Below are 72,089 nucleotides of genomic sequence, written 5' to 3'. Positions count from 1 at the left end.
GGAGTAATTTTGATTTTAATGAATACAGAAGTTATTATATAAGCTAACATATTAAAACTTAAAACTGGTTACTGCAAGTATTTAGCAATAGTTGTTAGATGTAAATTACCTAAACCTTAACTATGTATACCCATTATCTGATACCGTTATTCTAAGTCACAACAATCTGTTGGTATCAATATTGCTTTGATGAACAAAATCACAAGTATGTATGGTAAACTTGCTATATTATTAATACTGGAAATCCTAAGATGTTTACCTATTGAGGTTAGAACCCAAGTCTCTTCTGAGCCCATGAGGATGCCTTACCATTAGTCCACTACGCCACCTTGGAGATGGTTATTCAGCTAATATTATAGCGTAGACAGTAAGCCATTTACTTTGATGAGGCATATATTTGATCTAAAAGTCAAGATGTGTATCTTTTTTGTTTCTGTTAGATGTATATGAACATATGTCTTTACTATTTTTGAACTTGAAAAGGTCTATCACCGTTGAGGATCTGAAGAACAGGTTAGGGGATGATAAAGTTACAAAACCGCAAGAGTTGTTTGCCGGATCAATGTGTAAAGCGGAAATAACTGAGGATGGTTTCATTCATTGGATGGTAAGTGTTCAAGTTACATACATGAAAAGCGTTTAGTTATTGTTTGGGTGGCAGAATGGGCGGGTCAGGACATATTGAATAATGGGTTAAACAAGGTTGGGTGAAAATGCGTAGGTTTTAGAACAAGTCAGCATGGGTCCAGTTGGGCCATTCTGCAATTCAGCTCTTATCAACATTAGCACGGCATCTCAAGGTTGCAAGGGGCCTAAACCAAGTAGTTAAATACTTAAATCGGATTCTTAAAAGATAAAACACGATAATAATTCTGTTTTAGTCAAATTTGGTACATCCATATTCCTTTGATACTAATGAAAAATTGTCTGATAAAAAATTACTAAAGTACTATAACTAAATAAATGACTTAAATGAGGATTTAAAAATGTAAAATAGTTTTCTTTAAGATTTCAAACTTGGGACTACGAGTTCTTTGATTGCACGTAAAGATGAGAATTTGTATGGATGTGAAATGATTTGCAGATTGATGTCAAAATGTATTCACGCATTTGCTTCTTCTAAGTTTGAGGGTCTGGTCCTCTTTTGGTTTGTATGACAAATTTGTTTCTTTCTTTTGTAGATGGATGCATATACAGAAAGGAGGAGACTTGCTTTATCTGTCAACGACACAAAAACAGCTGTGGATGATCTCCATCGTATGATGGATGCAATCGTAGCTATCATGATATTGGTAACTTGGCTTATAATGTGTGGTGTTCCAATTACTCAGTTCTTGATATTTGCCACAACCCAACTGGCATTAGCAGTATATGTGTTTGGTAACACTGCCAAGACAGTACTTGAGTCGATTATATTCTTATTCATATTGCATCCTTATGATGTTGGTGACCGATGTGAAGTTGATGGCACACAGGTAAAGTGTTTACTGCTTCATCATTTTCGACCCATATACCTATGACTAAGTTGACTTGGGTTGTGTATTATCTCTAACGGGACAGTAGCCCCAAACCTATTTGAAAATGTTAGTAAATACTACTCGCATTTTTTTGGAAATGGACACTGGGATAAATAAATATAAATCGGTGGACACTTAACCCGAACTGGCCCATTTTTCAGTGGCAAAAAATGATCTGTTTCAAATCGAACCAGTATTGAAGTTTTACCAACCTACCCATATTGGAACTTGCAACAGTTTCTTTTGATTTCATTCTTATTATGTTTTGATCCGCTAAGTAAAGCACTTGCCTTTGATGTTTTTAGATGATAGTAGACGAGATGACTATTTTGTCGACAGTGTTCATGAGACGTGACAACCAAAAAATAATATACCCGAATAGCATTTTAGCCAACAAATCAATTGGTAATTACAGCCGTAGTCCTGCAATGGGAGATGAGATAGAATTTTCCGTTGACATCTCTACTCCATGGAAGAAGATTGAGGAAATGAAGAAAGAGATCAAAGAGTATGTATACAAACTACACAATCTGCAGTCATCTTTTGAGTCTCCTAAATGTAGAAATAAGCTATTAATTGATCTTATTTTGTATATTTCTAGGTATTTGAGCAAAAAGAGCGATTATTGGTTTGATGATGCAGTAATAGTTGCGAAAGGCATGGAAAACATGAACAGGCTGAACATGGTTTTGTGGCCTAAACATGTTGTAAACCATCATGATATGACACAACGATGGGAAAGGAGAAGCCAATTGATCGTAGAGATGATAAAAGTGTTTAGAGAGCTCGGCATTGTATGCAAATTGCCTCCTCTCGATGTGAATGTCAACAACACTGGATCCGTTATCTCTGATATGCCTCCATATACTTGAAATATGTGCTACTACTATGTCGTTTTTACGCTTGATCACAAAAATAAATATATGCACCCTTATAGGTCTCATAAGGTAAATGAAGAGGTCAAGTTTGGTGCTACTAAAACATCTATTACCTACTTATAGAAAAGATTTTTACTATATAATAGCTACATTGTATTAATAATTTCATTGTAAGTTCCAGTGGTAAAAATGATTTGCCGACTTGAACGCCGTCCCAATATTGTACATGAAAAATCTCAAGTAATTCTTATAGTTGACGTGTTTGGAAATGGGTGCAACTGCGATTGATTGTTCCATGTTTCCCTGTCAGCGTTTGCATCCGTCCGTTCCTGCATGAAATGGTCTTGAATTTGACGTGCTTAAGAATTTTTTTCTCACAACAATGTTCAAATAGATACATATATAAACCAGCCAGATAATAGGAACAAGAAGAATATTAGATGATAAGTCTGCCAAACAGATGCTAAAACTATGATGATTGCGAAACACTATATTTTCTTGCAACCAACTAGATTGTCTTTTTTTGGAATATGAATTTCACTTTCACCTCACTCGATACAATGAAGTTTATATCTCACTTAGTAAAGTTGTCTTTGTATGGCTATATATATAGCCTCTTTAGTTTAATGAATGAGTAAGCTTTTCTCCCCATATTCTTTTTACTCTGCATATTCACATTTTACATAACATGTATATAGTTTGTGAGTGTATTAATTGGGGCCTGAACCTACACGTAGTATCAGAGCAAGGGCCAAGAAAGGGTCGGTTTGAGAGTCGGTGGCATGAGATAGTGCAGCCCATGGCTGTGGGGCTAAAACAGCAGCATGATAGCAAGAAGGGCTGATCAAAATCAGCAATCAAGGAAGAAAGAAAGCAAGAAGCAAGTAGCAAGAGACGCGTCATAACAAGAGCCAGAAACAAGAGCAAGATACCAACAGTATGATTAGCAAGACCGAAAGTAAGATTTGGTGGAGGAATCGTTTGATTGTTAGAGTGATGAATGGAGAGGGAGTGAAATCAGTTTCTTGATATGTGAAAGTGAAATGTTTGTGGTCACGAGAAACTGAAAATGGTTTAGTAAGAACGGGTGAAGATAGTGTGGTTGCTTAAGTTGAGTGTCGGCCATATGAAGGCTCTTGATCAAAGTTTTCATATGGACGCAAGTTACCAACTTTGAAAGTTTCATTTCTAGCGATTAAATGGGTTCAAAGACGAGTCATGATTCTGGCCAAATCATTGTACTTGTTAATGAACTCATATTGTTGATCGAGGCCTAGTACTGTTGTACGAAATTAGAGATGGTTTCTGTACAAGAGGAAATAATGAAATTGAAAGCAACCAGCAGCACTCTTGAATAAGGAAGATGTAGTTGAATGGAGATTTGGATGTGGAAACATACATCACAAGCATGATACTACACTTTAAGAGAAAAAGTAATTCAAAAGCCATGTGATAAAAGGTTCAAGGTAGACAAATAATGAAGTGTCCACATCCACACCTAAATTGAAAGGTTGAAAGTCTCACGTGAATAAATAGTTGATGTTGTATGAGGTAAAGAAACAAAGTGAAGACAAGCATAAAACTTCGTTTTTGCACATCATTACGACCTCTAAGTGTTTCCAACACATCTCCGGGTCTTTTACACATGAAATACCTTCGAAATAAGATCATTTGACACCTTGAAGACTTTAATTGATTTATAGATCATTCATAATCATTAAACAACAGAGTATACACTCATAATGACTTAAAATTGATTATTAACAAAATTTAATTCAACCCAAACTTATGACCGGAATTGTATGAATAGAAAGTACCTTTAAAAATAAATCAAGGGAAATTACCTCCAATAGCTAAAAAGATTATTTATAGCACGAAATACATGCCAACATCTAGCAACTAACACGTCGTTCTAAAAAAACCAACTATAACTTCACAATTCTCACTTCCTAAAAGGAATCCTTTTACTTAAAATTCTTAATAAAGAGAACTTCTTAATAAAGAGAACCTATTTAGTTTTCTTCTATTAAAAGCATTTCATTTTTAAAAATCTCTCAATAAAAGTAATATCATTAGTAATTAACGTCAAATATCCGTTAAGTGCCACATCAGCTTTACCACGTCATTAAAAAAAAACTGACATGGATATCTTGACTCTCTTTCATTACCTTACAATGCAAAAGAAACAAAACACACACAACACATCACACATCTAGAACCCTTTGAAGAAATCTGTCCACCAACACTGTCAGCCAGCCGCCGGAGCATCGCGGGAAAATTGTCTGCAGCCACCACTTCATCACTATCTCCACCTTATTCCACTCGTTCACCTTTAATCTCACTAGAAAGCAACAACCAAAACCAACACTTCAACACCACAGCCACCACCTGCCACCACCGTGGCAGCCTTTTCCATTGGCGACCTGCCACCACCACTCTGTAACACTGCCAAAAGCCGCCATCTTCTGGATCTCTCTCACTAAAAACTCTAAAGAACAACACCTCACAAAAAATCAACACAAGTGTATCACAATTTCTATCCCAAAATTTCTTTAACAAATGAAATAGAAAATGAAGTTCAGTCCTTGTTGGTTGGTTCTCTTCCGTACTCCATATAGATCACAAAAGAAAAGGCAAATAGGAGTAGATATGTGGGGATTCGTGGATCAAAAAATCAACAAAACAATCTTTAACAAATGAAATAGAAAAGAGTTTTGGGGTATTTGTGAAATAGGGTGTGCGGTGGTTGGCTGCATCTTGCAAGTAGTAAAAAAGTGAAACCTGGTCAAAAATAGTCAACACAACAGCAAGCTTTCTTAATGATCTGGCATTATGATTTGGCATTTAACAGATGATTAACGACGAAAACTAACGATATTACCTTTATTGAAAAAAATTTAAAAATAAAATCCTTTTAATAGACGAAAACTAAACAGGTTCCTTTTATTATGAATTTTGAGGAAAAAAAATTGTCTTTTTATGGATTTTTTCCATTAATAAACTATGGATATTTTGATACACTATTATTCAATTTGATTATTTTAGTAATGTTTGCTAGATATTAATAGATTTTGATACTATATTATTTTAAGGTGATGGTTAGTTATATATATATTTTTTACACTTGGTTATTGTAACTAATATCATTTTTACAATTAAATTAGTATCACACATTAAATAATAATAATTGTTTTTGATATATTATTATTTTACTGTGATTGTTCCCAGTTGCTCCAATAACTTATTGACCAATCAAATCTCTCGATTTTATGAAATTTTTCAATTTTGACTTTTTTTGACTTTTTATTATATAAATAAAAAGATTAAGTATTTACCATGGACTAAAAATCTCGACTACCTATATCACTTTTATTATATAAATAATAAGATTAAATGTTAGAATAAGATATTACTATATATTACCATGGATTATATTAAAAATCTCGACCACCTATGTCTATATATTAGAATAAGATAGATATTATTTTATATATATATATAAAAGTTAATACATAAGCAAATTATTATGTATTAAAATCGTCGACTACTAATATTAATACAGTTGAACTAATGACTTATTAACTAATCAAATCGCTCAATTTCATCGAATTAACTTTTGCTTATGTCATCATTTAGATTAACTTAAATTAAAAATCCTAATAATCATTATCCAAATATATTATTGTATTAGTATTTATATTATTTTGCAGAAAAAGTTTCATTAATTTACACGTTTTTATTTTCAATCAATAATTTACACTTTTTAGCTCTAAATACTTGATATATACTATTTTTAGCCATCAACTTTACAGAATTTTTTAAATTTTACAACCATTTGATCAATTAAAATAATTTCAACATATAAAATATTGTCTACAAAAATTATGTCAAAACCTAATGACTTATTAACCAATCAAATCATTCAGTTTCATCAAATTGATTCTCGCTTATGTTATCATTTTTTATTAATTATAGGTTAAAAATCTTGATAATCATTATCCAAATATATTTATATTAGTATATATATTAATATTTGTAGAAAAAGTCTCATTAATTTACACTTTTTAACCATGAATACTTAATTTCTTATTATTTTTAGCCATCAACTTAATAGTTATTTTTTAAAAATTTTTATCCATTAATTAATTATAAAAAAATTTAGCATATGAAATATTGTCTACAAAAATTAAATGAAATACAATATCTTATTTTTAAAATGTTATAAATAATCCGCGTATCACATCTTTTGAATTTTTAAAATTTTTAATTTTGACTTTTGTTTTTTACTTTTTGTCACAGTATATAAATAAATATAGGTTTACACATGTAAACTACATGACTATCAATAAATACTAGCTTATAATAAAATATTATAAATTGATATCTATAAATGTCATACATTGGTATCCCAATACAATATTGACAATGTCGTCCAATTTAATAAGATATTAGATTATATTTTTATAAATTGTAAATATTAGTATTTAGTTTAATATTTAATATAAACACAATTTGAACTATAGATACATATCCAAACATAGTAACAGATGATGATATACAACATTCTTATCCTAAATACAATAGGAATCACAAAACATGGGCCGATCACAAAACAAAGCACGATATATAACAGAGGGTTACTTGAATAGTAAATCCAAAAGGTACAAAACTTTCTCCCTTTTTATATTTTAGTTTTGCGTATTAATGTTTAAAGTTACAATTGTCACTAAAATCAAGAGTCCTAATTGTTATCAAAAAATATGAAAACAATCCTAAATGTTATCTAATTATCATAAGACATGTGATTAAAAATAAACCTATTAGTATTATTGGCTCACATCATGATCAAAGACATGTACTTGAATGTCAAGTACAGGATCATAAGTATGTTTATATTTTAATTCTTAATTATTTTTCATAATATCAATACAACTGGTTTCAAAAAATTTTATAATAGAGGAATTATAATAGCATGTGCCTTATAGAATGACTACGGCAAAAGGTTCCATTAATACATCTCATCTAATAATGACAATGACGAACTTGTGATATATTCAAATTTATAAGCTTAATATCTAATATTTATAATATCGTAAGTCCCGTATCCAATGTTGGACACGGGTCTAAAATCTAGTTAATAAACTATGGATATTTTGATAAACTATTATTCAATTTGATTATTTTAGTAATGTTTGCTAAATATTAATAGATTTTGATACTACATTATTTTAATGTGATGGTTAGTTATATATATATTTTTTACACTTGGTTATTGTAACTAATATCATTTTTACAATTAAATTAGTATCACACATTAAATAATAATAATTGTTTTTGATATATTATTATTTTACTGTGATTGTTATATTATGATGATTCGTGCTACACAATATAAGATATATATTCGTGCTAAATAATAATATATATGTAAATTTAAAAAGTGATACAACAATAAATATATATTTAATTGTTACTTATATTCGGGTATAACGTATTCAATACTCCATTACCAATGAAGCCGGAGTCCAGATGTAAAGTTTAAATACGCAGGTTCAATCTTTCGGGTGTCTAAATCATGTGGGAATTAGAATTGAGGTAATGTACCAGCATCATATAGCTCATACGGGGTGAGTCGATAGGTATCCAATTGAAAAATTGCGGCTAGGATTCCATCCATTACCCTACAAAAGTTAGACTTGATAAAATCACAGCGAAATGCAGAGTTCATTTTCTAGCATGCACTAAAGCGACTTTTGGTATAAACCATGTGTCCATATACACTTTGAGAATTGATCTGAACACCGTACCAACTTGTATAATTAGTCTTATAGCTTTGTTGTGCAAACAAATCGCTATCCCTACCATGACATCCAGAGTTTGTAAAACAGGAATTATTTATTTTTGTTTGGTTCAACTCTTTAAACAATGACTAACACCAAGGCTAGATTCATTTGGTTTCCAAATCTCAATCATGAATCATAGATCAGCACTGTCCAAACATAACTGATTCCAGGTCTCTCATGGTAGCCTTGCAGCTACTTTGATACAAGGTTACGTCTTAAACTCGTTAAACATGAAAATCAACTGCCTCAAGTATTTACAGATATAAAAGTTATCTTGAAAGACGGCAAGTAAACCATAAAAGCAGTTAAACATGAAAATCAACTGCCTCAAGTATTTACATATATAACAGTTATCTTGAAAGACGGCGAGTAAACCACAAAAGGGATCACCAAATGATGCTCAAGTGTATCTAGATGAGATTGCTGAAGATATCACATCATCTGAGTCTACATTTAACTGGATGCAAAATAGAAATAGAAAAATTTGTAAGTTCTACTTCAGAATAGAGAGTAAGATAGGGGTGGCAAAGATGGTGAGTGGGTAATGGGTTCAATATATAATTATCAATGTCATACAAATACGCACCCCATTTATGCACTTGAAAGAAAAAACTTCTTTATAACATGATTACAAAGATTTTACCATGCACTTATAATACCCAAGATGACCAGTTAGGAATGAAACAATGAAAACTGACCCATTCAGTAAAAAAATAAGGTCACTTTGAGGAATATGAATATGAGCAGCAAAGACCTGAAAATATTACCTGTTGGAAATGTTTGTACAGGGCCATTTGTAGCAAGTTTCTTAGCTTTTCACATTGATCAACCATATGACCCGCACCAATCAACTCACCAAGCTTACACAACAAACTTTCAATGGCTGTGTGTGGAAACCAGACTGCAAATGTCTTCTTCCTACGAATAACATCAGCTGGTCTCTGCACATATTTAACGACAAAGGATGTCATGAAATTGCAATCAGAAAATAAAAGTGACCTCTGAAGTTCATTCTATGAAAGCTAGACCTTAGGACATAATTCGGCAGTTGGGTAGCCTGACATTTTTGGTACATGCCATTATAAATAGGTTCATGCTGGGTTTAGGTAAAACACTAATATGGTTAAAGAAAACAATATCACTAATTCAATAATACTCAATATTAAAATTAAAAAATTAAAGAGGCTTGATCTGTCTGAGCTACTATCCTTAGAGGGAACCCAATATATTTTTTTAGAACAGAGGAAAGAGGGAACCCGATTTTAATAAAGCATATGTTAGATATCCATGTCAAAAATGCAAACAATGATCCACAAAATGCAAATATCATCGGTATGTTTATATAGCATCACTTGTAAAATTTGTACAACGTTAAATATGGGAATAAGATTGAATTAGAAAGAAAACAAACTCAGACACCAACTATTGATTAGTCTATAGGGCACTTATAATTAGTACATATTCAGTATTAGATAATATAGACCGACACTTAACCCTGCACATAAAATAATCATTTTGCTCTTTTAAAAATAAAAAAAAAAACAATATAAAGCAAAATGGAAAGTGAAACATACCAGCAATGCAACAGATTCAATATACTGAAGCAGCAAATTAGTAGCCTCTGCATATCGCCCATAATCAGAATATAGTTGAAACAATGAAGCAGGGCTTGCTTCAGACCCAGCCATGCCCCAACATCCTTTCAGTGTGCTCTGCGCAATAAACAGTATAAGCAGATAAATTGAAGATAATTAGCTATGAATTCAAAGTCAGTGTACATATAATCTTAAAGCATAATAAATTTATTAAATGCCAGAACTTAATATACCTTGAACATCTGGACAAGCCAAAGTGGAAGTTCAATAAGCCGATCAGCACAGAGAAGTGTTTCTGCAACAATCACTGGTAATCTAGGATGAAAGGATTGGTATTTTTCCTGCATTTAGTTCAAGTTTGCACTCATAAGATAAGTACGCTCCTTCAAAGTTTGTCTAATGGCGACTCCATTCCGTCATACCAAACATTGCCTAAAGCTAGAATGTGAGTGTAGAAAGATAATAAGGCAATCAAGGTGAACAGTGAACTTCGTTGAACACAAATGATTGTTGTGGCACATAGAAATAATAACGTCAGAAAATCAAGTCCTAGCTTCACAAACAAGAATGGTAGAGAGAGCTATCCTTTATTTTAACAGATTGATATGATAGCGTGATGATATGGGTTTTTATCTATATATCCCTCTAATAAACTCGGAAGCTAGTAACCCGATTATCAAATCATTATGATAAGTTCTGCTAACTAAAAAGTTACAGGTTAGTTGAACACGTCCCAAAAAGAACAAAAGTAAGAAACTAGGTTCAGTTTTGTCAAATAAAGTTGAATTCTAACGTCCACCTACCATATCACAAGGCTTACTCACTTATTTGACACACAATAGATACTGAAAGTTAATGTAATTAGCATACAAGCCATATTATTCACTCATTATTTCATATATGAGCAGATAGCAAAAGGAGTCTTATCAATCCCTCCCATCCCAATAAAGATGTCCATGTTTCTATTTAGAGATATCCCAATATAACTGTCCACTTTCGTTTTTAAACAACCGAAAGAGATTTTGGTGGGTGTATATAATACTTCATTGGTGGACGGTGTAGTGATTACACATTTCAAATATTGTGTGTATTTTCAAGTCAAAGTGTACATTTATTTTGGGACAAAGGGGTTAACTTAACCATGAGGACATCAAATCTAATCAGAGACTTCAATGATGTCAAGGATGTGATAATTCAATATAAATTTCCAGGAAGCAATTTCAACATGAATATGATCAGAAAAAAATACAAACCATGTATTGCTCAAGTGCATCCCACTGGTCATTCCCCTTGGAGTGATGAGCTGCAGCAACAATGTTAACAGACTCATGGGCACCCTCATCCTTTGATGATGTTAAGAGCAAACTATTCTTTTTAGAACTTTCCCTGAAAGGAAGATAAATAACTATTACTTCAGACTGCTTTTAAGCTTATCAAGTAAAATCAATAGCTAGTATAGGCAGGTTCAACAAATCTCCCTGGCATACGACGACAAGCTGTTGGAGAATACTAAAAGTGGCTTTAAAGTAAGTATGAATATGTCAGAATGGAAACATATCAAATGAGTAATATGGTTGAAAGTCACCCAAAGTGTTTTTAATGCTTCAAACCTCCTGAATCGTTCTCAATATGTATTTATTTTTTTAGCTAAACCAGATTGTTATCGTTGTTACAGAGCTTTAATAATCATACTTGGAAGTCATACATAATGCTTAAATTTTTATTAAGTTTATTTAAATAAAAGCGATTGCAGATCATGCCAAACCAATCAGTTTCAAGCAGTATCACATATAAAATCATCCAAAGCTGTTTTGACCCATCAACAAAACCCCTGATTTGCCTTTCTTGCCACTTCTTGAAATAACAAAAGAAAGAAAAAGCAAACCCCAAATTCTGTAGAAAACAAATGAAGTATGGTACCTGATTGGACAGCACTTCAGCGTCATGGCAATAAAAACTCTTTCAAGTTCCCTGAACACAAAATCACAATTTCTTCAGCATTACTAAAAATGTAGCTACAAAAGCATCTTAACCATTATGATAATTCTCTATAGGAGGCCAAAATGTAGTATACCTCTTCAATGCTGAACCCTTGAAGAATTTTAGAATTACAGTGAATACCATATCATATAGATTGGACTGAACCAGCAACTCAACCAGGTTTGGGTGGGGCTTCTCAATTCCTGAAAGAGTACGTGAGTGGTATATCAATTACCGTGACATTTATCTAAGAAAAGACATAGTAAACTACAACGCCTCTTCTCAACAATAAACGAATCATCTTTTGCATATCACAGTCACATGCAAAACTGCATAAATTCATCTTCCCAGTTTTATCATCTAGGGGAGACTATTCCAACCTATCAACTTATCAATGCATAAATCCGAGTAATATTTAACCTTAACCAGACAAACATGCAAAACATAACAAAATGTAGGTTCAAGAAACAAGCCAAATTGGCAAAAGAGATCGAACATGTTTGAAAACTATTTACTCAAAAATTTTCTGTTTTATCATAATAACATGAAAAACTTAGGAAAAACTAAACATTTTAGTCAAAAAAAAAAAACTAGGGTCAAACCAGCCCATAAAAAAAGGCAACACCTAAAAGATGTTACCCAACTTGACCATCCAACCCACTTTTCAAATCATCCCTCAATACCGTATAACATGGCTAATGAGTTGCAAAAATAGTAATCTGGATTAATGATAATCTGAATGAAAACTATTCACTAAAGAATGTAGGAGTAGTGTCATGTAGTGTTGAGTTAGTGACAAAAGCTCCTGAACACAGCGTTCCTTCATGTTTTAGAAGTTCCAATTAGGTTTTTGGGTGGCCCACAATAATGTAAATTCCCACTGATGAATTTAGTAAATTTATTGTAATTCAGATTCATCCTAACGCAATACGTGGGTATGTAGAACCTTGTAATCATTTAATAAAGAATATCTCCAAAAGAGGTATGAAGTCTGAAGGACACTAAAGAGAAGGAACAATTTTTATATTAGTACCAGTAAATGTCCATTTAACATTTGCTAGCGAAAGCAAATATTCTGCTGATGTCAAGACAAACTCATTTTCTAGTTTCTCAATATCCAAGCAGGAATCCAATTTCTGACTTGAGAGACGATCATTAGCTTCTGCAAAAAACAAATAACAGATATGCATATTATAATTTGCACCAGATAGTGAACGTAGGCAAAAGAGGTGGCAAAATGGACCAATGAACTAGGCTGGAAAATGAGTCAAAAACGAGCAACACTTAATTCTGGTACAACCGTACAATAATGGCAATGGTAAGGTTGACCTGCAACACTTTCTGTAAAAGTAGGCTCATTATATGAAGTAACTAATGCGGAATATAGGAGTATGAGGCTGATATACCGTTATGAAAACTTAGTTCACGATATTAAATTCACTAAAACGGCATGTTTAGCACCTTTCAACCCATTTGACACATTAAAGATAAAGGTAACTTAAGCACCGCAAGCATAAGTAACGGGGCTAGTAAACAGTAAACAGAAAAAGGGTAATGAGTGGGAACCCTCAGGTACCATTTACCGTCTTGGTACACAGAGCGCACACCGCATAGAACCCATGCATGGTGACTCACCATTCTCACACATGGATCACAAGATATAGTTTCTCCACTTGCCTTTGGCAAGATTTGAACCTGTGACTTGCAGCCTTCATCTGTGGCCCCATGTGATCACATGGTAGCAGTACCGATGGATATATGATCAATTGGTAGTAAACAGTAAACAAAAGTACAAGTCTTCGAAAATATTACCCTCCTCTGGAATTGTGATTCTAGCCTTTTTACTTGGATACAACTCTTTAAGAATGGACTTTTCTTGAACCAGGGGGTTGTTGATCCATGCACATGTTGGATGAACAAGATGCAATGCATTTATAGTTGCAGAGAGGCAGTTTAATCTTTCTTGCAGAGCCAGTGATCGGACCTGGTTATCTTTCAAAGCTGCTTCGCTTTTCAGTTGTGATGAATGAAGATACATATAACTTGCAGCCTTGCGCCAATTATGTTGATGCATAAAGAATGAATATAAGAGTTTATAAGGGTTTGGTTTCACGGAAACATCTGAACGCTCTGCCTACACAAAGTTACCAGAACTGTTAAAAATCCATGGGAAGGTATAGTAAACAGCAGCTAGAGTTGGCAAAATAGGCATGGCTGGGGTTTGGGGTGATATATCAATTATCAAAACAGTCGAACTTTTGTTTGGGTTGGATTGACCAACTATCTGTCAACAATTTTTTATTTTTGATATACAATTAGAGTGCCAGATATGGTTGCAAAAATTACGTAACCGCAATATCAGCAATTTAACAAGTGATTAAGTCATATGAACAAAAAGTAACACCCATTTGGCACCTTTGAACCTTAAACCCATTTGATCCGTTTACATTTTATCTAAACTTCAAACGTGAACAAGCCAGTTACGGTTATTAAAGATAAAGCATAGCCTGAATCTGCCCACACATACACATAACATGCCAACATTCTCTAAATTACTTTCATATGAAGTGCTACACACCTTCCAAGCAAGCTCCTGCTCCACCTTCTCAGCTAAACCAATAAAAGGTAATTGGCCATCACAAAGAATCTACAAGAAAAACCAAATTCAATTATGTTTTAGCTAAAGACAGTATATCCGTATGTGACTTGGGTTGATCAACTAAAAGTATAACTATTTGTAGTTAGATGAAGTAACCTTAAGGGCACCACGCTCATAAAGAACGATAATAAAACGTCTCAGGCAAATGTATTTGCTTTCTTCATCTGGGTTTGAGATAATTGCACAATATGCATCATGGTAACAATTCAAATCAAGTGTAAATTTAAACACATTTGCCCAAAGTCGTCCTTTGGCGGTAATTGGTGATTCATCAAGTAAATCTGCCCCAGAAAAAGTGTCTTTAAGACTGAATACTTCATCAACTTGTTCAAGAGCAGCAAGTGCAAATTGGCAGGCACCTGCACTCATATTATATTGATCAAAAATCTGCATTGCCCATTGATAATAATGAAGCTTCCAAGCAGCAGGAGACACATGATAAGCTGCAGAGGAGTGAACCATAAGAACAATACTTTATCATGAAAATTTCATTATTTATAGGCAGCCAGATAAGACTTACTAAAACCAAGGTGCGACAATCCAGATTCATATGGCAAACTCTGCAACAACTTTGATGCCCCATGCAAAGATGCAGCTCTAAAACCACATTAAATATGCATAATGTTATTGTTGACAGATTGATAGATTAATAAAGTAAAATATATTCTCAAATATATCCACGCTTGCAATGCAAAAAGGGTGGGCTAGGCATTTTGTGTAACACGACAAAATGAGTAACTTCTCTGAATGGGTAAGGTTGGGTTGACCTGAAACATTTCTCCAAATGATTTGGTGTCATATATGATATTTTGTAACAGTTTTTAATAAATTACATTCCGCGCAATAATCAACCAGTTCGGCCATCTGTAACATCATCCTGCCAAGCCAATTAATTTTATATTTTACCCGTTCGACAGTTACATATAAAACATAACCTGGACAAAATCATTCATAGGTAAACAGATCTGAATTGCCACCTTTTAATCCACACACACCAAATTACATGCATACATATGTAGACTGAGTATCAACGTAATAATCCCATTTCATATTTGTTTCTCATGGTTTGCAATGTCTTTTGATCTATGTTATAATCCTGTTATCTTCATAAAACATATTTTTTTTAGAATCTTAAAATCACCAAACAATAATGACCTTGGAGAAGTCTTAAATCTAGTTTATGGGCACTTCAAATGGATACAAAATTTCCCAAGACTCGGGTAAACGTAGGCAGTTTTCCATGTTCAGACCACCTATGAAGGGCAAGTCTTTTTGACCCAGATGTACTTGGTCTAACTGGGGTATGTACTTGGCTGTTTCAAACCCTTACCTAGCAACCCACAAGATGTTAGCTAGGGAGATCTGAATCTAAGACCTCTTGCGAGGATATCAGGATGCCTACCACAAGGCTACCTTGAAGGTGGTTTGTTCCCAAGACAACAAAATTAAATATTGAACATCCATGTGCTACTATTCAGATTTAATCAATATGGAAAATTGTTACAGTAAGCGTCAAGTACAACTGTGCTTAATAAGGCTTAACATGTTGCAATTGTGCTAAATAAATAACCCGGGGACGTTCAGAGATTATACATACCTAAAAAAGCAGGAAATAGCTTCATTATGTTTCTTCTTCATTGAACCGTGCGGTCCTTGACGCTGTGCTTGTGCAAGATAACAACAACCAAGAAGGTGAAGGAGTGTGCACCATTCATCGTTCACACTCTGAATACTTGCAGATGCTTTCTCCTTGATTAGATTTTGGTTCACCAGAGTAAGGAGATGCTTAAAACAAAAGATATATACTTTCAGTAGGCTTCTTGGTATCACAAGTTAAACGATAATAGAAAAGGCAGAAGAGAAGAGGGAGGGGGGGTAATACAAATTGATTGGGTCAGTAGATCATAATGGGTAATCTTGAGTGTGGGTTAAATTGGGTTGGTTTGAGCCAACAAACTTTCTTTCACTTATTTTATGAAAGATTCCAACAGTTAATGTATTAAACAAATTTATTATAAAAGAAAGTCATTTAGATAGAACAATATATCGGGTTGTGAGCATTTGAACAGAACAAGATATAGGGTTGTGAGCATTTGAACAGAATTTAGGTGCCTCTCGATCCATTGACCGGTCATTTAACTGTTTGACCCATTACATAAGTGGGTTGCGTTTATGTCTAACTGTAGTAAAGAATTATCAGAATCAAAGTAATCAACCTCAACAGCATCAAACTGACCATGCTTAAGCAAGATCAAAGCAAGCATACTTGAGCGAGTGGAGAAAGAAGATGACCCATCTTCACTCCTGCCCCAGACTATCCAACTTATGAAGTTCTGTACAGGAGCAATGAAGAAGCCAGGATTTGGAAGATGTTTTAGATCAACACCCTGGTCTTCAAATGAGCTTTGATGATCAAGTAACAGAATATAAGCCAAAGTAAAGTCACATTTCCCAAACTTATCAATCCATGATCTTCGGTTAGCGCTGCTATCTGGTCGTACATAAATCAAAGATGTGTGAAGTTTTTTTCACACACAAGTAATGTGTAAACTATAAACGCCACAAATCAGACAGGCGACAATAATATCTAAGAAACTTAACATTCTTTTAGTCTCAACCCATTAGCTTACAAATATGGTCTATTAGGTCAACTGAAAAAATAGCTAAACAATTACCGGAAAAAAAAAAACTAAACGAGTTGAAATGGTTGAAAGTCGCCAAAAGCCTATTTTTACTGCATACATCCTTTTAGGCAGTTTATTCCAAGATCCAACTATTTCTTTAATAAAAACTTTTGTAATAATAATAATTAACACATTAATCATTTGGTAAGATTTAACTAAATAAATGGAAAGTCTGTGTGGACCGACTAGCCACACTTAAGCCAATTATGAACTAAAAAACGACCAGTGTAACCCTGATCCTATTTTAACTCGTTGCCCACCCAATACATTTTGCCACCTCGACTTGATATCAAATGATGAGCATAGCTACAATCAAAATTGGATTTGTATCATTGCTACTAATAGCTAACACGAGAAAGATGATCAGGTGAAGAGTTCTTAACTTCTAACATTAACATATGCCTACCTAATTGTAATGAAGAAAGTCGAGAACTGAAATCTTCCAAGGTAGGTGATTCACAATGTGTTGTCCCGAAAAAATGTATTAAATGCCACTCGGTAATGATTTCTTGAATCAGTGGGTATAACTCAAGGTGAACCCTGGAAACATCATCTGGTAACATATTAATCTGCTTAAGCAAAAGAAAAAAGAAATTAGCTATTCCATCTTTCGTATGCAATTTTCATGTACTAACGTATATATACTTAATTACTTATATGGGTGTGTGGGTTCTGTGTGTGCATGTGTGTATACACACATATTTGTTCCAGATGAAAAAGCCAAATACTGACCTGGCCACCTAACTTCACCATATAGCTGAGCAGCAATAATATGTCCACTGCAGAATTAAACATCAGGTTGGCAACCTGTGCAGTCACTTGAATTGTTATGCATGTCCTAACATCAAAAACCGAATCAGAAGTAGATTTGTTTTCATTCTTTCGAGGAACTAAAAAGTTCAAGTATTTTAATATAACATCGAGAACTTTGTCCCATGTTCCAGCTTTTCGGTACAACCCATTAAGTGATAACAATATATCTGTGGAGAATTTTCTGAGAATTTTGTGGTCAACGACTCCCTTCTCCCAGGCTGTATCGACACCTAACTCTGATACATGAAGAGCAGCTATAGAAGAAGAATATCGGGTTTCTAGAACCTTCAATAAACGTCCCACAACATCTTCAGCAGATACAGATGGTTCACTGAAAAGAGATTCATGAAATAGAGCAGGGGCACCTTTCCCCAGATGTTGACTTAAACTAGCAGTGCATTGAAGCACCTCAGAGAGTACTCCGCGTTCAACATCACCTGATACGTTGATCCTAGACCTTGCAACTTCTCCGAGTCTATCAAGCGACCCTAATAAGAATGTTAAATACAATATGGCTTCAGGAAATGAAAAGGATCATGTTTTGGTAGTAAGGCTTCCATGAGAATGTTTAGAGGTGGTAAAACTGAGTGGCTTACTTGAAATTTGTCCAATATCAATTGAGGTTATCTCCAATCAATTAAATGGGATGACCGGGTCAAAAGGCTCAAAAGTCAACAAATTGTTCTTAAGTGCTTAAAATTCCTAAAATTGTTTAACTAATGCCATTATATTACGCGTTAACAATCATATTGAAGACCTATTTGGAACTGAAAAACAAAAACAAAAGATGTTTTCAACAGATCAGCCCATGTGCCCAACCTGACCAATGCTGAAAGGTTGCCCATTACCCAGTCTGCGGGTTTTGCCACTGCTAATGCAGTTTATGACAAACTGTAAATCAAAAATGTATAAGGTTTCACAGTCAATCTTTTAGGGTTCAAATTGCATGTTTGGGCTTGGTCTTGAACTCAGTCAAGCCTCAATCCCACTCAAGATCTCAACAAACTTTCAGTAGTTGTAGAAAATAGTTTGTGATCAAAGTGAAGCAAAAATATTACTAGTTTGGGTAAAAGTAAAACTGAACTCAGACCTCTATATTGTTTCTACGAAAGCCAAAAACCAAAAGGCAACATACACAGTTTGACAGCTTACTTTTGCAATCTCCCAATTTTTGTTTCTAAAGGCATGTTCCTACAACATATTAAATAAACTAGAGGTGGCAAAATGAGTGGACCAAACAGAAACAAGTGGAAATGCATATAAGATTTAGGTTGGCTGACCTGAAACACTTTATGTTAAAGATTCTGATACATGTTAATAACTAGTGTCAACTATAAAAAACTTAAATAAATTCCGTGATAAAGGTATTTTTTTTAACAAACGAACTAGGAGGTTTTATGCATTAAATATTCATTGGTGATCCTTTTCCAGTGTTTGACCTTCTCGCTCATTTGACATCTTTTTGAGCTAATTCTATTTTTACCCATCTAATTCGTAAAAAAAAAAAAAAAAAAAAAAAAAGAGAGAGAGAACGATTTTAATCTAGTAATGAAGAGCACAACAAATCAACCAGCTAATGAAGTCCATAAGTAGCTGGTTCATATATGCCATGACCTTCACTTAGTTATGTAACCATACCGTAGGCAAGAAGCTCTATATCCTCCAAATGCCGCAGTAGAGAAACAGAAGATTTTCTAACTAAACCAATAGCACCAGTAGCTGAATCAAGAAGTAGCCCACAGGGTGCATTCTTTTGACACCAATTGTAATAGTAGCGTGAGCAGAAGTTTCTCCAGCAATAAAGAAGGGAAACCAAACTCCTGGAGGCGCCCTATGAAAGATACCATGCATCATCAGTTCCACATTAACAACACACCATGCAAAAGAGGAAAAACAAGATAACATATTCGAATACGGATGAAAAGCCGGCAACCATTTTGTATTACTAAACAAGATACAAGTAGATGGGTTGAATTGGTCAAAAAAATCAAAAGTTATGCAACTTATGTTTTCCTTTTTAAAGAGTAAAACCTCCTAAACCATCTTACAAAAAGAATAAAACATAACTGAAATAACATAATTTTTCAAATCATATTTGACTCACCCAGCGTGTTTTGATAAATACCAAACATTACCCAATTTCACCTAACCCACATGCCCAGCCCAGCTTGCTACCACTAATACGCACCTATTCAATAATAACAGATTATTAATAAAGTGATATTTAAAGTTCAAACCTCATGTTCAATGACAGAAATGATCTCTTTTTCCAAACCATCAGCAGTTAAGGAATTAAACTCGGAATCAGTGAAGTGCTTGTTATGATCATGAAGTGTTGCTCGGATAACAGAACTATGGTAAATGTCGGGAAGAAATAGCAGACGTGAGAAGATGGACGATACATGAGAGACAATTTTCTCCTGCAATTTTTTGGAACAAATAAGTAACTGTACATGGCACAACTACATTTTACAGACAAGATATCACATTGACTTTTTTTTTTCTGTAAACGTGGTGTCTGGCCTTTGGTAGACCAATCCAGGAGATCTGAGTCCACCACCACACAATCCTGAACAAGGTAAAGCTCTACCAAAGGGAGACTGGAATCTGCACGCAAGGGTTGTCATTTTTCTTTTTCTATTTAGTTTTCACTAGCAAAGGTTTGAAACTCCTACCTCTGATTCCCCAATCTTCAATGTTGATAGCTACTTTCACAATTTCTTATTATTACGACTAAATTATACAAATTATCATGGTTATAGACGGAAGAATTTGGGAGAGACATGAAGAGCGGGAACAAAAGCGTATGAAATAATATAAAGTTCACAGTACCTTAGCAGATGGATATAGTGCATAAGCAAGCAAAAGAAGATCGTCTGCATCAGGCTCGGAGTTCTGAAATAGTTGGTCAGCAACAACAGTATCCTGTAAAATGTAGACTTCCTCGGACTTCCTAAAGATAAATTACTTAATTAATCAAAATATAAGCAGACAAACACAACCAAATTTGTGGACTTGTAGTTAAATGTTTATGAAAATAAATATCACTAGACATGAACATATTACTAAAAGAATATCAAAAAATTAATTCATAGTTCATGGATATTTAAGAGTAGAAGGAAAATAACATTAAGCAGTACTTTATGCTAGAAGTCTTTTACATGTGTTTGAAAAAAAAGTAGATTGTATACGATGGGCTAGACCTGGTAAGCATGTCAGGTGTGTAAGTGTGCAAGGGAACAGGCTAAAGAGGGTTTAGGACATACTAGTAGATTTTAGTGCTGGTGAGAACAAGTTGGTCAAATTGAAAAACAACCCAAAAACAGATTTTAGTTCATTCTTTTAGTTTCACATAATAACAGAAGCTAATTGTTACAAAAAATAAAAAATAAAAAATCCAGATTTCAGAATATATTTTCAATTTCAAAACATTTTAGAGTAAATTTCAACCATTTAACCCAATTGAATTGTATACTTTGGTAATTTATTTAGGTTAACCTATCTGACTCGATATAAAATAACCCATATTTAACCCTTTTTATAAGTAAATGGGCTAGAACTGCAGCCACCACATTGCGTCATCTGGTATCAGCACTTCTGTTTCTCAAGAGGAATCAAAGGGAAACAAAAAAGCTTACTAAAAGAATAAGAAAGAAACCAATTTTCACAGTTGTGCATTTTGCTAAACGTGCAAAATATAATGCAACTGATAATACGAATTGAACCAACAAAATTTATAACATCCTTTACCTGCTCTCACTTGAATTTGACAAGTTGTGCACTACCAATACGTCTTCTTCAAGAATCCAGATTTTATTTGAGGAAAGCTTGACATCAATAAGTACACCCTAACAAATGCCAACAGTAAAAGTTGAAATTTTAACTTATAACTTCCACTTTTGAACAAGAAATATAGGATTGATCTTGCTCACCTCTGGCATGGATATGTTAGATGTTGAAGGCTCAATAGTAAAACTAGTCCTCCCTCCCAGATTAAATTGCAAACAGTATAACGAGATCATCTCCCCACCACCCTAAAATATCAACATGGAAGTAGGTAAAGCACAAATATAGATTGTAAAAGTAGTCCGTAACATTATATGAAAAACCAACTAATCATTTATTGTTGGACATAAACTATAAACTATTACTAGAATCATATAGAACCACAAACTGAAACAGTGCTAGTTGTATGCAGATTCTTTATACATGGTAAAATGTGTACTTTCTAAACAGAGATTTATATAACTATATAAAAGAAATCTTTTAACATAAGTTAACATGGGTTTTGGACAAACTAATGCCAGATAGTTATTCACCACTATGGAAAGAGGCCCTTGTTTCTCTTTGAATATTTAGCGATTATTGTCAGATTAATATAATTTTGTGTACATGAAAACAGCAAGCTTAAGCTCCTTTTTATCAATCTACAGTCTACCCATATATTGATTCTCAAGAATGACCAGTTTGGCAGTTTCACAAGTTCATTGGTGGTTAAGATGGAAGAGTCGATATAAAAATTTAAATATTAAAAGCCTTACAGCTAATACTAACTGAAGCAAGATAAATCAAAGAGAAAAAGAAGGAATTTGAAGCAAGACCATGTTAAAGATAAAATACTACTTGCAATAATCAGATAAAATATATAGTCATAGTAATTATTGTATGATGTCAGCACACGATGATCATTGAAAACAAAAGAAGAAGACCGGGAGAGAAAAAAATATTAGAAGCCACATACCAAACAAGACTCAAAATTATAAGGGAAGTTTAATTTCCCAAATAGCATACGAATAAAGAATTCTGATATGATCCCACATCGGCCAAGTATGGGATTGGTTGGTGGTTTATAAGTAAAGGTGTCCCCTCCTCCTTTGAGCTAGCTTTTGGGAGTGAGTTTTACACCTAGCTTATGGCATGATGCGAGCCTATTATGGGATGGGTTCGTATCAATTGGTATCAGAGCCAGCCCTACCTTTCGAGGTTCCAACTCTTGGAGTGGTGGCTTAGACCCAAGAAGAAGGGTGCCAACCGTGACCAAGATAGCCGTGACCAACGAGAACGTTGGCTCTTCAAAGGGTGGGGTATTGATATGATCCCACATCGGCCAAGTATGGGATTGGTTGGTGGTTTATAAGTAAAGGTGTCCCCTCCTCCTTTGAGCTAGCTTTTGGGAGTGAGTTCTACACCTAGCTTATGGCATGATGTGAGCCTATTATGGGATGGGTTCGTATCAAATTTAGATGGAGTCGTTCATCTAAAAATTTACATATTAATATTTAGATACTAAGGTGACTTGAATATACGCATTAAGTGATTCATTTTATATATACTCCAAATATATATCGTGCAAGTATGAGAGCACCAAATTTAAAAGTTTTCTTGACTATTAATGAGCTTTTATGTTACATACCCAAATGACAAGAAAAGTTCATCCTAGTCCACAATATTGTCAAATTAGGAGAAAAATTTAAGAGCAACAATCTCAAAAACTCAAAGTTCACCTCAATCTATTTAACTTTAAACATGTATGTTTATAAGTATATCCTTAAAGAGGAGTCAGAGACTCACAGCCACAGACAATTAGGTTGCATAACATCGAAGCCATCTTCAATTTGAGGCACCTTATGTTACACATAAGTTGGATAATACTTTTTAACCAGAATAGAAATTACCAAGTAACTTAACAAATCAATACAACTGATAAGTTAGTGTTATGCAGAAAAAACTAAACACTAGTAATGGTGAGGTTACTAAGACAACACATATCAGTAAGTGATTGTTTTTATTGTGAAAAAAAGAATTAGTAAATGATTTCGCTCGACCTGGAGCAAATGGAACTCCAAAACAATCAGCAATGATTATGCCACTTTGTTTGCCACATGCCAAACTCCCATTGCATAAACATTTATATAATACTTTAATATTTAAAACTAATTATAAACTTTATTAGTTTTTCTCTAAATATCTTACAATTAATAACTTTTTGTAAAAATATAAAAACTTGATATTCTATGTTTTTCTTTTATGAACATTTTGACATAAAATTCATTAAAAACAGAGTTATTTAAAAAAAAACAATTAAAATATTTTACTAACTTTATATTTTCTTTTTGTTATATTTACATTTATAAAATTATTGTAAAAACAATTTATTTATTTAAAATAAAATATTTATTTTTAATATGGTAAAAATAATTACTCGTATATATTATAATACAACAAAAAAAATGGTTTAGGTTGAGTTGTGAATGTGAGTGAAAGATTTAAGTTTGTTGGGTTGTATAGGTAAAAGAGAGAGAAATTAGTTTTTAATTAAAGTTTAAGTTCGGTTGGATCACTGATGTGGATAGTCTATATAATATATTTAGACGAAAAACCCCTAAATGGAGCAACATTTCAAAAAGACATTCATTTTTGCAAAACAAGGAAAGTAACTAATTGCAATCCTACATTGACAGTAAAACTAAAAGCTCTAAAATTGAAATCAATAGCAAACGCATTTCAAAGTTTGAAATTGTTGGAGGTACCGAATTAGGCTTATGCAGGACCGCCAAAGGTAGTATACTTGTATCATTGGTAGATTCTCCTGCCCATAACCTCATGAATGTAGCTCCTAAAATATTACAAACAGAAATTAATGGTGAAACAATAATGTCATTGTTGCAAAGTCAAAAGTATATTAAGATGTGATCATATTTCCATCTGCATACTAAAAGAGTTAGAATAATTAGGTCCTGGTGGGGACCAAAGAAGATTAGCATATAGACGTAATTTTGTATTGATATAATTTGGGATTATCTCGAAGCTAACTATTGTAGGATTCGCGGGTCCAAATGTTCAGTAAAATAATATTACAACTGATAAGCTTCCTTCTTGGTGTCCCATGGTCATTCACATATATATAAACAATTCTGGTAACGAAAAAGGTGGTCTATATCAGCCAACTTAGACTCATAAACTATTATTGCCGCTCTCCAATCCCAACGGATGTTCTATGCCTCTTTAAATGATTTTTTGTTCTCTAATTTTAATAACTATAACAATTCTATTTTTGTTTTACAGAAAGAGATATTAGTTTCAATTGAAATTTGATTTGTCTTTCCAATTTATTTCTATATGCTACGGTAAATATCTGACAAAAATCTCTTTAAAACAAACTTTTTTTAACTAGAATTTAAATAAAGACAACTCAGACAAGATGGAATACAGATTCACAAGGTTTGAATTACCATTTTGCTTCATATGCTCGTCACTTAAACAAGAACGCATGCTCTTGGATTGCAACATATATGCTTAAAATGTATGTTTATAAGGTCCTTTTTCAGCTATGGCCTATGGATTTATAGATTGAAGCACTGCTTTAAAAAAGACTAATGTCTAAGATGTATGCTTAGGTAAAGAGTCACAGGACTTGCCTTCCAATGTTGAAACGTTCATGTTATAATTCAGAAGTCGGCTACAGCTCAAAAGGTCCCACACTTGTAATACGCCTTCCAAATGTAGCACCAGAAGAGCTTTTCTCCCTTGAATCTCTAAACATACCATATCCATCACGGGAGCTACGGTCTTCCTGTATAATAATTTAAGATGGCTTAATAAAGTTTATGAAAGATTTTCTCTTCCTAAAATAAAAAAAGAATCATAGATTACACTTGCTAAGGATAAAGGCATTATGCACGGAGTTTGTAGCTTGAATTATAATTCTAACAAAAACATTTCAAAAGTCAGCAGTAACGACTACCATATGGAAAAGAAAAATAACCAGACAGTAATTATTACACTCATATAGTAGACAGACAAAATATGGTATCCAGTCAGATGACATTAAGATTTGTATATCATACTGATATCTTTTTTGATATAAATATGATATTACAACTTCTAATTGTAGAAACAACACAACTCCTAATGTCATGCATCCTGATGATTGCACTAAGTTGTAAAGCATTTCTATATAGTATAAATAGTCCCAAACCCTATAATCAATAATAGATAACCTGACAGAAGTTAAATGATTACCTGGACATCAAACTCCATAAGCGGCCAAAACTTGAATCATCTCGTAGTTCATGTAGAAAGCCTAAGATTTGTTAGAGCATTAGATCATCCTCTGGATTAAAAAAAAATCAACGGCAGCTGATAAACATGATAACGACTAACGAGAAAGAGTAAAGGTGATGATTATGACCCTTTTGATTATGAATGGCTCGAATTGGCTTGTGTTTTATCTCTGACTACCAAAACATTTCATTTAAATAATTGTAGAAACAACGCAACACCTGCTGCCCCCTAACCTTTCCTCACGATACATAAGATGATATTTTGTGTTTTCTTTTACTAAAGAGAAAGCATTAAAACAGAGATAGTTGAATACTGATTCACGAAAGAGAGAGATTGACATCGGTGAATTTTTTTTTTCTAGGAACAATGTTGTAACATGGAAAACTGCTACTAACATGACTGTGTAAGATAGCAGCCTTGTCGGCGCCTTTTATTAACAGAAAAACATAACCAAAAATAAGATAAATATACATACCTGGAGCACCAGAATCCAGGATGCCAAGTCGGAAACAAGCAACAGATCCGTCCCTTCCACCTATCACAAGACACCCTGCGGTAGCTGCTATAGCGGTAATGCCTCCATAATCACAATAACTCTGAATATTCAGCTCAAAAACCTCATCGGGTGGGAAAACAGAACATGATCCATAGTTATTGATATCAGTCAGTCTAATAAGATATGCAACTCCAGAAACACTCAATGCGTAAAGCATGTACGGTTTCCCAGAAGCACTAGAAAACTGCAAAAAAAAAAACATTATTATATAACTATTACCATTAACTTTAAAAAAAACTATTACCCTTATCATGTTATTTATTAAATATAATACGAAAAACATGAAAGCAAAACTTAGAAAAATACTTCATTTTTGCATAGGAAAGCAAATGGAGATAAGGGAGTAGCAAAATCAATCCGCAATCCAGCCCTTGGGAATTCTGAAAAGGTGCAGAATTCAACTATCTCGAGGACATTTGGACAAGTCTTGTTTATTCTCCTGGTTAATGGATAAACGTAAATATTAAAAGAAATAAAAATCAAGACAATTTTTAATTCTACAACTTCGAATGAATAATAATAGGCTATATATAAAACGAGGTCATTTAGTAAAAAAAACATATATATATCGAGTCAATCATTATATGCATATCTATGTCTCTCCAATGTGTGATAACTACAAACAAGCAACTAGAAAGAAATTTGTAGATGATATTTATCATATATTCTAACCAAATCTGGATAATGGCAGGTATGTGTTGCAGTATATATAGACAAAGGATAAGTGTTTGAAAATGTATTCAACTTTAAATAAAATAAAAAGTACAAAAGCGTATTATCATACGTATCCAACTTTAAAAAAAAAATTGTAGTTAAGTTGAATCCAGACGCTTTTAAGTTGGATACCTGGAATATTCGAGCCACGTGCACTAGTAGATTATATGTATATGAGAATAACAGGTATAGATGTGAAAAGTTGCATACCATATGAAATAATTAGGGGGATCTCCAACAATGCAGCAAGAAGAAGCGTCTGTACTAAGAGGAGGAGCAAAGTGTAGCTGTGGTGTTGGTGATGGTGGTTTGGGCAGAGATAGATTGAACCATTTAGTTGAATCGCTGCCGATTATCGGAACCTCGACGCCGGCGTGGTGATGCACTCCTGACATTGATTGGTCACTCGAAATTGAAACCCTAACCTACTTTCTTCTTCTTGTGAAGAAGGGTTTTGGAGCGGGGGATTATTATAATATATAGGGATATTATAAAACAGAAAACGGCAGGTTACAGAAGGCTTGAGCGGCTGCAGGTTACAGAGGCGGCGGCAGTAGGTTATAGACGGCGGCAGGAGGATTTCCGGGCGGGCGGTTGGTTGGGTTTCCGGGCGGCAGGAGGTTTCGGTGGGTATAAGGGGGTTTTCTTTTGTTGGAGAAGAAAAAGTATTTGGATGGTAAAGAAGATTTGATCTAGTTTTTTCCCGGTATAAGTGTTTGGGTGGGTTTTCCGGTGGGTTTAAGGCTAGGGTTTTGTATGTTCCCTCTATTCATATCTTTCCTTTTCAAATTACGCTGATCATACCTAACGTATGCAAATTTCTACTTGGACCATACTGGATGTTAATGCCATCACGTGGCCGTTAAAAACCCTCTCACGTGACTTGCACGTGAGAAGTAAAGATGTAATGTCTCCTTTATTAATTACTTAAATTGTACCTAATATTTGCACGATATTGTTGATTTCATATCTAATGTTTTTCTTAATTACCTAATGTTTAGTTTTTATTTTTTTTTCTTTTAAAAGATGAATTCCGTTTTAAGCCAATTTATTAAAAACTGGTATTTTAGTCATACTGGTGTGGAAAAATTTTTGGTATTATTGGTATTACCGAAAATACTGACCGATACGACTATTTTTAATTTGTTTTATTTTTCTTTTATGAAAATTTTCAAAACTTGTTACAAATTAACAAAAAATGGTCAAAATGCACTTATAATCTAGTAAAAAATAATACAAAATAGATTTTTCATAACAAAATATAAGTGTAAAACTCACAAATAACCATAAATAACAATAAAGTATTATAAAAACAATTTTAAAAAAAATTTCAAATTTTCTTTTTTGAAAATACTGGAAATACCGCAATGGGAATACCGGAATATTCCAGGTATACCAGAAATGTCGGCCAGTATTTACTGCGACCCGAAGTTTAAAGCAATGTTTTAAATACCGGTAAATACCGACAGATATTTCTGGTATTCCTGGATATTTCTGGTATTACCGTTGCGGTATTCCCAATATTTTTGATAAAGAAAATTTGATTTTTTATAAATATATTTTTATGATACTTTAATGTTATTTTTGGTTATTTGTGAACTTTAAACTTATATTTTGTTATGAAAAACTTATTTGGTATTATTTTTTACTGGATTATAAGTGCATTTTGACTATTTTCGTTAAAATGTAACAAGTTTTGAAAAGTTTTCATAAAAGAAAAATAAAACAAATTAAAAATAGTCGTACCGGCCAGTATTTTTGGTAATACCGATAATACCAAAAAAAATTTCACACCAGTATGACTAAAATACCAGTTTTTAAGACATTGACTTACAACGGAATTCACCTTTCAAAAGAAAAAAAAAATAAAAAATAAAAAAACTTAATAACTAAACATTAGGTATCATTTAAGTAATTAAGAAAAACATTAGGTATGAAATCAGAAATATCGTGCAAACGTTAGGTACTATTTAAGTAATTAAGAAACGTGAAATTACATCTTTACCCCTCACGTGCAAGTCACGTGGGGGAGTTTTTAACGGCCACGTGACGGCGTTAGCCTTCAGTATAGTCCGAGTGGAAATTTGCATGCGTTGGGTATGATTAACGTAATTTTAAAAGGAAAGGTATGAAACCAGTAATATGACGCAAACATTAGGTACCATTTCAGTACTTAACTCTAAAATCTATACTTCTATATCTATATCTATACTATCTATATAAACAAACTACCCTATCCAAAATTTAACACTCTGCCTTTAAAAGTTCTATATACTCCCATTAATCTATACTTTATTACTAAAACTCCAAAAATACCCTTAAAAGAAAAACCTTAGGCGTGTCCATTATCTTCTCTGAAGTTACTCACATAGTATACCCAAAAAACACACATGCGGTCATGCGTTACTGAATAATCAATCAACATAAAAAATGTTCACTCTAAAACAACAACGGCGGTTTGCACTTTCAGCCAGACTAAGAAACACTTGAGTTGAATCATACATTCATATAATAACACGGTACCGATACTTAACCAGCGTTTTTTTCCTATGTCCTACCACATCGCGTGGGTACAAAACTAGTCTATAAATACATTAATATATTTAACATTATTTGATAAAATGAAACTTACCAATCATTAATTTTATAAATAACAATAATAATATTCCCTCCTTCTCATCAAAAGTATTCACTTTTGAATTTTCGAAGTCTTTGTCTCGCAACTTTGACCTTAAATATTTTTATTTATTATGTATCATATTTGATGAAAGTTATATGAGTTGATAGAGGTTTCGATATGTTTTCATTGAGTATAACTTTTATCAAAAATTATATAATGCAATAATAGATATTTATGGTCAAACATATAAAAAAAAGACTTTGACAGAACAAAATTGGACACTTTTAATGGGACTGGGTTGTAATAAATTATTTTTATTTTATAATATATATATATATATATATATATATATATATAGGTTTTAGGTAAAATAAAACAAGTATTAATGTAAAACAAATAAAACAATAGGTTTTTCAATAGTGATAATCACCGTGCATCAAAAAAATCATAGTACATCAATTGTTTCGTGAATCTTCGTGCATCAATTTAACCATGATCTAAGGGTCAAGATCTTGTCCTATTTGTTTTACTTTAATACTTGTTTTACAATACCCAACCCCTATATATATATATATATATATATAATTTAGAAATAAGAATTTATGTTTTAATAAATAATAACAACTTATATTTGTTATTTGGTATTTTTTTAATAACTATTATATCATACCTATTACCTTTTTATAATGTTATTTTATTAATTATATATTCCTCTATTATTTTTTTTAGTTTTTAAAAATTTACATGATTGAGTCTTGTTTACATAACAATATGTAAATAGGAAGGTATATTGGGTCTGTTAAGCCCAATAGTCAAGGATGATGAGATAAAGTCAAAACAAAACACTAATGAATAAAAATTCTTTGATACAACACACTGTTAATTAGCTTACTTATGGTCATTTTTAAGATTTTGCATGATTAAGTACTTGTTCATGTTATAATGAGTTGGGCATGTTATTAGGGTTACTCGTAGATTTATAAGTACTTAATGGGCCATCAGGAATCAATTCGAGTGGTTAAACGGTTTCAACAGCCCAACAAAAATAATAAATGGATCCAAATGACCTAACAGGCCCAACAAAGAGATAAAGAATGGAAACATGCCCAAAAGACCCATTTAAGACAACACGAAGATATATTGGGTCTGTTAAGCCCAATAGTCAAGGATGATGATATAAAGTTAAAACTAAACACTAATGAATATAAATCATACAGTACACTATATAAGTGATTACCAATGGTTACTTTTTAACTCACAAGATAATATGAACGAATATTACAGGTATGAATGTGTGTATGTATGTGTAGATGGATGGATGTATGAATGAATGTATGTATCTCAATCATTCATTTAGGTCGATATGTATCCCAATCATTTGTTTGGGTCGATATGTATCTCAATCATTCGTTTGGGTCCAATATGTATGTATGTATGTATGTATGTATGTATGTATGTATGTATGTATGTATGTATGTATGTATGCATGTATGAATATACGTCTATTTTAGCTTTCAAAAGCTTCGTTTTAGTGTTGGTTGTTTTTCGACCATTGGTTTGGGACTAATCGGCCAGCATGTATATAGCTCGTGTATTTTATACTCGTTGGGCCAACCCTTATTGCTTAATGGGCCTAATTGACCCAATATATTTCTCAATCATTCATTTGGATCTAACGAGACAAGTTTGACATATATGTATGTATAGAGTATGTATTATGTATGACATAAAATATTCAGAGGAGTCAAGGAACGACCTGTAAGAGATCAGACGGAGAGGCTTCGGGATCAGAGGCAAGCTTGTGAAGGTATGCAGAGTCAACATTGGCGAGGTCATCAAGTGCGGAATCAAGGCGAGCAGCTGTGTCTTCCGGGATATTGCGGCCCTTTAGATTGATCATACCATCCGCAGCTAGGGCACGTATTAGTCCCGCTTCTGCATCAATTCTGTTCAGGTTACAGACCTTCGATAGCAGCTCACCAACTTCAGAACCATTAATGAAGGTTTTGCACACCCCGGGGAATAACTTCAACAATCAGCCTTCCATACTTCCCCGACTTTTCTGCGAGAGCATCCTGTGCCTCCTTCACTAAGCCATCCTTTTCTCGCACTTGGTTGCCCAGCAACTCTACCTCCCTCTCCTTTTTGCAATAATCCTCTGTGCATCAGTCCTCGCAATACTCAGCTCAGATTGTAAGGCCCCACAGTCTAACTCCAGATCAGCCATCTTAGCTTCCAAAGCAAGCTTCTCCGTCATCAATTCTTCATATTGCTCCTTTGATGGCCCAGACTCCTCCGCATTCTCCCGCAATCTTGTATCCAGAGCACTGCCAATAATAGCACTGCAAAAGATGGAGCGGTTGAAAAAAAGCAGACAACTCTGATACCCCCATATCCATCAAACCGTTCACCCATCCAGGAGGAGTAATGCTTTGTACATCGCGGTGACATGAGGAAGCATCTAGAACCTCTTCAAGTGGGTTGAAGGCTACCAAGATAAACAAACAATGATCAACATTACAACAAAGAAATCTCACACGGAAGCAAGCAATTACTAAGGACTTACACGAGGACTGCAGAGGGACCCAACTCGTGAGCCAGTCTTCGTGTAAGTCTTTAGTAATTGCTTGCTTTCGTGTGAGATTTCTTTGTTGTAATGTTGATCATTGTTTGTTTATCTTGGTAGCCTTCATTCACAGGCTCACGAGTCGCAGGGGTAGAAACCTTAGGCAATTGATCAGGGACAGGCCTCTTCTGAGCTACAGTTAGAAGAACAGGTTCGGGATCCAGCGGCACAGGTGGCTCGACAGGTGGCGGAGCCAGAGCCACCGGCCTAAAGACGACACCAGACAATGCAGGCTGCCTATTAATGAGTTGTTTAAAAGACATTTCTGCAACAAAAATAATTTGGATAAGTACCTACTCTATCTTGCAACTAGACAACAGGGAAATAAAAGAAGAAGTACAGGAGAATTAACCTACCCTGACCACCAAACTCAATCGCAACATCCAAAGTGCCATACTCCCAACAATTAGCAACCCGAGACTTAAACAACACAGCCTCTGGATATACATACAACTTTACCATATAAGAACACAAAATATCTACATCTACCTGTCTAACACCAGAAACACTTGGAACAACTATCGATTCATACTTTAAACTATCCCTGTCCAGTAAACCACTACGACTAGGGGGTACCAACGATTGATCAACAAAAACAAACAAATTCTTCCAATCCCTAACCTCCACACCACCAGCAACAAAAAGCTCATAGTCACCATTTTTCGATACAATAACCCAATCACCAAATTCCTTCAACCTATAAAAGAAATTGAACAAAGCAACAGATGGTTCTATATGGTTCGCATGGCACAGGACTTGAAAAGCAATAATTTTAGCAATACCAGTCAGATGAACAGTAAATATATAGCATCGGTAGTAATCTATGACGGCAAGGAAGAATGATGAAAAGAGAATCCTAAGGTTGCCAAGAGAAAAAGCCTTCACATACATACCCACAAACCCCACCGGAGGATCACATATGGATTGCCCCCTTTCTGGGTAACGAACCAAGTTTGGGTTTTGAGAAAAATATGTATTTACGATACTCTGATAGGCAGAGCGATTCAAGCCATTGGTAATATCTTCTATTCCTCGTTTCGACATTATGGTTATATGGAATAAAGGAAGAAAGAAAGAAGAAGTTATACCTGGGTAACATCTGATGGATAGCAAAGGAAGGAAAGATGGAAGAGCAGAGTCAAAGATGGAAAACACAATAAAGGGAAACCCTTTTATTGTGGTAATAAATTGGTATTTATATGGGTCATAATCACGGGTAACTACCCAGTGATTAATTACCCCGAGAGATGTGCCAACAAGTTGCCACCAAGGGATAAAAAGTCATTATGGCTTAAACCTGATTGAAATAATATGATTCACGGAGCATCGGAGCAACGAAGAACGTTCCTTTCGATTTCGAAGGTATGACACTTTCTATATTTTTTGATATCTTTGAGTCTAATGCGATATTTTATAGATAAAATCTCCCATCAGACTGGGGGGTTTGATGATATTCCATACGGAGCTCTAGCTCCGTACTTGAAGCAGAATACGAAGTCACCTTCGTACAGGTAAAAACACTTATACCCATAACGGAGCTTAATCCCCGTTTAACATGATTACCCCGGAGCTCCAAAGATAACAAGTACCCAGCTCCAAGGAGATATACAAGAACAATCGGATAAAGATCTTTTCCATGATTATCTTATTTAACATATATATTAAGCTCCAATATACTCAGAGTTAACATTAGGTAACAAGATTACCACAAATCTCCTCAAGAAGGAAACAAGATATTCACAAAGGAGGAAGAGATTTACCCTAATTCTCTTACCCTCATCTCGAAGTTATCCACCCTCTATATAAATAAAGGAGAAAGCCTCACGACACAATCTTTATCAACATTCAGTCGATATACAAAACCCTACAAATCATTCGTAGATCACCCGACCTCAGGATAAACTCTAAGTCCGACGAATCGACTTAGAATCAATAAATCATAGGCGTAAGAAGAAGCCTACGACCCTCTGACCGTAAGGGAATCGCCGATAAACACCAACAACCACACTCACACCTCCGGGTGAGTCATAGTGCGATTATTTGATCAAACACAAGTAAAAATCGTATATGGATATCGAGAGGTTCTATTAAAAAAATGAAGTTCAACGTTTTCTCCTGGGCAAAAAGGCCCTCATTTCCAAAAACAGAAATTGAACAAAATATGGTCACCATTTTAAGCAATTATCACATATAAACAACAACAACAAAATCCAATCCCTGCAAACGGAGTATGGGAAATTATCCCATATAAACATTGGGTCTATTTCTAATCATCTGGTTTAAATAACGTGTAATTTGGAGAAGCAACTACTTGATATTAAATGACGATCTATTCTATTACCTACATAAGTTATTTCTTGGTAATGATGTGGTAATGTCCCTATCGAATCCTCTGGATAGCCAAGGTGCAGCAACAGAGCCATACACGCTATAAAGAATTGCACATATGACCACATGAAAAGTATGTCGAGTACATGCATTCAACAAAAAAAAATGTTGAACTTATTAATCAAAATTAAATTAATAATTAGAATATGATACATAGTAACCTGGTGCAAAATCCCACTGATGAAACTGTCCACGACAAAAGAGTTGTTCACAGTCTATAAAGACCCAATAGCCGATCCCAACAAATCAAAATACATCAGTCTCATTGTTCTAGCTTACTGCTGGACCATATGGATACTGCCGAATAACAACATCTTCTCAAGCAAAACACTATTGATCAGATTTGCAGCTAAAGAAATCAAAGCCTCAAGCTTCCTATGGCCATCAAACCGAGCAAAAAACCCCGAAATTAATTGAGAGAACTGGAGAGCTTTTAATATTTAATCCCTGTTTGGTTACTGTTTTTTTTTTCTCACCTATTTTGTCTTGTAACTTCCTCTAGCACCTGCTAGCCTTTTTATTATTAACAGTGAATGTTAAAAAAAACTAATTAGAATATGATACCTGGGAAAGACTCTAGTGAACTGATGAATCAAACCCCAAATGAGATTTTCAATCAAAAAAATGGAGATATATTTACATGGGAAGAAGAAGGGGGTGAACATCGATAGTTAAGGATGTGTGATATAATGTATTGAAGGGATTTATGAATGAATGATCTAATTGTTCTCTTTCACTTTCCCACCTTTGCTTATTATTAATCATTCTTTTTTTCCTTTCAACTTTCAAACCAAACACGAATCACATTCCAAACTTCTCGGTTACCTTGTTTAATGCTTACATTCATTATCATTATAGACAACAAGAACAATTAACATCAAGTTACAATTAAAACTGACCCATGCATCATTAACCATCATAAACATCACTCAATCAATGCAATTAACCTCATTTATGGCTGTTAGAATTAAGGGTTTGGATCAGCTCAAATCATCATATCCAAAAATAAAAAGATCTCAACTTCGGCTCCAAGATACAAATCAAGGGTGTGATTTTATTTCTTTGTTTACTTATCAGTTTTATAGTATAAATAGGTGCATAAGATGTAATCAAAATCATCTCATTATCAATACAAATATTATTATTTCAATATCTGTGTGTTAACATGGTATTGGAGCTGTCAATCGGTTCGTCATCTACCCGATATACTTCCGCCTAAACTCACAAACCATCGAGCAGTCACCATGGCCAAATCCGGTGACCAAAGCTCGGTTCCAAGTTGGAACTTCAATCATCTCTTAACAATATCAAAACCCAAGTTACCATGGAATATTATTCCCGCGACTTGGGTAAACAACCACAACATCGAAACCGATCAAACAAAATAACCGAACTTACCGACGGAACTCCTGGCCGGTATAACAGAGAAAAAACCACCCAATCGTGTCAATCGAGTAATCAAACTGCCCTGATTTTAAACTGCCATCTGCCATCACTTAACCACTACCAACCCCCGCAATTGAGGTGGCTGCCATCCACCAAGGGATGACCATGGCAGCGAAATCGATTGATTGAAAACCCTAACTTTTCCACACAACCGCCTGCCACTGTCCGCAAGGAAGCCGCTCACCAAACTATTTTGTGAGCAGCTACCAATGAAACCCAAGGCATCGCCGCCGGGTTGACTGCCAGAGATATGAACGGCGACAGATTTTCCTTGAAAAGTTATCGCCGATATGACAACAAGAAAAAGATTCAAGATGATAATTCTCATCTAACATGTGATGAGTGTGGCATGGAAAGACACACCAAGGAGTAGTGTTTCCGTCTCATCGATTATCCGGATTGGTGGACCGATGACACCAAGAAAGGCACCAAATCGTTCAAATCCGAAAAAGGTAAATCAAATACTTCGTTCACTTACCAGAATAAAGCAAGTAGCAGTGGTGGCCAACGATTAGAGGGTTACGGTGGTATGGTAGCGGCTGGTAGAGATAAGGAGGGGGAAAGTTGTTTTTCCGTGGTTGAAGGCAAAAAGGAAGAGATTCTCTTTCTTCAATTATCACACACTCCTTATATATATATATATATATATATATGATAGTTATTTTTAGTACAAGGGTTTAAAAAAGTACAAAAAGTACAAGGTATTTCCTCCTTTATCTTCCTTCTTCCTTCCATCTCCGACCACCACCACCATGATCATCTCCGACCACCACCATGATCCTCCGGCGACGGCGACCATCTCCGGCGAGAGTTACACATGTGTAACTAACTTACATATGTGTAAGTACAACTTTTTTATTAGCATTTTAGGGTCTAAAATTCTAGGTTTTTTCCTTCGCGAGACAACCACCACTAGCCACCATCATCTCAGACCACCCCAACCACGGCGCCGGCGCCGGCATCAAGGGCTTCGCCCGTACCGTAGCAAACCATCACCATCTCTTGGATCGCCGCCCATCAAATCCATATGATTCCCATATGCGTCCCTTGACGGTCAGCTTAGAACGGATGAGGGCCTCTGGCCCGTACCGTATCCACCCGAAAACGAACCTGATTCTCGCCGGAAAGTTAACTTACACATTTGTAAGTTGTAGTTACACATGTGTAAGTCTCGCCGGAGATGGTCGCCGTCGCCGGAGAATCATGGTGGTGGTCGGAGATGATCATGGTGGTGGTGGTGGTGGTCGGAGATGGAAGGAACAAGCATGTGTAAGTTAACTTAGACATGTACTTTTTGTACTTTTTTAAATGCTTGTACTATAAATAACCCACCACTATATATATATAGTGATAATATATTTGTTTCAAAATCACACACTCCTCTAAGAGATGATAGTTTTTTGCTTAGTTGGCAATAAGGAGAAATTGCCATGTAGGATTTTTCATTAGGTGTCATTCTTCTATTAATTTCCTAATTTTAAGCATTTCATGTCATTTAAACTATTCCTAATCATCAATAACTAATAATAAAGAAATTAAATAAAAACTAAACAATGAAAATCTAAGAGATGATAGTTTTTTGCTTAGTTGGCAATAAGGTGAAAATTGTCATGTAGAATTTTTCATTAGGTGTCATTCTTCCATTAATTTTCTAATTTTAAGCATTTCATGTCATTTAAACTATTCATAATCATTTATCCCAATCATCAATAATTAATAATAAAAAATTAAATAAAAACTAAACAATGGAACAATATATTAAAACAAAGTTGGCTGCAATGGTGCATAGTATATGTATAAATACTTAAAATTTTGTTTTGTTTTATTATTAATATAGGCTGCAATGGTGGATATGTATATGTATAAATGGCTATTTTTGTTTTGTTTTATTATTAATGTAATTAATTCATAAATTGTTTTTAAACAATGATTTTAAAACATATATATCTCTTAATGATAGTGATAATGAGGTCGATCGGCTACAATATATATGGATATCTCTCTATATAACTAAGAGAAAATATGTTTTTTTCTATATGACATTTTTAGTTTTTTTTCTTTGGATTTTCAATGAGATGTCATTTTCTTCATTTAAATTGCTATACCTATGTTAGTATGTTACCATGTATGATCTTAATCATCAATTTTAAACTTAATTATCAATCATAATCCTAATCATTAATAATTAGTTTTCTATCTTCTATATAAGTACAAAAATTATATAGATTATACTAAGTTTTTTTTTTATTAATTCAATGATAATTATATTTTATCAAATAAAATTTATTTATTATATTATGTTTATTCTTTTGAAAAGTATTCATTTTATTATTATTTAATAATTATATATCATAAAAAAGATTTTTATGATTTATAAATATTATTAGTCATGCTTCTATATATTTGACGTATATCAAATATAAACTATAATAATTTTATTTTTGTATCAATCGTAATCTGACAGTTTTTTATATTATCATAAATTATGAATAATAATGTAACTATGAATTATTGTAATTTTTATTTATGTTTACGGTTATTTCGCACAACATGCGAGTTTAATCTAGTCTACCAATATATATATAACAAGGTCCTAAATTCATTCATAAACAAATAAGAACCATTGGATGAATTCCATCTTTGATTTATGACCATTAGATCAAATTTGATTATTTTAACTTTCTTAAATGACAATATTAACACTTTTACTTTATATGATTTGTCAAAATATACCCTTTTTAATTATTAGAAATATACCATAAATAATATAATAATAATAATAATAATAATAATAATAATAATAATAATAATAATAATAATAATTAAGCTTCTATATAAAATTAAGATAATATACGATCACTTTTACTAACTTAACATATCATGTTTAAAAACTATTATAAAATTAATGTATTTATAATGATACTTGCATTACGTAATTAGATATCGGATTCTTCGAACTCTTACATTCTCTCTTTTACAAATCAAAATATTATATTATTTACTTCATTATTTTATAAATTACAAGATATCATATATAAATTACTAGATTAAACCCGCGCATTGTACGAGATTAACTGAGAACATAAATAAAACAAAATACAATACCTTATAGTACATTATTGTTATTCATTAGTTATATAATATAAAAAGTATCAAATTACGATTGATATAAAAATAAATTTATAGTTTATAAATATATGATATACGCCAAATATGTTAATACATGACTAATGAAACATAACTATTTATAAATAATAAAAATCTTTTTTATGATATATATTTATTAAATATTAGTTATTTTCCAATAATTATAAAGAGCCGTGAAAAATGTCATAATAGATCTGAAATTCATAAAAGCAACTTAGGATCTTTACACAATCATATCTTCCAGGTTGTTCATCCTTACTGATTAGTCTAAGTTGACTTCTGATGATATACCCTATACGGAGCTAAAGTTCCGTATCCGAAGCCGATACGAAGATACCTTCGTACATGTGAAAATTACTTATTTATATACCCAGGACGGAGCCCAACCTCCGTTCAACATAATCATTCCGGAGCTCTTACGGTAACAAATACCCAGCTCCGAAATAAAATATATAACAAAGACCGGATATAAATCCTTTCCATTATTATCCGAATAAAATACCTATCAAAGTCCGAATAACTCGGACATGGTTTATTAAGAGATCACCACAAATCTTCTGAAAAAGGAAATAAGATATTCTCAAAGGAGAAAGATATTTACCCTAATTCTCTTAAGAAAATAAGATATTCTCAAAGGAGGAAGATATTTACCCTAATTCTCTTACCCTCCTCTCCAAGTTTATACCCTCTATATAAATAGTGGAGGAACCCATACGGCACATCATCATCTATATCACATACAATTCTCTCCGAATTAACAATATACATTCGACTTCTGAAATTATCACAAACCCTAAACCACTCCATAAACCCTAAGTCGCACGAAACGACTTAAGGACCAACAACAATAGGTGTAAAGCGGTCTTTGATTCTCTAACCGGAAGGGAATCGCCAACAAAACACCTCCAACCCACTCACACCTTCGGTTGAGTCATAGTGCGATTATTTTATCAAACAACTTCAATACCCAACTTTGTCTTCTATCTTTGTTCTTCATCATTAACTTAAATCAAATGCTATAATCTTTATTAATGCATTTTGAAGAATCATTTCTTCATGTTATTACATCAATACATGTGAATTACGGTTCTACTTAAACATCTAAGTTGATCTAATTTTAGTGAACATAACCTAACTCAACTTACAACTAAAGATGTAAACATTCTTTTACACTGTTTGTTATCAATAAACTTAATCAATTACATTATGACTCGACATGTATATCCTACTAAACAACTTCAATACATTTTAAGTATTAATATCATTATATTTCAACATGTCTTATTTAAAACTGCTAATTATATTATATATGAAAATTTTATATGTTTAGCTCGCGTATTACGCGAGAAAATAATCTAGTTATATATATAATATAATATAATGAAATTCTTTTAAGTATCCATTTTATATACTCAATTCAGGTTTTTTTTTTTTTACAAGTCGGACTCTAATAAATATGTCAAAAAAATAATTTAATTTGACCCGTCGTAAAAAATTTCTTCTATAAAAAAATAATAATATAAAAAAAACCTGTCCATCCCAAACATACTACTAACCAAACGCCTCCTAAATTGTAGGGTTTTATAAACCCTCACTCACCCTCAAAAATCAGCAACTGTCACAAAACCAAACTCACCATTGCCCAAGAACAATGGACACTCAAACCTCTCAATCACTTCCACCACCCGAACAGCCCGATTCCAAGAAACCCAAACTCTCCGCCACCACCACCACCACCAACTCCGACGACGATGACCGAACAACCACCACAACCACCGCCGAAAAAAAACCCAGATACAAAAGAAGAAAAGTAGCCATCTTGTTTGCATACTGTGGTGTAGGTTATCAAGGTATGCAAAAAAACCCAGGTGCCAAAACCATCGAAGGCGACCTGGAAGAAGCCCTTTACTTCTCCGGTGCGGTACCCGAATCCGACAGGGGCTGCCCGCAGCGTTTTGACTTTGCCCGTTCTGCCCGAACCGATAAGGGTGTTAGTGCTGTTGGCCAAGTGGTTTCTGGTAAGTTTTATGTTGACCCACCTGGTTTTATTGAGCGTTTGAATAATAATTTGCCTGATCAGTTTCGTATTTTCGGGTTTAAACGTGTTACGGCTAGTTTTAGTGCTAAGAAGTTTTGTGATAGACGGAGATATGTTTATTTGTTGCCCGTTTTCGCGCTTGATCCTAATAGTCATAGGGATAGGGAAAGTGTGTTGGCTAGTTTAGGGTCTGATAATGAGCTTGTTAAGTGTTTAGAGTGTTCCGAAAGAGGTCGGAAAGTTGATGTCAATGTTCAGTCAGGCATTTCGTCGAATGCCTTACCTGATGCTAAGCAGGGGAATTTATCGGTTTTAGAGAATGTTGTGGTTGTCGAGTCTAAATCGTCATTGGGAACAATATCAACATCTGTATTGGAAACTCATTCAGGCGTTTCGTCGAACACGTCGTGTGCATTGTCGGAAAATACGACGTCTTTAGATAATGTTGTTGTCGATGGAGAAAATGTTGTAAAAGAAAATGTGTTTCGATATGGTGATAAAGAGAAAGAGAGGTTTAATAAGATCCTTAAACAATATGAAGGGACTCATAATTTTCATAATTTTACGACAAGGACAAAGGCCGGTGATCCGTCTGCTAACCGTTACATTATCTCGTTTCATGCTAACACTACTGTTACGGTTGACGGGATAGAGTTTGTTAAATGTGAAGTTGTTGGGCAGAGTTTTATGCTTCATCAGATTAGGAAGATGATTGGTGTTGCTGTTGCAATTATGAGGAATTGTGCTCCGGAATCGTTGATGGAAAAAGCTCTACAACAGTTAGTTCTCTCTCATTGTTTATTATTATTATTTTTTATTCAGGCACACTACACTTTTTTGTTGGAAGTTTTAGATATACCATTTTTGATAATATATACAAATGTTAAATATTTTAAGTTAAAGCTAAAACATTTAAATCTGAAGTGAAAATGGTATTGTTTGGGGGTACCTCCTAAAAACATTATTATCATACTTAAAGATTTTAACCCATTTACTCATGACTTGGTCGATTCTAGTTATGATTTTTTTCATCTCTAATGGATGATATAGGTTAGAAAAACGCTAATTAAATAAATGATCCAAATGAGTTATACAAGTCAAACAGACCCAAAAGTGCCCACATGTATTCTTAATGTATGAGACCTTCTGAGTCACTTTATTGTAAAACATAGATTAATATTCAATTGATACAGTGTCTGCAACTATCTATGAAATATCAAATATCGATGATTACATATTGCAATGTTTGGACTAAAAGTGTTTCTAGGCAACCCTACCAGACTACTTTCAAACTGTACTAGAAGATAGTGCCATTTTGACCTGTAACCGAGCCCATCTGTTTTGCTACCTTTAAATTGGAATCTCGTTAGATAAGGTAGCCTGCTCTTTGATATTCTGAGTTTGTTGTAAGTTTTAACAGGGGGTTGTGAGATTTGAAAGTAAAAATATGGGTTTAGTTATTAGTTCTGGTTATATTTTTTTAAGGGACCTTTTTGTTTGTTAAGTTCCTGTAAACAACCCATCTGTTCAGGCCTACTTTCATGTCGTATTTGTTAGTTGTTAATGATTTACACATTCTAGTGAAACACGTATTTATTACAACTGCAGTCTTTTCACGTCTTACGTTTGAATGGCACTGGTGAAAGTTGGGACTCACTAATATTGGATAGGGTTGGTTTTACTTACCAAGTGGTTATGGCATGATAAGTTTGTCTTTTAGGTGCTTGTGGCAGTTTCAGTTCTAAGCTTGTAGATCTCATATGGTACAAAAACATTTATTGGTCTATTTTCCACTCTTGGGAAGTCTCAAAGTGGTGACCACATATGTTACATCCATTGTGGGAGTTACACAAAGAGTCTGTATACACTTAAAGTTGAGAATCAATAAACCTTAAGTATGGATATGTTTTAGTCTTGTAGATTTGACGTGTGGTACAAAAAAGTTAATTGGTCTAATCACTACTCTTGAGGTTTGTCTCGAAATGGTGACTACCTGATCTGTATTTCACCAGAATACAGCAACAGATAATGCCACGGAATTTATGAGAGAACAACAGTAAAAGGGATACTGGGCAAAACTACTTGCATGTACCTTACACTTGTATTTTCTGTTTCCAAATTCTGAGTATATGAGTGCTTAAAGAAAAAGGGATACAGGGCATTTAGGCAAGTTCAACACTCATTTATGTCTAAAATCCTTTTTAAAGAATATATGAAAGTGTCCAAATCTAATAACATTTTGAATAACATTTATTTTCTTTCAGGAACATTAACAACATTTATAGTTTACGGTGATTGTCTTTTAAGAATCAGCTAGTTCAGGGGGTGTTTGGATTGCTCTTTCAAGTCGATAATAGCAACTAAAAGAATCATGATTAGATATAAGGATGAATATGCATCTACATTTTTCTTAGTAATAAATTTCATACTAAAAGTCTTTATTTCCAAATCTGGTTATTCTGACATTGTAAATCATGTCGACGTATCTATAAAAGTCAGCATTTTAAACCTTGTTATGTTTGACGATCATAGGGATGTTAGGATCAATGTGCCTACCGCGCCTGAAGTCGGGTTATATTTGGACGAATGCTTTTTTTCTTCATATAACCAAAAATGGAAAGACACTCATGAAGAAGTGTCAATGAAAGCCTATGCAGAGGAAGCCGAAGAATTCAAGTTGAAACATATTTATTCACACATTGCATCAACCGAGCACAAGGAAGGGTCTGTTGCTGTTTGGCTGCATTCTTTGAACTACCGAAATTATCCAGATTTAGGCCCAGAAGAGAATGAGGAAGGAAATGAAGTACTGAGGGGTCAAGCCGAAGTGACAACTGGGTGAGTCACCTCACTTCTTGATGCATGGGAATGTTCTCTTAATCTTTAAAGCATTGGATCGTTTATTATATACACTTGGCTTCCATTTGAAACACTACAGACTCTGTGTGGCTTTCGGATATAGGATTTGTTAAATTTAATCCTATTTTTTAATCACTTTTATTCCTATAATTAAATGGTGGCTGTTGTGCGCCAAGGCTATATCCGATGTTTGGGGAGGGTCAGGGAAGTGTTATCTTTGCATTATTACGATGACAAATCGACATGGAAGCCTCGGTATACGGTATTCTTTTTATGGTAAAGAAAACTAAATAAAAAATGAAATGGTTATCCTAATTTTGAATTTTGGAAAAATGCATTCTTGGGTAACATACTTTGCATGAATCTTCATTTTGGGTAGCCTTCTTCTTATTTCCCCAATTTAGGCAATATACTACCCATATTTCTTTAATTAGGGTAGAACTGATCTATAAATGACTAATTTACCTTTATAACTGAAAGTATATGAGTTATGACTCTATCTCTACTATATTTATAAAGGAGGAGAGAAATGTCTTATTTTCTGAAAAAAATTTAAGAACTCCAAATTATGGGAAGTATATAATCATAATTTATTTTTGTTATTGATGACTAACATTTACTATACTATATTTTTGTTATGTACCAAAAGTTTATAATGTATAAAACTTAAATTATTTATTACAACAGCCTAATAAACATGTTATCAGAATTTCTTAAAATGCATTGATCTCTTGAACTTTTGTAAGTTTGTCAAAGATTATACATATGCCTTAGTGGTGACAAATTGACAAGTGTAGACGTAAACTTTTGGTCTTTAGATGAAGATGAACACTTCCTAAATCCTGAGCGCAATGTGATTTATACGTCATGTTCTGAGATTTGGATATTGATTTGATCCGAATATGTCAGTTATCTGTAGCATGATAGGATTAAGCCAATCCCCTTCTTCTGACAGGTGCAAGCCAAATATCCCGGACAATCAAAAGGCGAACCCTCACAGGAAAAGTGACATATTGCTTAGATTAGTTACATCTGGGCGTGTCTGCATTTGGCCTTTAAAGTTTAACATGAAAACAACAGTTCTAGAGATTGACTTAGAGCATCTTGCAACCACAATGAAGAATCGTCTTAATCTAGTTTTTCCTTACATCGAAGAACTTTGTAACCGCTACTACTGTGGGCCCAATACTGACATTACTGATACCATAATTTCTGATGTTAACATGATGGTTGATGCAGCAATGTCAGTTACTTACAACCGACTTCGTTACGTCCTCCAGCGGTATGATACTAATGCTTTTGTCACTCGGATGAATCCCCGATCACCTCTTAGCAACAAATGCAAGTTTCCAGCATTTATCTCTTCTGTTCTCAGCAGTATTGGACCCCTTAGTATAATGGATGGTCCAAAAAGCATGCAGGTCGTCTATGCCACGTCAGCGGACAGAAGTAAAACCTACGGCCGTGTGCAAAGTTTGGACTTTGCCGCTGGTCGATTCTATCGCTTTATTGACAATCTTGAAGCCATTGGTGTGCCAATGGCTCCTATTGAGGTGAAGGCGGGTGATCGTGAAGGGTCATTTTTTTCCACTATCATCTCGACTTATGAAAACAATTTATGGGACTTCATTGCCCCGTTTCATCACTCTCATTACAAGCACAGGGATATATTGAGTGCCTGGCTCACTAACCGTCCTACCCTTAGTGCTTTCGAAGACTGTAGTTTGACTGTTGGATGTTGCAGTGACCCATCCATCATCAGTGCTCTTGATGATCCGGATAGTGCCATGGCTCCAACAAGGCAGGTTGGTGGTACATTTCCTGTGAACATTTCTGGGATCCAATCATCAGTTGCTGCTGAGGGAGGCAATCCTGCTGTCCCGGCTGCAGCTTATATTATAGGACGAGGCACTGAACGCTACTACTGCACATCACTCGCACGGAACATCAATGAAACTGAAATGATGATGTTGCTCCGTGATTTTATCTTTATGCCCATGCAAGGAGATGTCAGTTTTTAGGAATATGATACAACAGTTTGGTTGCAAGGGATATGCCTTATGAATTAGATTATTAGAGCAAATGTTTGTCAGCTTCTTAAATTATTTGCCTTTTAAGTGCTTTGATCTAAACATTAGGAGGCGTTATGTAGAAGTCTAAACGCAGCAGTTTTCCAGTTTGAATACACTCAAAAAGAATTTTACTAGATGAACTCTAGCTCAGCTTAACATGTGCAACACACGTACGCACAAAAGGGACATGGGATTAATGTCTGGTATCATGTTATACAAGTAGAAGTTGGTCATTTAGTGGGATAACGTGTTCTTTGAATTCTAATGTCCCAAGTTTGAGTACTGATGTGGCGTGTTGGGATATGAGACTATAGTCGATGAGATGCTGAGAAGGCATATGTTTTCCAAGCCAGAGAAAAAAAGCAATGTACTCGCAATGTAAGGAGGGAATGAAAAGAAAAGAGGAAGCTTAAATACAGGTCGAAGAGGCGATTCAAAATCAAATGGGAAAGTCACATCCTTAAGAAGATGAAGATTGCCAGAGGGCAGATCAAAGCGATATTACCTCTAAAGAGAGAAGACTGTCCAGGGCACGGGCTTGCGGTCAATGCATGGCCAGATACCCCCAACCCCATTAATAATATGCATGGCCAGATACCCCCAACCCACCCCCACCCCATTAATAATGCGTCGCCTGAAAAATAGTTGGTTGAACTCGAGCTTTCGAGTATAAACACCCTTGTGCATTCAAGATACATTCACATAGAATGGTAGATGATGTTTTGGTGAGTCGATAGGTATCTAATTGTGGTACCGGGACTATAGTTCCTTCCATTACCCTTTTTAGATGATGATTGTGGTACCGGGACTATAGTTCCTTCCATTACCCTTTTTAGATGATGTTTGATTATAATACGGACAATGTGGTTAATGAGCACATTAAAATAAACATATTATTAGCACTTACCAAATACTCTTCTGTAAACATTCTTAACTTGTATATATTACTTGATTACGAGGAATCGTGTATGTGTGATGCACTAGGTTCTTTAGCTTAAATCAAATCTCTATATTTACTTGGTGACAAAATTCTTGACATTAGCTGTAAGACATGGGTTATCACATGTATTAAGAGGTCATTGTTAAAGTCACTTTAGAGAGAAAAGAAAACTTTACTTTGTAATTTAATGTAGGAAAATTAATTGGATGGTTCTTTTATGAAAGGATTTTATATATGTTTTTTATAATTTCTTTTTCATATCTCACATTAACTGTTTAATATATATGAAACTTATTACAAAAAGGAGATCATGGACGAAGCACGATATTACTCTAGTTCATATAAGGAGAGAAAACAAGTTCAGTCCATATAAGCATAGAAAACAAATTTTCAGTAATGATTTTTGATTATAAATAATAAGTTTAAACTAAAAAAAGAAAAAAAAAATACACGGGTTGATCACTTAGGTTAAGTAAAAATAGAAGGAAGAATGAAACAAATTTGACTTTTTCTTTTAACAGCCAACTAAAAGTACATAATCAAAACATCGTTAGGGGCAACACATAGCTAAAGGCACCACCAACAATCTAAATCCAGCCGTATAAAGCACAAATCCATTAGTCTCACGACCCATGAGAAAGCCTATTAGGCCCATGATCTAGGTGAAAACACGTTAACTCGAACATATATACAATGATAGGTTAATGGTAAAGCCTGACTTAAACTTGATCGTGGGTTTCCCAAGCCTAAGCATCATTGCCAAAATCTAATACCAATTAAATATAACTTTGAATTGGTAACTAAATCCATTAAAAACATTTGCTATCTCATAACCCATAAAATTCAAAGTATAACAAAATAAAAATGTAAAAATAAACATAAAAATAACTTTTGAACTCTGAGTTTAATCTATATTTTTTATAATTAAAATTGATTAGTTAAGTTAAAAGAACTTATAATATTTTTTTTAGATACCTTTAAAAAGAAAAAAAAGGAGATATAGTTAAAATGTCCGGACGTTATTTTTAGTTACTTTTCTTTATTATTTGAAAATATATTTTTAGTTAGTCAATCATTTCCCAAAATATTTCAAAAAAACAAATATTGAAAGAAAAAATAAAATAAAATATCGGCCAAAAATTCACCACCCGGGTTTTTTTTAATTAACGTTCTCTCCAAGAAAACCAATGAGCTAACCACAAACCGGTGACCGCACACATTTCCTAATCTACCCCTTCCTCCCCCACTCACACAACGGCATATTCTTCCGCCTTTACCAAGGACATTTACGTCTTTTCACTATTCTGTGATCCACATATTTCCAATATAAATACAAAATCTTCATCTCTCTTATCATATTCATCTTGTGAGATATCTGCCTTGCAATTCCTTCTTTTTCTTATTACCTTCTCAATAAATAAATAAAAAGTTTTTTTTAAAGAATTTTTGATCGGAAATGGCTCGTAAGTTTTTCGTCGGCGGTAACTGGAAATGCGTAAGTCTCCGATCTGAATCTCCGATCTATATCTATATATATTTTATATTTTTAAAGAATCTTTACTTGTTTACTAACTGATTTGAGCTCACTATAAACTGCTTATTATTATTATATGTATATGTGTATGTATAGATTTATTCAGACTTGTATTTGATCAACTATTCTAACTTCAATGTATACTGTTAGTAATATCTTGTTTATATCGATCGTAAAGTATCAATATCAATATCAATATATATATATATATATTATATATATATATATAAATAGTAGTAATTATTTTAATCAGATTCGTATTTGTTCAACTATTTTGAGTTCACTGTTTACATCGATCACAAGCATCTGTGATCACTGTACTAAAAATTCTGCTAAAAGTAGTTTGTATCGCTGTTTCGATTGATTCGATCGTTGATTTAACACTTTTTTTTTTGTGATTCAATTGATTAATAAATACTGATTTATTGATATATATATATATTATATATATATATATATATTACTATTCTGCATATGATGAATATATCGAGATTTTTTTTACTGTAATAAAAATTTGTGAAATGTATACTGATAACTGATTTGAATATGAAAAGTGAGCAGTTGGATCTGGTGTAGAATATATATATATATTATATGATGATGCAATGTCTTTATTTTGTATAATAATCTTTGGAACATTTGGTAGAATGGAACTTCTGAGGATGTGAAGAAAATTGTGGCAACACTTAATGCTGGGGATTTGCCTTCCACCGATATCGTTGGTGAGTAGTTTTTCATCATCGTTAACTTTAGTCGTTGTGTATTGTGTAATGGTGTGCTAAACTATTGGTAAAGAAATTGAATTAGTGTGATAAAGGAAATCTGATCATTCTGTTTATATAGACTATCATGTTGTTCTGCTGTTTACTACTCATAGTAATGACCTTTATATAACTACAGTTATCGGTTTCTTGTAAGATCTTTCAACTCTTAACAATCTGTTATTCTTGCAGAGGTGGTGGTGAGCCCTCCGTTTGTGTTTCTTACCACTGTTAAAAGTGAATTGAGGCCTGAAATCCAAGTTGCGGCCCAGAATTGTTGGGTTAAGAAGGGCGGTGCATTCACCGGTGAGGTTAGGTATGTATCATTGGTATCATCTACCATCCCATATTGTCGTGCTAATGTTCATATTTGCCCGTGTTCTATACTGTTTCTTCTTTACTTGATATGCACTGACTTCTTTTGAAGCAAGGCAAGGTTGCAACTTGACTGTAATAATATATTTTATAGATTAAACAGTGTCTTTTGTTTTTAAAAGCATTTTTACGAGTACTTTCAATATTTGTATCTGATTATAGATCGTCGTTGTTCACTATGCATCCTTGGTTTTCCATCTTGTTAAATGTTTATTTCAACAAATTTGTCCACGTTGTAACTCCTTTTAATCTCATATACAAATTTTATTAAATGACCATACACATCTTCATATACATTTCAGTCGTAGATTATATTATGGAGTGGCATGATCTCTTATATTGAGTCCATTTAGAATACTGAAGCTGGTTTTTCTGTGTGTGTAGTGCTGAGATGCTTGTCAATTTGGGTGTCCCATGGGTCATCCTAGGTCACTCAGAAAGGAGAGCCCTTTTGAATGAAACAAATGAGGTAACATCTGGTTGCAAGGATCTAATCAGTGACTTTTAATACGCACTTATTAACATTAGCCTTCACAAAGCAACTCAAACTTCTTTTGGCACTTCTTATCCAGTTTGTTGGAGACAAGGTTGCATATGCACTTTCTCAAGGTCTAAAGGTGATCGCTTGTGTCGGTGAGACTCTTGAACAACGAGAAGCTGGAACCACCATGGAAGTTGTTGCTGCTCAAACCCAGGCAATTGCTGGTATCTGTTCCAGAACTACATTTGCTGCCAACTAATATTTAGTTTTCATTTCTGATGATTAAAATTCATTACAAGCTTGTCTTTTAGGTTTTGTCTTGCTTGACTTGCAAAGCTATTTTCAGCATGAGATGTTGTTTGTAATATTTATCTTTCTCGTAACAGTAAGTTTTGATAGAATTTAGTGTTTTGTTTGTCATACTTGTATTTATTTTGTTGCAGATAAAATCTCAAGTTGGGATAATGTTGTTTTAGCTTATGAGCCAGTGTGGGCTATTGGAACCGGAAAGGTTGCATCTCCGGCTCAGGCCCAAGAAGTAAGTCTAGTTGGCCTCTACTTTCTAATATAATGACATAAACCAGCGCAATTGCATCTCTGAACTTCTATTTTAACAGGTACATGCAGGGCTAAGGAAATGGTTTGCGGAAAAGGTCAGCTCCGAAGTTTCTGAGAAAACCAGGATCATCTATGGAGGTATCATTATATCCAACTCATATAGTTTTTTATGTTGCATTCTCTGTGTTATTTTGTTTTACATTATTGAACCATTTATCTGAATTTTGGTATTTGAAAGTCATTATTAACACCTTTTTAGTGTTCTGTTAAACAGAGCTTGCTTCTAATTTTAGGGGTTAAATGATCAGCTTTTTACCAGAAAAAAACCCATTATCTTGTGAATAAAATAGAATTACCTGTTACCGTTCATTCACATTTCCTCTTATTTTGCTGAACCCCCTCTCCTTGTTTCACATCAAGTTATGTTTTGGCTATTATATAGATATTAATTCCTTGATATTGAAAAATCTCTTTAAACATTCTATCATCTTGTTATCTGATTATTACAGTTTGTAAGAAAATGAAGACATCTAGCACCATCTTTTATGGTCCAATTTATTCAATCTGATTATGTAATAATACATAATCACTTTCTATAAGCATCTCCAAAGTGTAGATATGTCTGACCTTTCCACCATCCTTGTCATAAGAAGAGATTAATCTCTTTTACATTCAAAAATCAAAAATGGAAAATTTTATTACCTCATTCTGTTATATTTATCAGTACATAAATCATCATTGTTGGCAATTGAAAAGAGCAATTGATACAAAGGCTGTATTCCCAGTTACCAAGATACTCTTCAATATTTTTTTGTTAATATACTTGAAATTTGAATTTTAAAATGGAATGTACCAAAAGCTGTTTGAATCAGAAAATGGAAATAGTTTGTGATTGCATTTTGGTTATCGAATCTAAAAATGCTGGACATGGCATTGCAGGATCTGTGAGTGGCTCCAATTGCAAGGAATTGGGAGGACAACCAGATGTTGATGGTTTCTTGGTTGGTGGAGCTTCTCTCAAGGTAATTGTTGCTCTCACTCTTCTACTCCCCCCTCATAAAGTTGCTAGTGCAAAGATTGATTCTATATGCGTGCTAGTCAATGATCTAAATTACCATATGAAGGGAAAGTAATCCTAAAATCTGTATCGTTACGAAGCCAAAGTGAATGTTGTGAACTGGTATCAGTATTCAATATGCTTCATCCGTCCCATGAAAGTTACTAGCCATGGCCTAGGACCGTTAAAGATAATTACACTAAGTAAATTGGTTGAGGTTGCTGCTTTTAGTTTCCAGTTAAAATTAAAATTATCACCAATATTGATTTTGAATTAATGCGATTAATACGTGTTAAACTGGTTCAGAACTGGCTAGTCCAAAACATACTCCTGTCATCATTTTATTCAGAGAAACTAAAATATTTATTTGTACATTAATTATTAGTATACGTAGTACATCTAAGACCAAAAGGAGGCTGTTAAACTTAATTTTTGTTAGTTAGCAGTTTTTTATCCTTTAGCTGGAATTAACAGGACATTGGGGTTGTCATCTATTTTATTATAAATGGATTATGGATGTGCTGGCTTGTTCTCACTCGTTTTCATCCCTTTTGCCTTGTAGCCGGAATTCATTGATATCATCAAGGCAGCTGAAGTGAAGAAATGTTGAAGTTTTTTGTGTCATTTGTGAAGAAGATCAATGGAGTTATGTTTTCAGCTAGTTTTTTCTATCGTATATTATGGTTGAAATAAGCATTTGAACAAAACTTGGTGCACTAAATGCTACAACGTGACACCGTTGTTTTTTTGGTGAATAACACAGGATAATGTTTTTTTGAGTAGCTGCGAGTGTTTTGTAGACTAATTGGGGATATGAAATGGAATGGTGGTATGTGCTCCACTTATTCTTATTGATAATAGATATGGATGTTTCATATTTTATGGTTGATATCAGCAGCCAAAAAGTAGGTCGCATTGCAAGTTGTGTTATTTCCATAATTTTTCATGTCCCCATCTTCTAGTGATAATGGAAAGGTGAATTTATATCTTCCTGCAAAAGAGGGGAAGAAAATAATACTTCTAAAAGTCTGGGTTCCCTATATCACTCTTTCTGGTTTAAACAAGCTAAAGTAGTTGGGTAATATAAATATATAGTAGTTGGGTAATATAATTGGTGAAAATTTGAATATTAAGCAAAATTTAGCAGATAGCTTGTGCTTTCTCATACTCTCTGATTTAAAATCTCGGTGTAAAACATAATTATTTCAATCAACCACCATCAAGAAAGCCTAATAGTCCGGTTTTTTAGTGTTTTTGCAAGTGGAGTCGACTTGTTTAGGTAAAAATCCTGTGGGTAGTAATACCCAGATTTGGTAGTATATACTGGTGATATAATTTCCTTTTTCCGTATTTCTGTATAATTTGAATAGAAAAAACCTTATTGTTGAGAAGCCTACTAAAATAAATACTAAGCCTAAACCAGTCAATATGAAACGTAAAGGGAGAGACTCAATGGGAGCTTCAATGCTTAAAGATCAAATCAACAGCGTGTTCTTGACATGTTAGAGTCAAGTTCTTCCAAACCCAGTCAAAGTAATGAGGTTAGTGACTTGTTTCTTGATAAATTGTTATATCTTTGAAAAACTACCAAATTGCTTACTAATTTATGTCAATTTATAGGGTAGTGAAAATCAACAACAATTTATATCCATCTATAACAATATGTTGTATCCCCACCCTCAAATTAATATCTTTGGGATAGGGAAATGACACACATAAAATATCATTCAAATTTCACTTCATAAATTACGATCTACAGCATATCTTTAACATATTCTATGCACCGATCTAGTATTGTTATCTTTGGTTAAAACTGCGAGTTGGTATCTGTCTCTAGAAGTTTTCATGTCACTATCTCATGTGTATATTAGCAACCCTCGCGTGCTTTGACTTTTGGCTAATATTCTTCTAAGTGGTGCTATTTGCACCATTTTGGCCTAAATAACAATGTCAATGTGTTAAAGTTGTCTCATCAGAAAAAGTCAAATCCATTTTAGTCTATTCTATAATGTATTATTATCGTCTAATAATGTGTGTATATATAATTGCAACATATGTTTATTTATACAAACTGGAACACATTAATGTGTCCGCGCTTCTCTTTCATGTTGATACGAGTTTTATAAACCACAAAGCATCATATTTCATTTCATTATATATATATATATATATATATATATCATAGATTTACGATTAAAACCAAATGATACATTAATACTTTTGAAATAGGGTTTAAGCTGCATACTTTTACTTTGTCCAGGTAAAATTAAAAATTAGTTTTGATTTCTAGACAAACATCCTAACTTTTGGTCATTTTTCGGAAAAAAAATGTTGCTTATTTTGTTGTTTGGATAGTAGAAATGGTGTTCTATGAACTCGATTGGAACTTAAATCAAGATCAAAGAGAGGATTACCATAACGGTATAAACAAGCAAACATTTGGGATGTGATTAATTAAAAAGATGTAACTACTTTTTAACAACTTAAATAAAAAAGATTACCAAATCTCTTGGGTCAGATATAATAGTATTGATCTATTTAAACATTTAATTTGGACATCTAACATGTGAACCTCCCAATATCAAGTCGGTTTTAGATGATAAACCTTTAACCAGCTAAATAAAGTGATCAAGTCGAGATAACAGGAAAAGCCTGGCCAATATCGAACTGACGTCCAAAACAACATACACCTAATGACATATAAAGTCATTACAAGGGGAAAAAATAAGTATGTTGTCGTCAGCAACTTGTTACGTTCACTTATTTGTCGATGGAGAAGCGATATTCCATGAGCCCCACAAAGTCGAATTCCATGACAAAATTGTGTTTCCACAGTTCCGAAAATGCTTTCCTGGCAACTATAATGTCCCACTAAACTTTTGATAGGAAGGCCACTCTAAATCTGCAAACATTGGCATTTGTGAAATGGTTTAAGTTCTACACCTTGAAGATACAAACATAAAAAGAGAAATAGGAAATCCTAGAAATTCACACTTGAAGGCAAGGCAACTGACATTCATTCACTCAGGGATATCCATTTTGACATCTGTGACATCAAGTTGAAGAATTTCAGCCCTGCATCCAAGAATAGACCCAATGCTGCAACATAGGAAAATAAAATGTCACTTGAGAACAAAATTAAAAGGGTAGGGAGGACGTCCCATGTTGATTGACATATAAATATCTGACAAGACTTTAAGTAAACTTACCTAGTTTTCTGGCACTCATACGCTTATATGAGTAGCAAGTTTCACTCATTGATATATACTTTAGACAACAGAGAATTAGACACTTGTAACGTTGCAAATTTTGTGGGATAACTAGTATAACAAGTAGCACATACTCTATATAATGGTTTTGCCGAAAAGGTTTTCAATTTCTGACAGTATGTCATAATATATCCAACCAAAACAGTTCCAATCTCGCCAAAGGAGAGGCATGTCATAATAAAGTCCCACACAAATTAATGGAAGTAGCCAACATACAGAGGCACATAGTAGAAAAGGTGCATCAATTTTTATGTTGACTTATTTTTTTTTTTCAATTTTTTTTTTAATGTTGACGATATTGATTTCAATTAATTGCATATCAGTGTGATATTTGGAAGGCTGTGGTGTTCTAAGTTTAGGCAATCAGGAGCCCACTAGGCTAGTGACAAATAACAAATGAAAACCATGCTCTAAAGGATGGTGGAAAATAGAGATCAACATGTGTGCCGAAAGTCACATACTCCAACAAGGAAGTTATTCTAACAAAAAATCATCATTTTTAGACATGCAGTTAACTGGTCACGGTAAGTGCTAACATACCTAGGATGGGTACGTCCAAGATCTCCATGAACAAATTCCTTGATGTAAGTTCCAGCCTATTGAAAAAAGGAATCATTTAATTAGCAGCATACGGTGACAGTAGTTGGGTATATAAGAGCACATAGCTAATCTACGTGTATTAAATTATAGATAAGAAGCATCACACTACAGAAAAAGGGAAATATCAATGTCGCTAAGAATGTCAGCGGGGACCTATTAATATGAAATTGAAAAAAGTTTTGAATGCTGTCAAATTGTGGTCTTACTTCATGCGCATATGTAGTTAGTATCATATTTAATTAGAGAAAGTTGGTGATCAAAGCTGACCTGGGTGCATAGATGAAGTAGAAAGTATTGAGAACTCTCGGCAACTTTCTCAATTTTCATCCTGACATTACAATCGTTCATCATGAAATGCTGATATCTTAAATACTCAATAGAAGTTCTAACCACATCAAAGTAAGCTAAATAATGTGAAACATAAGAATGAATAACCGGTGTAGTTTGTACCAATGAATAATCTTTTCACGATCTAAAGGACTTCGACGATGAAGAACCCTTATCGGTGTTCTCTGCAAAACTTTCTGCCAGATTCAATAGATAAGATAAAATGTAACAAAAGTATCTTATAATTGACAGATAATAATAGATAACATTTACATCAGTAATAAAATAATAGATGATTTCAAGGCCCACCATACCATCCACATAGATCAGTTATAAAGACATGTACAATGATGGACAATCATACGACTTACCAAGTCCTTGAACGAGGATAAGACTTGTACATCATCATCTTTAATAGCACGCGATATCCACACCAAAGCAGCATATTGTTTCTGCTTACAAAACATACAATGGGTGAGTATATCCACACAAAAAATAAAATTAGTTTGAAGCAAAGCAGCCTGACAAACTAGTACCAATCCAGAAGAACCAGAACTGGAAACTTGAGAATATAGGATCTGTGAACCAGGTGATATAGTACCATTCTGCCATTGTTTTAGGCCAGAAAGTGATTGGCTAAGTTTTTTTATACCTTAAGAATGTAGTTTAATACGAATAAGATTAAAAAGACAACTAGTTTGGACCAGAGTAGACTGATAACCAGTTATATGTTATAAAAAACAGTACAACACCAAGTATACTGGGTCCGGTTCAGTTCTAAGATTTTCTTTGTTTGCACACTTGAATGCCTGATGACTACAAAGAGAAATACTAACCTGTTTCTCTGCTTCTCCTTCACGCATTAAGCTCCAACCTTGAGTCCCCAAAACCTTGAGATGCTTTACTCTAACCTAGGTGTAGAAAGTTGCCAGTACATTCAAGAGTTGGGTAAAACAGAAACAATTGACCGGTACTTAATTTTCCAGTTTAAGCCCAACTCACCAGGTTACTTTCCAGATTATTTATCTTCTTCTCTATTTCCTTGATGGACTCCGCAGAAGGAACATGACGTGCATTTTGTATCTCAACCAAAAATGGCCTACCTGAACCCAACATCCGGACCTGAAAAGTACAACTTTTATGATCAGAGTACTGTTTATTAAACAAACAAAATCTAGAGGTGGCAATTTGACCTGTTACACTGACAAATGGGTAAATTTGGGTTACAATTAATCTCAATCAGGTAATGTGGAGAGTAGTAAAATATATAAGAATTCAAGTCAGCCAAGATTGTATTTTTAATGCAGATAACATCCTACAACCTTGTAATAAAAAAAATTTGGATTATTAATAAATTAATATATTCCTTGTGAATTGTGATCATATCTAACACACTGATAATTCATAAATAGAAACTAAAAATATAGGCCAAAAAATGTTTTGGGTTTAACCCAACCTTCCTGCTAACTCTACTTAAGAGGCCCAACAACCCAACAATTTTGCCACCACTAAAAAAGTCAGTAGACATGAGAAAAGCCTCTATACATCTATATCCTCTCTTCCAGCAGCATGAAATTTATAGCCATCACCATTAGTCGTGGGAAGGATGTTGCCACCAACAAGTTCCTACAATACCAGACAGATTTTCACAGCATATAGCATCAAAAAAGGATGCACATAAAATGATAAAATAAAAAAAAGCTTAATGCAGCACCTCAACAGATGCCTCTCCCTTCCTCTCATCGTCGATTATCCAGCGGGTCTGACTCACATTGCGTGAAAACTGCAGATACACAGTGAATTTGTTAGTCAAAATCTTACATATAGTTACATTAGCTCAGTATCACTTTGCGTGAAAACTACTCTAGTGATACTTTAATCTTTCGTGATTTCTAAAATCCTGTATTTGGTCTGGTGATTATGTGCATTTCAGTACATGAATGGAACTTTGAGTGCTATTGTGCAATTTCGTACATCCATGATTTTTGAGTGATTTGGTGAAAGTTTAAGGCACTTGTAAGTTGCAAACCATATTTTTTCCTACATAATAACCCTGTGCCACTTATTTAACGAGGATAAGAAAGTCAAAGCTAGGGTACAGTTACAATACCAATCTCATCAAAGGCGGGATATGGGTGGGATGTAGATAGGCATACCTTTACCCGAGGATAGAAAGACCTCCAGCGAGGTGTACGAGATGTGAGGCTGAACAAAAATGTCTATGCATGTGTGGGTGTGTGCGGATATAAGTATCAAAGTGTGTAAACCTATAATCATCTATAACTCTTATAAGTAGGGAAAAACTATTCTTTTATACTGTTCCTAAATAGTTGTACATATCTCTATGCCTAAAGCGAGAGGCAAAAAGGTACACTATGGGTACATATAGCATCATTTAGCTGCAAGTCACGTTCATCCATCTTATTTAGATTGTTTCATTAGTATAGATTTATTTATTAGCCCACACATATCCTCTAAAAATAGTTTGAACATCTATATCCCTGAGGATGTGATCCATTTAGTCAAAATGAGAGGGTAAATGATACATCATACATCAAATGCTTCAAAAGATCTCTACATATTGCGCCTCATTATTATGACTTGTCCAGATGTCATGATGTTCGTAAATTTAGAATGTAATCTACAGTTTATGCACTTAAAGATCATAGAACAAGGGTGTTTAAGATTTTCAGCTTAAACAACTTTTTGTAACACCCTCCACCGGCCCACCCCCACCCCTCCTTTTTTGTCGACCAAGTTGAAACTAAAGTGAGTCAAATAAGTTAAAATACCTTCAAGTATCGACCACCAATGTAGATAGGAGTTCTAGAACACATCAAAGTCATGTGACAAGGTTGATCAACCTAAGAGAGTAAGAGACTAAGAGATCAAACAATAACATGTGATAACGATCAAACACCTGAATATCAGATCAAATGAAGGGTTTCAAATACACAAGAGAAATCAACCTCATGCCTCATGAGACGTTACGTTACCTTTCTCAGTTGGAAATTAGAGTCAGAAACATCCCTATTTTGAATTGTCCCATTAGTACATTTAACACGTCCATTAGCTTCACTGATGTGCAGATTAGAAACCTCAGCACCTGCAATAACAATCAAGGAAGCCCAGTTGTGCACAGCAAAAAATTGAGCGAGAAAAGTGAAGAATATCGAGTAATAGATAAGGCCGTAAAACATGCTTTCATAGTTTCATGCACCATCAAATACGTGCATAAATGCATATACACATGGTGGATCATTAATTAAGTTCATAACTTATAACATCCTTTGAGAGTTGTATCAGCATATGAAGGCCTAAATTTGTCTATGATATAAACATGTCAAGCTAAAGCCTGATTCTAAACAAAATATACTTTAGCTTCAAGGTTTTAGAAAAATAGCCCCACGTGTATATATTGATACGAACCCATCCCATAATACGCTCACATCATGTCATAAGCTAGGTGTAGAACTTACTCCCAAAAGCTAGCTCAAAGGAGGAGGGGACACCTAGGCTTATAAACCACCAACCAATCCCATACTTGGCCGATGTGGGATCATATCAATACCCCGTAAAGACAATACTTTCCTAATCATAATAATAATAAAACTAATATTATATTACTAAATAATATAAATCCAGTAGATCCATATCATATATGTTCTCAACAAATGGTAACCTGGCATTGACAAGTTAACCCCCAATTTACATATTCACACAAATACAACAGAAAACAGTTTATCCAAGATAAAGACGCACAAGTTAACCATACATGCCTGATTTGAATCTCTTGTTTCCTTGGTTTTTCCCCATCCTGTTTTCAGTAGACGTTGCATCAACATGCTCAAATGTCAAACGAATGCGGAAATCACTACCAACACAAGATTTAACACCCTGCAATAATAGAATGTAATAAGCATCAAGATTTGCTAAAATTGCTTACCTAGAAATATACTAGTCAAGTTGATCTTTTAAGAGCTAGTCACTAAATCTACATAGATTAAACCCTTCAAAACTTTTGGCGTACTTTATTTCTTTCCATTGGAGAGACAGGAGAAGTGGCTTGTATTCGTCTAAAAAAATAAGAGGCGTGATTTGAGTATAGAGCACCCCAACTTAATTTTAATAATTATACAGATATGATATCTGTATAACGCAATTGTTTGATTAATCAAATATTGGTGTTACATCCATAAGAAGAAATCAATAGCAAGACCGAGCTTGCAAAGTCATAAATTTGACCTAAATTGTTGAAATGGATAACATTTTAACGAAATTTAATTAGTACTACAGGAATTCAACTTACCATTAGTGTTTCAAGGGGAGGTGTTATAGAAAGCTTGAGTGCATCTTTTACTGAAATATGTTCAGATGAAAACTTGTCTTGAAACCAAACTTCAGAAGCATACTTCTTTTTTATATACGATCTGAATATGGAAGTAAGAGAGAATTAAAGGTCTTCAACAGGCCAATACTTGTTTTCTAAAAACATATACCATAAATTATTGAATATATACTCCAACAAACAGATGGATACTAAATTATTACTTGATCGAATTTTGACAGAGTAAAAGACTTAAAATCCTTCCTAGAATCAGCTGAAGGAGATCACTTTCATAACGAAAAAATCATAGACAAGGAGAACTTACAATATCGCTTGTTCGTTTTCCGTGATAAGTGTTGGCAATGAGACTTCAAGTGAAAAGCTAGAAATTTCAGGGAATTTCTGTTTCACGTGTTCAGCAACTGTCATGGCAAAATCCTGAGCATGATCCTTCTTTACCATCGTATTACTCTCATCATAATAATTAAATTGCAAGACGCCTAAGCAAACTGGACAAATACTTGACTTCAGTTCTGACTCTTGAGATGATTGCAATGTTTTCACATCTTCGGTTTCTCCAGGACTCTCATTTAACACATTTTCCACCTTAATTTCTTTTTCAACAACCAAATGCAACTTTGTTGGGGAAAGCAGGGCATAAATACCCTCGTGAATGTTAAATAGACAAAAAATGCATCGGACGCACACCTGCACAAAACGAAAGCAGTACAGAAGTTACATCACTCCCATATATACAATAGCAAAATAGGGGCAATGATCTGTTCACCACTAAATTTTAACCGCACACCACCAAATATGTTTTACAGTATTGTACAGTACAATCATGTTATGCATATTTGGTGGTGTACGGTTAAAAAGCAGTGGAGTACAGATCATCACCCAATAGCAAACCATAAAAGCATTCAGCAATTGAAAGCTACAATTTTTAAGGACCGTTTGGTTCTGCCAACTTGCAAGTCAATCATTATCTTATATGCATTAAGACTCGAATTGGCAATCAGCGGTCTTTAACACTTGTTTCTTTTCCTTTCTATCGGATTGAATTAAAACCGCCACTGGTTCACATAAGCACATGATACACACTCTTATATACACTTGTATGTGGTTTGTTGGACTCAAGTCGATCGTGTTGGAGCTTGAAATGGTTGCAAACACTCTAAGTAGGTGAATGGAGCTCTAAAAGTGGGGCAAAAGCAGAAATTTTAACATAGTAAAGTAGAACAAAGATGAAAATGTTCAACCTTAAAAATAATTCATGTTGTCATATGATGTTCTACCTAGTGGGTCGTGATCATTTGAAAACTAAAATTTGTGTGAAAACCAGAAAACTGGCCAAACACACTGTGATTTGAAACTTAACACAATGTGTTTATAGCTGCCCACCACCACCACCACCACCATCACAACCACCACCATTGTCGGAAATTGTGATACTGTACGGGCGAAGCACTTAATCAAACGGTTGGGGGCTTCGCCCTTCTCGCTCGCCGACCTCAAGGCATTTATAAAGGGGTTAGAAGCCGAACTCATATGGGAATGGTGTGGATTTGATGGGCAGCGATCCAAGAGATAGTGTGGTGGTTTGATATGGTAGGGGTGTTGCCCTTGCTGCCGTCACCGAAGATGATGGTGATGGGCAGCTATAAACACATTGTGTTAAGTTTCAAATCACATGGTGTTTGACCAATTTTCTGGTTTTAACACAAATTTTAGTATTCAAGTGAACATTTCACTCTACCTAGTTATCCTAAATAAAGACTGTTGCAAACAAATTTATAATGATAACAATTTCAAAACCTAACTAGAGTAAAGAATATATATAAATAATAAGCATAAATAAGATACAAATTTGTTATTGTAAAAAAAAAATATTATACAATATATTTTATATAATTATATATAGACAGAGAGAAAGTAAATGTGAAAGCAACCTGGTGGTTGGGCATGGTAAGAAGGTGATTGACAGCGTGAAGAGGAAGCTCCTGAACAGCGAAACCGAGAAGCCGCATGTCATCATCGTCGGATGTTGTAGTTTGGACCACTGGTGTGGAGCTGCTGTCATCCGCCATTTGTTTGTTTTATGTTTTCTGGTATTAACTGGTGCTTGGGTTTATAAACAGCCAAGGAAGGAAGCCTCTGAGGGGAATGGAGGAGGATGCTTACCATATTTGTTTTTCCCAATTGCCAAATTTTATGAAAATAAAAGTTTTAAAAACCGGTATTTTAGTCGTATCCGCATGCAAAAAATTATCGTTATTATCGAAAATATTTACCGGTACGACTATTTTCATTTTTTTTTTAATCTTACAAAACTCGTTATCATTTAACGAAAATAGTCAAAATATAATAATAGTCCACTCAAAAATAATACTAAGTATTTCATAACAAAATATAAGTTTTAAAATTCACAAATAACATTAAAGTATCATAAAAATAATGCTACAAAAATTCAAATTTTTTTTAATGAAAATACCGGAAATACCAGACGGGTAATACCAAAAAATAACGGGAATATCGGAAATACGTTCCGGTATTGAATAGTAAAAATACTGAAAAAATACCGGAGGACCTTCCGATACCGGTAATACTGGCCGGTATATACCGGTATTTAAAACATTGCTGAAAACCATACTTGTTGAGTCACGAGTTTTACGAGCAATGAATATGTATTTTTGATTTTTTTTTTTACTACAATTTAAAATTAAATTACAAATTATATAATACTACTAAAAAGCAACTTTGCTTTGTGAGGGGGAGTTACTGTAGCTAAAAGTACTTCCCCTTTAGCATAAAGTACTACCCTTTAAAACATCCAACAAAATTAACTAACTTAACGACCGTCAGGTGACAGATTTAACGATTGTTAGATGATGGACTTAACGACCCTTATTTTCTTTTTTTTATTGTAGTTAAAAGTACTCCCCCTTTAGCATAAGGTACAAGCCTTTATAATTAACGGATTTAACGACGGTTAGGTAACAGACCTAACGACTGTTAAGTGACGGACTTAACGACTCTTATTTTCTTTCTTTTTTTACTACATAACTTTTACTTTTTAAACTTTCCACCAATTTTTTTTTTTTTTTTACATTTTCTCTTTTACCTTTCGTCACATAGCTCTTGCTTTTTAAACTTTCAATACAAACTTTGTTTTTAGGTATAAAGTTTATTAACTTTTGTACTTTTTTTCATATAACTTTGTTTTTGAACTTTGCTCTGAAAGTTTTCTTTTATTTTCTTTTACGATATAACTTTTGATTTCTAAATTTATTACCAAAGTTTCATATTCTTTACTTTGAACCACAACTTTTATTTTCTTAACTTTTGTCACGCAAATTTTGTTTTTCGGCTTAATGTTTTTGTAACTTTTATCACCAGAGTTATGTTTTTCTCCCGAGGCAACGCCCGGGTAGAAATACTAGTTTATTACTCAAAACTATTGATTATTTAATCTATTAATAAATATATTAAAATAATTTACTTATACTTTGTTTTTAAATATGTCACATATATATTGATTATATTATGTATAAAAAAATCTCACGAATCAAGTTTATGAATCGAGTCCTGAGTCAAAAGTTCAAGTTTTTCAAATCGAGTCAAAAGTCACAAGTTGACAACTTTGCCTATTATAACTCACATAACTATTTATTACTTGTCATATTAAAAGGACCAGACTCGATAAACCGAAAACATAAGAGATTTTTTTTTAACCCCCACTGCGCCGCAGTGGGTCGAGGACTCCCCACTGCACCGCAGTGGATATCCTCGGCCAGAACTGGAATATGTCCCACTGCGTCGCAGTGGGTTCGTTACATCTCCCACTGAGCCGCAGTGGGAAGAACCAACATTGTTTCCGTGGGATTCCACTGCGCCGTAGTGGGCAAAGTCACCCCCACTGCGCCGCAGTGGACCACCTGACAGCAACCCTAAACTCATTTTAACACTTGATCCAACTTGCAAACTTCAAATTTTAAAGCGAACTTCTCAAAACACTTTTCAAAGGTTTCCAACAGCAAAGTAGACGCCTTACAAACATAATTACAACATAACTTGTTTCACAAATCCAAGAACAACCCAAACGGGTCATTTACCCGTTTTGGCAACATTTTCTCCCATAAACAACAATACCATTTTTCAAAGACTTTACAACTTGGACATTTACAGAAATGTTACCGAAACATGACTCCAAAACAAAATGTACCATGAGCCAAAGGAGAGGGACAACTAGGTATCTACACCAAAAGATTGTCATCCATCCAAGGATGACCTAAATACCTTCAAGAACTTCCAAAGGTTACTTCAAGCTCTATTCAATTTTCTTCAAATCAACAACACTAGTTCCTTCTTCTGGAACTACCTATAAGAGTGTAAACAACTAAAATATGAGCAAAGGCTTAGTGAGTATACTTGTATACATTTACGAATACGAAGGAGGGCATAGTACAAGGACTTTCACATGTAACCTATGGCATCGTCATGTCACATTTACATATTCACTTTGCACACAAACAATACATATATGGTGTAACATTCGAGAAATTTGACTTTTGTTGACCCGTTAGTTTTGTGTACATTTGATTGATAATGATCATTTACTCTATATATGATCGAGTTTGGCTATGATTTAATTGTGTTCAAGGTGAATATACATTTTATATATATATAATGATCATTTTTAATCAAGTTGTGTTTACATAATATTCAAGGTGTTTTATGAGATCGAATGGTCGTTAATGTAACTGTCGATTGCTAACTTGTGGTGTAACTAGATTGATTAAGTAAATGAACTATCCATGGGTCAACCCATATCCTAGACCCATACCCATGACCCAACCAAAGTCTTACACCTCTCTCCCTCTCATTCATTCATTTTCCTTATCTCTTTCTCTCTATTAAATGCAAGAGCATTTAACTCTCTTGCACTCTCCTCCTTCTCTCTAAAATTAATACATCAAATTAAATGTTTCAAACAAGATTTTGTTAGGGTTATTCATTTATATCATCATCTTATCAACATATCAAAATTTGGGTTTATAAGTGTAAGAAATCATCCAATTCGGGTCATTTTCGGGTTTGACACTTTGGTAGAAGATTTGGTAAGTTAAAACTATCTCATATTCACCATTACATGTTTATAATCATGTTTCTAATCATATTCAAGTGTTTCCGGGTCACAAATTGAGCCAAAAGTCGAATTAGGGTTCTTGTTGATAAATGGGTCAAAAACAAAATTTTCTTGTTAATTTGATAATGGGTCGAAATGATGAAGTGGGTTATGCCCAACCATGTCTAAGAATACTTGTGTATACCTTAAGTGAGTCTTTTTCCCTTCAAAAATTGGTTTAGGTCGATTTAGGGTTTTGGTGTTCTTGGTGAAGTCTTGGCCGAAAATCAACATCTAATTGATGTTATGGAATGAAATTGTGGGTTGGGAATTGTTTACCCACGTCCATTTATGTGTGTTTGAGCTTCACAAAGTCGAATTTGAGGTTAAGTGTTAGTTTTGGGGGTTCATGGGTCAGTTTTGAAGGTCTTGGGGTAGTGTTTGGCTCATTTGGGGGCTGCTGGTCGACCAGGTGCAGACCTGGGCTTGCTGGGCAGTAATTCCAGGCTGCGGCGCAGTGGCTGGGCAGGATCCTTGACTGCAGCGCAGTGAAGAAACACTGCTGCGCAGTCTGTTACTGCGGCGCAGTTGGTGCCTTTATTTATTGAAACATTTCCTAGCTCGACTTTAGTTATCCTAGGATCGTCCCGACCTTTCCGAAATGTCCTCTTATGACCTTATTGGTGCTCTACACAAGACAAACCATTCGTTCAAAGTCGTGAGTCAGTTTTGGAACCAAAATTGAGATTTTAACTCAAACTATATACATATATATACATATATCTTTTGATCCGTAAGTCCGTTTTGGACATATGACCTATCTTTGAAATTGTGGGAGAGTCTACTTTCTCATGGTATAATCCTTTTGAAGTAAATCCATTTCCATTTCTAAAAATGTCTTGTCAAAGTGTCTTGTTCTTACTCGGAAAAGTTGTTTAAGCGTTTTTGGGTTTGTGACTCGGTTTAAACTTACTAAATGAACTTGTTTAGGGTTATAGAGTTGACTTTGATGATATTATGATATACATTCATAGGTTGTGGACTCGTAGCGGTCGGTGAGCGTTAATAACCCTTTGTTAACTCGTTATTGTTGCTTGGAAACCAAGGTGAGTTCATAGCCCCTTTCTTAGGCCTCATAAACAATGCCCCACATTGGCTTCATGCCAAATCAATTACCATGCTTGGAACATTCACATCTCATGGTAATTGACCCAACGTAAACATAAAAGTATGCAAATATACTTACCTCCTCCGCAACAACGACAACAAAGCTAAACAATAATGCTCAACAAGCTCAACCTATGATCATATCATAAAATGCATAAGCTTTTATTCACAATTTGACTAGCTTAACCTAGTCATACACACTTGCTAGCCTTTTCTAAACCCAAAACCCAACCCATTTGTCATTGAGTTACTCTCATTCTTATAATAACACTAGGTAGCTCATTCTACCATTTTCATCATCTTTTCAATAACTAGCAAAAAGATTCATCTTTTCTCATAACTTCAATTTATCACAAGAGTTTATCAATTTCATAATCAAACACATTATATAACTCAATGACAACTAGGTTAACTAAGGAATTGGGAAAAATTAACCATAATTCAATTTCTAGCAAAACCCCCCAATTTGGTTCATCCATGAACCCTAATTTCAAAAGAAAGATAAAAACTAAATTAAGGGAATTCAATACCTCAAGATTAAATGAGCTAATTCAAGACTTAAATTGAAAGTCCTCCTTTCTCCCTCTTCTTCGAAATTTCCGGCCACCACCACTCAAAACCCACAACCCTAGCTTTTCAATTTCTTGAATGAAGATTATATGATGGTGATGTTTAGTATGATGATTTCCCTTTTTGAATTAGAGAGAATTAAGCTTTTGATTTTGAGGGAAAGGGGTGGAATTGCATGAAGAAGTAGAGATGAAGAGAAGTGGAATATGACTCATAAGTCATATGGATGGCTGGCACTTTCAGGGGATGCCACGACCCATCCCACCTTTTTGTGGGTATTTTACCCGCTATCTACTAAAGTTTCAACTAAATTAACCCCATAACTAAAAACAAGATACTAGGAAATTAATTAAATGTCAAAACTATAAAAAGGGGTTAATTTCTTTTACCTTAAAATAATTGGGGTGTTACACATATAGTTAGATAATGATAAATCAACCTAATTGTTGTGTCTAAAGATATGCCTAATAGTAAGATGATGACATGTGGACAAATGAGGGACCAAAATTGGAAAGAGAATTAGTGGAATTCACATGTCAAATTCTTAAGGTTTTAGGTTGATTTTTAGGCATATGAGTTACATTAATCATTTTCCTATCAAGAGAGGTTTAAAAAGTTTCAAGATATGATTAAATACTTATAAGATAAATAGATAAAGTTTGTGTTGATTTACTAATTAAACATTTTAAGGATACTGATGAAGTTTATATGCACCATCAAAACGAGATATGAATTTCTACATGGTTGTCCATTTTTACATGAATTGCCCCCAAGTTTGTGTTGCTGTTGAGTATTGGGCCGTGTATTGCCCCCAAGTTACTTTGGGCCCTATTGTATCCTATCCTATCCTATCTATGATTCTATTATAGTATTCGTACAGTATATACACCGTATATAATACGAATCTTCTAAATTATAAATTATAAAAGCAAAATACAATCTTCTTGTATTTTATACTATATAGAAAGGAAATCGCTACTGTATTTGGTTAGCTTCCTGTCTTTAGCTCATTCTTTCTTAATTCTTACTAATATATACATATTTGTTCAATTAAAATCGTATAAATTTATATATCTATATATTGTACTGTAATAATCAATCAATCTATCTATAACTATCTTCTGGTATTTGTAATTAGCAAAAAGAGGAACCATGAGTGACCAACAAGATTCCGTAATGAATCCAGAGCTTATTATCAATCACAAATTCCCACAGGTATTTTTTTATTATTTTATTTTATTTTTTGCTACCTACTTGTATAAGCATAACTGATTTAGAAGTTAAGTATTACCGAAAGTAAAGTAAGATTAAACTGTTTAATTCTTATTAGAAGCTGTTGCCGAAACCACGAAAATACCAATTCTATCTTAACAAGTATATATGTATGACCACGATCAAACTTATATTTGCGACGCCTGATCGAACTTATGCTTGAGAGATGTGTGTTGAGAGCATTTACTTGCCCACTGTCAATTAACTTCTAAATCACTAACAGAAGATTAAGTGATAAACATTTTTTAAAAAAGTAATTGGATAGGAACCCACCATTTGGCACCCACTAATCCCCGGGTTAGGCTAGTGTCCTGGTGAATCTCAGCCACTTAATAATCCCTTGATTATCTCAAGTTTGCCTTTGTCAAGACTCGAACCCAGGATCCCCCGGGAAGTGGCGGCTGGTGGCCACTGGGCTATTATCCAGTGGTTAAGTGATAAACATTTTACCGCTATCAAATCTTATAACTAATTGTATATGGAGTGACACTTGCTCATGTCAATTGGCACATTTAACCACACTCTCGATATTTGTACGATGGGTTGATTTTGTGGATAGCTTTGACAAAATGCGTAATGGAAAAACGCAGTAGCAAGTCCGTTAGATCAGCTTGTCGGATCATTTATGTAACTTTTTGGGTCTCCAAACTTATACAGCCGTCTCGTGGAACTATCGTTTTTGGTTGGCATAGTAAACATTGGTTATGATTTGAAAAATGGCACATGTAAAAATGCAATAAATTATTTCACTGAGAATCTTCTTGATTTCTGTTTTTTGATCAGGTGGTGGTTTTCATCAACCATTTTTCTTATCATATCGGATCAAATATTAAATTATCACTTTAATGCATGCTATGTATAGTGCTAGTGCTGCTCTATACTTGTAGAAAAGTTAAATTGAAAGTTGTTGAACCAGTGTATATAATGTCAACTTTTTAATTCGAATCTGTCCTATTTTGTTGCAGACGACACACACCTATAGTGAAAGGTAGGCTGAAGATTAATGACAATATATGTACTATTTACCTGTTGATACAATCTTGAAGTCGGATTCTTACTTTCGCTCATCACTTCCTTTCCTTTCATCTAAACAGAGATGTTGCACTATATGCCCTCGGGATTGGAGCATGTGCCAAAGATGCATTAGATGAGAAGGAGCTCAAATATCTGTATCATGAAGATGGGCAACAATCTATCCAGGTGTGTCAGATTGGATATGCTTTCTTTTTTAATCTTTCATAATGGTTTATTAGTATATCCAAACATGTACGTATAACCAGATCCAGTAACAAATTGGCATATGTGGTCTACTGATGAGAAAAAAAAAGAAGTTAGAGTAAAAAAAAAGTGTATGTCTTGAAAAACTTCAGGCTACGTCTTTTGATTAGTAGAGATGGTCAAAAAAGGGAGGGTCGGTCAAAATGGATACATTTTTTTGCACAGGTTGTCGCCTAGCGCTGGAAATGAAACACTTGTTCTCGAAGAGTCTTAAGGTTTTTTATATATATGTGTGTCACATATGGTTGCAAAAGATATATATTATTTTAACAATAATCTAAGTTTTCTAAATAAAATGTTTTAGAATATTTAATTGGTTAAATGCTCTCTGGGCGACTTTCGCCCCGTTCTTATTTAAGTTGTTTACTATGTCACCAGTTTGACTCATCATAAATAAAATAATTTGAAATGATCTATTCGTATGTAAACCTGATTAGTAATCATGGATCCATCTGTTGCAACTTGCAACCTATCTGAGGTTGAAACATTCATTGCAGGCTCTATAGTCTCATATATGTTTCCATATCTTATTGAAAGAATGGTTTATGCAGATAAGCATTGAGTTCTTAAGTCTAAACGATGCACCTCATGCCTTACCTTTTTAATTATGTTATGCTTCTTTTTTTTTTTTTTTTAATTTTAATCTTTGTGTGTAGGTGTTTCCAACGTTTGCTGCTTTATTTACCATGGGGCTAATGTCTAAAATTGGGGAGTTGCCAGGATTTATGTAAGTGACGATTATTTATTACCAAAATATTATCTATTTCACATCCTTGAGTTGGCTCTTACCTAAAGCTTGTTCTAACATGCTTTCAGGTATGATCCACGCCTTCTTTTACATGGGCAACAGTATATTGAGATTTATAAGCCTTTACCTTCTAATTGTGTGGTGAGAATCTAGTCTGCAATTTCTTCATTCTAGTATAGCTGTTTATTGTAACAGGCTGTGAAAGTTCTAGTTCATGCAAGTAATGTATTGGGTGGGATCAGCTTGACATGCCAGCAATTTTTTCTGTTCATGAATATTTTTGTTTTTGAATATGTTTACAAAGTATTATTAATTAAAATGATCCAATACCTTATGAATGAAGCAAATCAGGAGGTTCTTAACATTTGAGTTTTTCTTGGAAAGCTTTAATATGTTTAGCACGTTTTGTTTTCTATTATATGTTTAGTTTTACCTTTATGTGTTTGACCTGTTACCAATACTGTAACTCAAGTTGAACTGTTCTTACATTGATGGGTTAAAATTGTCATGTCAAGTTAGTAATCAGTTTGTTGTCGCTATGTTCGTTTTGCTGTTAACCTTTATCCTTACTGTTCCTTTCTCTCTCAGCTTCTGAACAAGGCGAGCATTGTTGGATTGCATGATAAAGGTTTGTTGGCTTATCAGAAACTGGATATTTCACTTGATCCACCCGTTGCAAAATAATAGAATCAGTTGATCCAAACTTAATATTAGACTCCCAACTTTTTTGGCCACACATTTTGTAAGTTTCAGTTAAAGTCAAGTAAAAGGTGTTAATATTTTGAACATGTTGACTTTTTGAGATGGCACTAACAACTGGTTAGTGCTACGAAACTAAAGATCACCTGAAGTTGAAATTTTAGAAGTTTTTACAGGGCAAAACCTTTTACATGAAATGGAAATTGGAATAAAGTTGATAACCTTTAATGTACCTTTGATAAAAAGTAGGGAAGATCAGCATTAACAATATATATTCTTAGGTCATAGATAAAGTTGAAACTTCTTCAGTAATAAATTCTTTCATTTTTTTTGAATAGGCAAGGCTACAATTCTTGAGATTGAAGTTTTGAGTTATGTAAAAGAGACTGGTGAACCACTATGCATGAACAGGTTAGTACTCGTTGATTGACAGAGGGGGTAATTTTTCCATTTCTGGGTAAATTGGTCAGTTTGGGTTTATTTTTCTTCTAACTGGTCA

The 72,089-nt window shown here is 34.0% G+C and overlaps 6 protein-coding genes across 8 annotated transcripts in view; 4 read left to right on the top strand and 2 right to left on the bottom strand.

The window, feature by feature from the left end:
• The window catches only part of LOC122603510 (mechanosensitive ion channel protein 6-like), a 3,731-nt gene extending 1,067 nt beyond the window's left edge, over window positions 1-2,664 (top strand). The window contains exons 2-5 of the mRNA XM_043776233.1: window positions 484-607; window positions 1,182-1,475; window positions 1,823-2,025; window positions 2,119-2,664. Of these exons, the coding sequence (XP_043632168.1) occupies window positions 484-607; window positions 1,182-1,475; window positions 1,823-2,025; window positions 2,119-2,389 (892 nt within the window). The 3' untranslated portion in view covers window positions 2,390-2,664. The remainder of the gene's footprint in view (window positions 1-483; window positions 608-1,181; window positions 1,476-1,822; window positions 2,026-2,118) is intronic.
• Window positions 2,665-8,271: 5,607 nt separating this feature from the next.
• LOC122603733 (nuclear pore complex protein NUP160-like) lies at window positions 8,272-28,002 on the bottom strand. Its single transcript, XM_043776521.1, has 27 exons — window positions 27,514-28,002; window positions 26,896-27,028; window positions 26,509-26,773; window positions 25,992-26,052; window positions 25,388-25,542; window positions 24,500-24,585; window positions 21,902-22,003; window positions 21,720-21,817; window positions 20,802-20,922; window positions 20,207-20,389; window positions 19,608-19,800; window positions 17,889-18,457; window positions 17,563-17,725; window positions 16,689-16,963; window positions 16,070-16,257; window positions 14,993-15,069; window positions 14,569-14,915; window positions 14,392-14,460; window positions 13,626-13,947; window positions 12,847-12,975; window positions 11,908-12,016; window positions 11,754-11,804; window positions 11,087-11,219; window positions 10,067-10,174; window positions 9,813-9,950; window positions 9,006-9,179; window positions 8,272-8,695 (listed from the first exon to the last, which is right to left on the bottom strand). The coding sequence occupies exons 1-27, from the start codon at window positions 27,696-27,698 to the stop codon at window positions 8,639-8,641; spliced, it is 4,491 nt and encodes a 1,496-aa protein (XP_043632456.1). The 5' UTR covers window positions 27,699-28,002; the 3' UTR covers window positions 8,272-8,638.
• A 13,084-nt stretch (window positions 28,003-41,086) lies between these two features.
• Window positions 41,087-44,602, top strand: LOC122604069 (tRNA pseudouridine synthase A-like). The gene is made up of 2 exons (XM_043776970.1): window positions 41,087-42,347; window positions 44,101-44,602. Exons 1-2 carry the CDS (start codon window positions 41,182-41,184, stop codon window positions 44,408-44,410), a joined length of 1,476 nt encoding a protein of 491 aa, XP_043632905.1. The 5' UTR covers window positions 41,087-41,181; the 3' UTR covers window positions 44,411-44,602.
• A 4,200-nt stretch (window positions 44,603-48,802) lies between these two features.
• Window positions 48,803-53,094, top strand: LOC122603297 (triosephosphate isomerase, cytosolic). Its single transcript, XM_043775966.1, has 9 exons — window positions 48,803-48,934; window positions 49,620-49,695; window positions 49,927-50,050; window positions 50,494-50,578; window positions 50,682-50,814; window positions 51,034-51,128; window positions 51,208-51,286; window positions 52,088-52,170; window positions 52,768-53,094. Exons 1-9 carry the CDS (start codon window positions 48,896-48,898, stop codon window positions 52,813-52,815), a joined length of 762 nt encoding a protein of 253 aa, XP_043631901.1. The 5' UTR covers window positions 48,803-48,895; the 3' UTR covers window positions 52,816-53,094.
• Window positions 53,095-54,630: 1,536 nt separating this feature from the next.
• On the bottom strand, window positions 54,631-62,917 carry LOC122603706 (tRNA pseudouridine synthase Pus10). 2 transcript variants are annotated; one of them, XM_043776484.1, is made up of 16 exons: window positions 62,681-62,917; window positions 61,054-61,436; window positions 60,711-60,831; window positions 60,181-60,298; window positions 59,398-59,507; window positions 59,194-59,265; window positions 58,116-58,184; window positions 57,947-58,027; window positions 57,404-57,523; window positions 57,238-57,312; window positions 56,773-56,853; window positions 56,525-56,598; window positions 56,342-56,402; window positions 56,015-56,070; window positions 55,200-55,304; window positions 54,631-55,107 (listed from the first exon to the last, which is right to left on the bottom strand). In XM_043776484.1, exons 1-15 carry the CDS (start codon window positions 62,816-62,818, stop codon window positions 55,226-55,228), a joined length of 1,638 nt encoding a protein of 545 aa, XP_043632419.1. In that variant the 5' UTR covers window positions 62,819-62,917; the 3' UTR covers window positions 54,631-55,107; window positions 55,200-55,225. The 2 variants fall into 2 exon arrangements, with proteins under 2 accessions (XP_043632419.1, XP_043632418.1); XM_043776483.1 differs by having other exon boundaries at window positions 55,220-55,304.
• A 5,553-nt stretch (window positions 62,918-68,470) lies between these two features.
• Window positions 68,471-72,089, top strand: part of LOC122605681 (enoyl-CoA hydratase 2, peroxisomal) — an 8,835-nt gene continuing 5,216 nt past the window's right edge. Inside the window, exons 1-8 of one of the 2 annotated variants that reach the window (XM_043778634.1) lie at window positions 68,471-68,580; window positions 68,732-68,808; window positions 69,831-69,853; window positions 69,960-70,065; window positions 70,800-70,870; window positions 70,960-71,032; window positions 71,480-71,519; window positions 71,929-72,001. In XM_043778634.1, the coding sequence (XP_043634569.1) occupies window positions 68,746-68,808; window positions 69,831-69,853; window positions 69,960-70,065; window positions 70,800-70,870; window positions 70,960-71,032; window positions 71,480-71,519; window positions 71,929-72,001 (449 nt within the window). In that variant the 5' untranslated portion in view covers window positions 68,471-68,580; window positions 68,732-68,745. Of the gene's footprint in view, window positions 68,581-68,612; window positions 68,809-69,830; window positions 69,854-69,959; window positions 70,066-70,799; window positions 70,871-70,959; window positions 71,033-71,479; window positions 71,520-71,928; window positions 72,002-72,089 lie in introns of those variants that run through there. The other variant, XM_043778635.1, reaches the window with a different exon arrangement.

The sequence above is a fragment of the Erigeron canadensis genome, chromosome 6, assembly GCF_010389155.1.
Source record: "Erigeron canadensis isolate Cc75 chromosome 6, C_canadensis_v1, whole genome shotgun sequence".
NCBI classification, from domain to species: domain Eukaryota; kingdom Viridiplantae; phylum Streptophyta; class Magnoliopsida; order Asterales; family Asteraceae; genus Erigeron; species Erigeron canadensis.
The sequence above is the reverse complement of the archived record's forward strand: the minus strand, read 5'-3'. Positions and strand labels throughout refer to the sequence as shown.

Bases quoted from the DNA above. Each gene is read 5' to 3' on its own strand.
- LOC122603706 (XM_043776484.1), bottom strand. From the start codon at position 62,818: ATGGCGGATGACAGCAGCTCCACACCAGTGGTCCAAACTACAACATCC. The intron at 58,185-59,193 runs GTATTTTAACTT...GTGTATCTGCAG, and splicing joins TTGGTGGTCGATACTTGAAG to TTTTCACGCAATGTGAGTCA. The intron at 58,028-58,115 runs GTGCTGCATTAA...CTGGTATTGTAG, and splicing joins AGGGAGAGGCATCTGTTGAG to GAACTTGTTGGTGGCAACAT.
- LOC122604069 (XM_043776970.1), top strand. From the start codon at position 41,182: ATGGACACTCAAACCTCTCAATCACTTCCACCACCCGAACAGCCCGAT. The intron at 42,348-44,100 runs GTTAGTTCTCTC...TGACGATCATAG, and splicing joins ATGGAAAAAGCTCTACAACA to GGATGTTAGGATCAATGTGC.
- LOC122603297 (XM_043775966.1), top strand. From the start codon at position 48,896: ATGGCTCGTAAGTTTTTCGTCGGCGGTAACTGGAAATGC. The intron at 49,696-49,926 runs GTGAGTAGTTTT...TTATTCTTGCAG, and splicing joins GCCTTCCACCGATATCGTTG to AGGTGGTGGTGAGCCCTCCG. The intron at 50,051-50,493 runs GTATGTATCATT...CTGTGTGTGTAG, and splicing joins GCATTCACCGGTGAGGTTAG to TGCTGAGATGCTTGTCAATT.
- LOC122603733 (XM_043776521.1), bottom strand. From the start codon at position 27,698: ATGTCAGGAGTGCATCACCACGCCGGCGTCGAGGTTCCGATAATCGGC. The intron at 26,774-26,895 runs GTATTTTTCTAA...TTTTTTTTGCAG, and splicing joins CTTTCCTATGCAAAAATGAA to TTTTCTAGTGCTTCTGGGAA. The intron at 15,070-16,069 runs GTATGTATAATC...ATGTGGTTTTAG, and splicing joins GCTATTTCCTGCTTTTTTAG to AGCTGCATCTTTGCATGGGG.